Source organism: Salmo salar, chromosome ssa06 (assembly GCF_905237065.1).
Source record: "Salmo salar chromosome ssa06, Ssal_v3.1, whole genome shotgun sequence".
Classification (NCBI taxonomy): Eukaryota; Metazoa; Chordata; class Actinopteri; order Salmoniformes; family Salmonidae; genus Salmo; species Salmo salar.
This window is the reverse complement of record NC_059447.1, coordinates 35,238,454-35,301,337: the sequence shown is the minus strand read 5'-3', so window position 1 is coordinate 35,301,337 and position 62,884 is coordinate 35,238,454. Positions and strand designations below refer to the sequence as shown.

Here is a 62,884-nt window from a genome sequence, read left to right as displayed (position 1 = left end):
TCCGCCAATACAAATTTAAAGAAGAAGAACTCTAGCTAGCATAGGGGAAGCAGAGTCAATGAGGGGTAATTTGTTTCCAATGGATCTGGATGGCGAGCTGGAAGAACAAGGACAAGGGCTTGAGGAAATAGCGATGTTAGCTAGCTATAATGAGAGGACGAGAAGGACAAAGGCTTCCGGAGTGGAAGAATATGGAAGGTGGATGGATGAATTAGAATCTATCCTAGTGGTGGCAGGTTGTGTAACGCCAGAAGCGGATGCAGTGTTTGATTTTGTTGGCGCGAGTGGAGTTGGTGAGAATGACAGGTGGACAACGGTGAGAAAGAAGAATGGAGCTAAAAGGGCTAGTTGGAAATGAAGATACATTTATTGTTGGAGTGCGTTTCACCAGCAAGGATGTTTTTTTGGGTAACCCGTTTGTGGTCTCAAAGATGGTAAAGAACGCATTGGAAAAAGTGGAGTCGGTCAGAGTGACCAGAAGTGGTATGTTGTTGATTTTGTGTGTGTCACAAGAACAAAGGGAGGAAGCGCTGTGGCTCTACAAACTATCAACGTCTGACCCAAATGATAGATCGAAAAAAAGGAAAGCCAATTGTTATTGTCTTTTGATCAAGCGTTTCTCCCGACTCATGTAAAACTTGGGTATGTGAAACATGTGGTGAGACTGTATCTACAGAAGCTAGAGAAGTGAAGCTGTCCAGAAGTGTTACAATTGTAAAAAAAAAATTGGACACATGACAAGTGTTTGTCGAAGGAATAAATATGTTGTAGTTGAAGAGTCAGATGAAGCACATTGCTGTAATTGTGATGGGAATCACGTTCCCAAGTTCCTGGAGTGCCCTGTAAGGATGAAAGAGGTCACGGTAGCTAGGATCAGGGCTATCCAGGAGGTCTCCTATGTGGAGGCAGTGAAAATAGCTGAAAGAGCAAGTGGAGATGAGATGGCAGTGGATGCCCCACAGCCTGCAGTGAATGCAGTTTAGGAGAAGGATCCCGAAACACTAACAGTGAAGAAGGTGGACTTTGTTGCGTTTATTGCACAAGTGATAAATTGAATGTCCTGATGAAAAATGAATGTCCTGCCCAGATTTCTATATTTATTTCAATCTCTCCCTATCCCTGTGCCCGCAGCATTCTTTTCCTCTCTCGACAAGCTGACCAGACGGTTTATCTGGCATGGCAAAACCCCGAGGGTTAGCCTGGACAAACTGACCCTTGATTACGGTCAAGGGGGCTTAAACCTCCCCAATTTTAGAATGTACTACTGGGCTGCACAGTCTAGGTTTCTGGCTCAGAGGTTTGACAATGGTCCCTCTCCCTCATGGTTGAACATTGAAAAGCTTGAGGTGAATGATGACACAGGGGCAGAATTGTTTTACAAATGGGACAGAAAATCTATAAAAACCATCACAGACAACCCTTTAATCATACATTCTGTCCTGGCATGGTGCAAACTGCATGAGCTGTTCAGACGAGAGGTATTTCTTTCCCCTAAAACCCCTCTATGGAACAATAGATTGATCCCTATGTTTTTCCAGAATAGTAACTTTAGACCATGGTCTGATAATGGGATCACTCTTCTGGAACACTGTTATGAGGGAGTTCTTATGTCTTTTGATCAGCTGAAACAGAAATACCACTTGTCTAACAGGGACTTCTTTAGCTACCTACAACTACGAAACTTTATTAGGGTGACTCTCAAGGGACAATGGAACCTACCTAAGATGTCACCTATTGAACAACTCTGCCATGCAGACCAACCACTATTCAAGACCATTTCCCGTGTTTACGATGCTCTTATGTCAGGACTAACGCTGCCTGAGCTAGATAAAGCCCGACTTAGATGGGAAAAAGATCTGGGTATTGATCTTGATGAGGGTCTATGGAGTGACCTATGCAGGGATGGTGTTACATCCACATTGAACTCCAGATACAGACTGATCCAGTTTAATTTCCTCCATCAGCTCTATATCACCCCATCTAGACTGCACAAGTTCAACCCTGATATCTCCTCCCTATGTTTTAGATGTGGCTCAGATGAAGGAACATTCCTCCATTCCACTTGGCAGTGTTCAAAGCTACACGGTTTCTGGCAGGAGGTATGCGATACCATATCCTCAATTCACGGGGTTGCATTCCCTTTAGATCCGGAGGTCTGTCTACTGGGTAACTTTACTAACACCAATCTTAGGCAAAGCCATACTACACTGCTCAAAAAAATAAAGGGAACACTAAAATAACACATCCTAGATCTGAATGAATGAAATAATCTTATTAAATACTTTTTTCTTTACATAGTTGAATGTGCTGACAACAAAATCACACAAAAATAATCAATGGAAATCCAATTTATCAATCCATGGAGGTCTGGATTTGGAGTCAAAATTAAAGTGGAAAACCACACTACAGGCTGATCCAACTTTGATGTAATGTCCTTAAAACAAGTCAAAATGAGGCTCAGTAGTGTGTGTGGCCTCCACGTGCCTGTATGACCTCCCTACAATGCCTGGGCATGCTCCTGATGAGGTGGCGGATGGTCTCCTGAGGGATCTCCTCCCAGACCTGGACTAAAGCATCCGCCAACTCCTGGACAGTCTGTGGTGCAACTTGTCCAGTCTGTGGTGCAACTTGGTGGATGGAGCGAGACATGATGTCCCAGATGTGCTCAATTGGATTCAGGTCTGGGGAACGGGCGGGCCAGTCCATAGCATCAACGCCTTCCTCTTGTAGGAACTGCTGACACACTCCAGCCACATGAGGTCTAGCATTGTCTTGCATTAGGAGGAACCCAGGGCCAACCGCACCAGCATATGGTCTCACAAGGGGTCTGAGGATCTCATCTCGGGACCTAATGGCAGTCAGGCTACCTCTGGCGAGCACATGGAGGGCTGTGCGGCCCCCCAAAGAAATGCCACCCCACACCATGACTGACCCACCGCCAAACCGGTCATGCTGGAGGATGTTGCAGGCAGCAGAACGTTCTCCACGGCGTCTCCAGACTCTGTCACGTCTGTCACATGTGCTCAGTGTGAACCTGCTTTCATCTGTGAAGAGCACAGGGCGCCAGTGGCGAATTTGCCAATCTTGGTGTTCTCTGGCAAATGCCAAACGTCCTGCACGGTGTTGGGCTGTAAGCACAACCCCCACCTGTGGACGTTGGGCCCTCATACCACCCTCATGGAGTCTGTTTCTGACCATTTGAGCAGACACATGCACATTTGTGGCCTGCTGGAGGTCATTTTGCAGGGCTCTGGCAGTGCTCCTCCTGCTCTTCCTTGCACAAAGGCGGAGGTAGCGGTCCTGCTGATGGGTTGTTGCCCTCCTACGGCCTCCTCCACGTCTCCTGATGTACTGGCCTGTCTCCTGGTAGCGCCTCCATGCTCTGGACACTACGCTGACAGACACAGCAAACCTTCTTGCCACAGCTCACATTGATGTGCCATCCTGGATGAGCTGCACTACCTGAGCCACTTGTGTGGGTTGTAGACTCCATCTCATGCTACCACTAGAGTGAAAGCACCGCCAGCATTCAAAAGTGACCAAAACATCAGCCAGGAAGCATAGGAACTGAGAAGTGGTCTGTGGTCACCACCTGCAGAACCACTCCTTTATTGGGGGTGTCTTGCTAATTGCCTATAATTTCCACCTGTTGTCTATTCCATTTGCACAACAGCATGTGACATTTATTGTCAATCAGTGTTGCTTCCTAAGTGGACAGTTTGATTTCACAGAAGTGTGATTGACTTGGAGTTACATTGTGTTGTTTAAGTGTTCCCTTTATTTTTTTGAGCAGTGTATAAAGCTAACAGAAATATTGCTAGAGATTGCCAAGAAATGTATTGCCTTGAAATGGAAATCGGATTCCTCCCTGCCAGTTGCAATGTGACTATCGGAAGTTAATAGTTGTATCCCACTGGAGAAAATCACTTACTGCTTGAGGAATAAGTTAAAGACATTTTACAGAATTTGGCAACCTTTTAATGACTATATGGAGAATCTCCCCCCACATCACATTGATTGAATCTCTAGATAATCCTTATATAATGTTTCACACGTAATGTATAATATGTAGCTTACAGCAGGTGACCATATGATCCAATGTTTCATTATTATTATTTTTATTTTACTCTTTATTATGACTTTTATGTATTATGTATGGTTGTATATATAATTATTATTATTTTATTTTTTTGTTACGCTCGTCTGTTACTGTCACTTTGTCCTATTGTTGTCAAATATCTTTTCACTTTTGTTTTGAATGTGCTTAATTGGAAAATGCATAAATATAATATATTTTAAAAAAAAATTGCACTGGACAAACTAATATTTTTTTTTTTAAACAATTTGAAGAAACTAGACCTCATTGTGACAACGGCAAACATATTTCTGGATCTCCAGGACTTTACAGCCAAAATGTTTACAGGGAATACTGAATGAATATACTGAACCTTTGTAGGGATTTGAATATACATTCGAATCAGACTGAAGGAGTACAGTTTGTTTTATTTGCATTTGAATATTATAAGTATATTTTTTCACCCTTCCCTTCTCCATATTATTTTTGCGTTAAAGCTTATCAGTTTTCACCCCATCCAGTAGGTGGCGGCATGCACCTCTAATGTTGTTTGTGGACCGCCGTAATACCATAGAAGAAGAACTCTAGCTAGCTCAAGCTAATAACAACACTCGCTGCAGCGTATATAAATATTTGGCTGCAGTTTCCGAGACGTTTAGCTACCACCTGTTTGCGTTGGTTTGTAGTAGAAACAAAAACTAGATACTTGTTCTTTTGTAAAAAATAACACTTTATACACGTTCGTTCAATAATATTTAAACAAATGTTATCTGTTTCATATTTTTGTATAGCTAGCCAGCTAATGTTAACACAATAAGGGCCTTAACTAGCTAGAGTTGATCGCTTGACATTTTGAACGCGAGAATCTAAGGCTTGCCTGCAAAAACTTGCCCCTGTTCCAGCGGAGAAATAGATATTATATATATATATATATTTAGCGAACTAACTAGTTAGGTAGAAGTCAAGTGGTTTTTAAAATGAGGGGCGGTTCGTCGTATGGAGATCGGGACAGGGACCGTGGTCGCGACAGGGGGTAAGTCAGGCAGTTAGCTATTTACCTGGAAACCCAGAGATTAATTGCATTGATTTCCACGTCGGCATAAAAGTTTCCTCATACGACCTCTGCAAGCCAGAATGTTGAATGAAATTATATTTTAACTTACTATCACCTGAAGCATGGGCACAAGATGAAAATACATGTGTAGCAGTGTTGCTTCCTTCCTCGCCCCTACCTGGGCTCGAACCAGGGACCCTCTGCACACATCAACACCTGCCTCCCACGAAACGTTGTTCCTTATCGTTCCACAAAAGCCACAGCCCTTGGAGATCAAGGGAAACTACTTCAAGGTCTCAGAGCGAGTGATGTCACCGATTGAAACGCTATTAGCGCATACCCCTAAAACTAACTAGCCATTTCACACCGGTTACACTCACCCCCCCCCCTTTTGACCTCCTTTTCCGCATCAACCAGTGATCCGGGTCACGGCACCAATGTAAGCTAGCCATTTCACACCGGTTACACATGCACGCCACGCAAGCATACATGGTTCTGGGCACTTTACAGGTGATATAAATCTACATGCGTTTTGATTTTGTGATTTTTATTACACTTTACTGTGGGTACAGTGCATTCGGGAAGTATTCAGACCCCTTGACCTTCTCCACGTTTTGTTATTCTTGTTCTAAAATTGATTAAATTGGTTGTTTCCCCTTATCAATCTACACACAATACCCCATAATGACAAAGAAAAACAGGTTTTGAATTTATTGGAAATGTATAAAAAAAAAGTTATATTACATTTACATAAGTATTCAGACCCTTTACTCAGTACTTTGGTAAAGCACCTTTGGCAGTGATTACAACCTCAAGTCTTCTTGGGTATGACGCAACAAGTGTGGCACACCTGTATTTGGGGAGTTTGTCCCATTCTTCTCTGCAGATTCTCTCAAGCTCTGTCGGGTTGGATGGGGAGCGTCGCTGCACAGCTATTTTCAGGTCTCTCCAGAGATGTTCGATCGGGTTCAAGTCCGGGCTCTGGCTAAGCCACTCAAGGACATTGAGACTTGTCCCGAAGCCACTCTTGCGTTGTCTTGGCTGTGTGCTTAGGGTCGATATCTTGTTGGAAGGTGAACCTTCACCCAGTCTGAGGTCCTGAGCGTTCTGGAGCAGGTTTAAATCAAGGATCTCTCTGTACTTTGCTCCGTTCATCTTTCCCTTGATCCTGACTAGTGTCCGAGTCCCTGCCACTGAAAAACATTCCCGCAGCAGGATGCTGCCACCACCATGCTTCACCGAAGGGATGGTGCCAGGTTTCATCCAGACCCGACGCTTGACTTCAGGCCAAAGAGTTCGATGTTGGATTCATCAGACCAGAGAATCTTGTTTCTCATGGTCTGCGTCCTTTAGGTGCCTTTTGGCAAACTAAGCGGGCTGTCATGTGCCTTTTACTGAGGAGTGGCTTCTGTCCAGCCACTCTACCATAAATGCCTGATTGGTGGAGTGCTGCAGAGATGGTTGTCGTTCTGGAAGGTTCTCCCATCTCCACAGAGGAACTCTAGAGCTCTGTCAGAGTGACCATTGGGTTCTTGGTCACCTCCCTGACCAAGGCCCTTCTCCCCCAATTGCTCAGTTTGGCCTGGGCGCCCAGCTCTAGGAACAGTCTTGGTGGTTCCAAACTTATTCCATTTAAGAATGATGGAGGCCACTGTGTTCTTGGGGACCTTCAATGCTGCAGAAATGTTTTGGTACCCTTCCCCAGATCTGTGCCCCAACACAATCCTGTCTCAGAGCTCTACGGACATTTCCTTCAACCTCATGGATTGTTTTTTACTCTGACATGCACTGGTTAACTGTGGGACCCTATATAGACAGGGGTGTGCCTTTTACAGATCATGTCCAATCAATTTAATTTACCACAGGTGGACTCCAAGTTGTAGAAACATCTCAAGGATGATCAATGGAAACAGGATGCAAATGGCGACCCAGTCTATTTGCATTGCCCCCCCCCCTCCTTCTACGCTACTGCTACTCTCTGTTATCTATGCATAGTCACCTTAATAACTCTACCTACATGTACATATTACCTCGACACCAGTGCCCCCGTATATACTTCCGCTATTGTTATTTACTGCTGCTCTTTAATTATTAGTTATTCCTATCTCTTACTTTTTTTAGGTGTATTCTTAAAACTGCATTGTTGGTTTAGGGCTTGTAAGTAAGCATTTCACTATAAGATCTACACCTGTTGTATTCGGTGCATGTTACAAATAACATTTGATTTGATTTGACCTGAGCTCAGTTTCGAGTCTCATAGCAAAGGGTCTAAATACTTATATAAATAAGGTATTTCTGTTTTTTATTTTTTCTAAATTAGCAAACATTTCTAAAAACCAGTTTTCTCTTTGTCATTATGGGGTGTTGTGTGTAGATTTTAGAATAATGCTGTAACGTAACAAAATGAAGGGGTCTGAATACTTTCCATTGTCTTGCATTCCCACTGTAAAAAGGACCAACAGTGGTAACCGGTAGAGTATGTTCCAATGTCATTTTATTCAACATGCTGGTTTGTAGAGGTTGTGAGTGGAAACTTTCCTGATCCAAACACACATTTCTGCCCGATGTAGAATTCAATACAATTCAACATCGTGTTTCCAGTCAAGATAGCTATATCTCTATTCACTTTAGCTAATAAGAATATCTAACCAAAGATGGATAGCTACAATGAATCTATAAAGACCAGCTACTTAGCTAGCTTGCTATGTAATCCTCTTCATACCCTTTGGGACCAATGGACAAAATGTGATTCCTCCAATTCTTTCTGTCCTTGGCAAATGTTGTGTACAGTGAGTCTAGCTTGAGGTAATCAAATACTAATCTATGTGCTTGTCATCTTGTTAGGAGTCCTCGTTTTGGTTCTAGCAGAGGTCCCCCTCCCAACAAGAAGTTTGGGAACCCAGGGGAGCGTTTGCGTAAGAAGAAATGGGACCTAAACGAGCTTCCAAAGTTTGAGAAGAACTTTTACAATGAACATCCAGATGTCCAGCGCATGAGCCAGGTATTTCACCACACCAGTGTGCTTCAGTCATGGAGAACCACAGGTGTGTGTGCATTTCTTACTGCACAGTCCAGTAGACCTACTATGACATCTGATTCAACTAATCAAGGGTTTGATGTTTAGTGAATCTGGTTTATTTGTGCTGGGCAGTCTGCACACTCTTGGTCCACACTAAGATTGAACAGCGCTGCCCTACACTCTTATTGACTTAGGTTGCAGTTGTTGCCAGATGTGCCACCCTTGACACTATTGGTGGACAGTTTTTCTTTCCTATTGTCTCAGATATTGTTTTCTGTCTTTCAGTATGACTTGGAGGAGTTTCGCAGGAAGAAGGAGATCACTATCAGGGGGTCAGGCTGCCCGAAACCTGTCAGTAGCTTCTCCCAGGCCCATTTTCCCCGTAAGTACAAACACTTTTCAGTACAAGTGAACTGCCCTGGCGTCATTGTGAATATGCATATCGTTTTCACCTCTGGGAAACATCTATTCTGGCAGGTGATGTGGCCAACTGAACCTTAGTTTTGTTAACCATTGCAATTTATAGTTATTTAGTTATGCTTATAAGATGTTCTTATCCACAACACCCAGAGTATGTGATGGATGTGCTGATACAGCAGAACTTTAAGGAGCCCACAGCTATCCAGGCACAAGGCTTCCCTCTGGCCCTGAGTGGCAGGGACATGGTGGGCATCGCACAGACAGGTTCCGGGAAAACCTTATCGGTGAGATGCAGCAATAGCTCCGTCATCATACATTCACAAGAACCGAACAGGATGAACAAAAAGTTACAGCAACACTTAGGAACAATAGCTGCATGCACACTGTTCACATCTGTAGACATTTTTATTAATTTGTCTTTCTGCCCATTTTTACACATACCCCTGTGTTTACTGCCATACAATATCCTCAGTTATCTTGTCTTCCTTCTAGAGCCTGACCGATATGTGTTTTTGGGGGTCCGATACAGATTCATCTTTTTTGAGGGGGACAAAACGTACCAATATGATATACCTGCAGATATACTGTTTTACAGTGGACAAATTTCTGTGAACATTTTCCACACTGACTTTTTAGAAATGGCCATCCAAAAGAGTAATTGTCTAAGAAATATGCTGCAAATGTTGATTTCTTACATTGTGACAGTAATGGCACATCATGAGAATGTCCACAAGTGTCCCTTTTTTCATCCTATTCGTTGAATATGGGTTATAGTGGAATTGATCGGGCTCTACTTCCTTCTATTATTAATCTCTCCTGCTTGATGTGGGGCGTTTATCCCCATGTTGTTGTGTCTCCTCAGTATCTCCTGCCTGCCATTGTGCACATAAACCACCAGCCCTACCTAGAAAGAGGAGACGGACCAATCGTAAGTAATCCATTTTGGATGAATCTGACAGCAAAATGTATTATATTCAGGGAGAGTTTTTTTTCTATCCCTGTCCTGTCCCTGTGCAGTGTTTGGTTCTGGCACCAACTCGAGAGCTGGCCCAGCAGGTTCAGCAAGTGGCGCATGAATACGGCAAGTCATCACGCATCAAGAGCACCTGTGTCTACGGGGGAGCGCCCAAGGGACCCCAGATCCGTGACCTGGAGAGAGGTAAGGAGGCTCCTCTGGATAAAGGCCTACACACTAGTCACTATAACCTATACGCTGAAGATAATCCATACTCTTTTCCATTACGCATGTCTGTCTAAACCAGAGAAACCTACCCTGCTCTCTGTCTCCCTCCCAGGTGTTGAGATCTGCATCGCCACCCCGGGTCGTCTCATTGACTTCCTGGAGGCAGGGAAGACCAACCTACGGCGCTGCACCTACTTGGTGCTGGACGAGGCTGACAGAATGCTGGACATGGGCTTTGAGCCACAGATCCGCAAGATTGTTGACCAGATTAGGGTGAGCAGGGTTCTCTAGTCACTCAAGCAAAGTGACCCTCATTTTACAGATGTGATTACCTTGTCTCTTTCCAATGCATTAGCTACACATTGACGCATTTCAGGCCTGCCTAGACCATAAAAATATTGGTTGACCGAGAGTCATGTTCCTTCGACCAATCGATTGGTCAAAATGTTGAAACTTATTTTTCCATATATAGACACACACTATGTGTTTCAATAAAATAAACTACATACAGTGGCTTTCAAAAGTATTCACCCCTTTGGCATTTTTCCTATTTTGTTGTCTTACAACCTGGAATTAAAATGGATTTTGGGGGGGTTTGTATCATTTGATTTACACAACATGTCTACCACTATGGAGATGCAAAATATTTTTTATTGTGAAACAAACAAGAAATAAGACAAAAAAACTGAACTTGAGTTTGCATAACTATTCACAAAGTCAGTACTTTGTAGAACCACCTTTTGCAGCAATTATAGCTGCAAGTCTCTTGGGGTATGTCTCTATAAGCTTGGCACATCTAGCCACTGGGAGTTTTGCCTTTTCTTCAAGGCAAAACTGCCCCAGCTCCTTCAAGTTGGATGGGTTCCGCTGGTGTACAGCAATCTTTAAGTCCTACCACAGATTCTCAATTGGATTGAGATCTGGGCTTTGACTAGGCCATTCCAAGACAGTTAAATGTTTCCCCTTAAACCACTCGAGTGTTGCTTTAGCAGTATGCTTAGGGTCATTGTCCTGCTGGAAGGTGAACCTCCGTCCCAGTCTCAAATCTCTTGAAGACTGAAACAGGTTTCCCTCAAGAATTTCCCTGTATTTAGCGCCATCCATCATTCCTTCAATTCTGACCAGTTTCCCAGTCCCTGTCGATGAAAACATCCCCACAGCATGATGCTGCCACCACCATGCTTCACTGTGGGTATGGTGTTCTCGGGGTGATGGAGGTGTTGGGTTTGCGCCAGATATAGTGTTTTCCTTGATGGCCAAAAAGCTAAATTTTAGTCTCATTTGACCAGAGTACCTTCTTCTATATGTTTGGGGAGTCTCCCACATGCCTTTTGGCGAACACCAAACGTGTTTGCTTATTTTTTTCTTTAAGTAATGGCTTTTTTCTGGCCACTCTTCCGTAAAGCCCAGCTCTGTGGAGTGTACGGCTTAAAGTGGTCCTATGGACAGATACTCCAATCTCCGCTGTGGAGCTTTGCAGCTCCTTCAGGGTTATCTTTGGTCTCTTTTTTGCCTCTGAGTAATGCCCTCCTTGCATGGTCCATGAGTTTTGGTGGGCGGCCCCCTCTTGGCAGGTGTGTTGTGGTGCCATATTCTTTCCATTTTTTAATAACGAATTCAATGCTGCTACGTAGGATGTTCAAAGTTTCTGATGTTTTTTTATAACCCAACCCTGATCTGTACTTCTCCACAACTTTGTCCCTGACCTGTTTAGAGAGCTTCTTTGTCTTCATGGCGCCGCTTGCTTGGTGGTGCCCATTGCTTAGTGGTGTTGTAGACTCTGGAGTCTTTCAGAACAGGTGTATATATAAAGAGATCATGTGACACTTAGATTGCCCACAGGTGTACTTTATTTAACCAATTATGTGACTTCTGAAGGTAATTGGTTGCACCAAATCTTATTTAGGGGCTTCATAGCAAAGGGGGTGAATGCATATGCACACACCACTTTACTGTTTTGTGTTGTTTTTTTTGTTTTTTTTAAACAAGTAATGTTTTTCATTTAACTTCACCAATTTGGACTATTTTGTGTATGTCCATTACATGAAATCCAAATAAAAATCTATTTTAATTACAGGTTGTAATGCAACAAAATAGGGAAAACGCCAAGGGGATGAATACTTTTGCAAGGCACTGTGTGCACTGAGCTTGTCTGATGCTTTAAGCACACTGTTTGATTAAATAATTAAGACACGACTGGCGCAAATTGTCTCACTCTCCTCCCTATTGTAGCAAAAAGGCACCACAGCAAGTGTTAATTGCGCTGTCCGTGCTGAAGCTGTAATGTTATTTCAGCTTTTTAATTTCATACTTGTTTCTGACCGAAAAGTTCTGTTACCAAAATCCCTAATTTGTTTAGGAAAAATATTCCCTCAACCCTCGTTCTCTTAGGGATAGCCCCCCTTTTTTTCAATTTTTGCCTAAATTACATACCCAACTCTAACTGCCTGTAGCTCAGGCCCTGAAGCAAGGATATGCATATTCTTGGTAACATTTGAAAGGAAACACTTTGAAGTTTGTGGAAATGTGAATTGAATGTAGGAGAATATTAACACAATAGATCTGGTAGAAGAAAATACAAAGAAAAAAAACAAGTTTTTTTCTACCATCATCTTTGAAATGCAACAGAAAGGTCGCACTTCCAGCCATCACTCTGGTTGTAATTCCGATGGTGTCCACAAGATGGCAGCAGTGTATGTGCAAAGTTTCAGACGAATAACTTGAAGTATGAGTGAACTACATAACATTTAGTGTGAAGTCACCCAGGTACATTTGGGCAAATCGTGAAGGAGACATTTGCATTCATATTACATTTTTCTGCAAGAATATCGTCAAATCTGTATACTTGGACTTTGATTTAGCTTTTCCAGTATTAGTAGCCATATTATCAGTTCAACATTTGCAAAACCACCAGTTTTCATAACTTCATAACTCTGAATATTCTTATAATTTTTGTCCAAAATGAAAAGGCATGCTGTCGTACAAGGTTAGTAGCTACATTTTACGACAGATACATGGTTTCCGGATACTCCCGTAAAGCCCAGCTCGTTGGCTATCTAGCTAGCTTTGTTTGATCCCGATTGGTGCTTATTTGACAAAGTTAGAGTTGTTCAAGTGAAGACCGCCCGTGTCATCTGCGTGCCATGAAGGCGTCGCTCTCTGACCAAATATGGTGTCCTATAGGATATACTACACCCCTAATGATATAGTGAAGTCTCGTTACGTTCTAGAATCTCTGAGGAATACATACGAACGCGATTTGACTGTTTGAAACAACGTTTAGGGTGAGATTTTCACAGATTCCTTTCTTTGCAAATTGAACGAGTGGAAATACAAAATCGATCATGCTATATGGACCTTTTTAGCATATGAAAAATTATTTTATCTAACAAAACGACACTTCATGTTATCTCTGGGACCCTTTGTATGATAAAACAGAGCAAGATTTCAGAATGTACAGTTGAAGTCGGAAGTTTGCATACACTTAGGTTGGAGTCATTAAAACTCGTTTTTCAACCACTCCACAAATTTCTTGTTAATAAACTATAGTTTTGGCAAGTCGGTTAGGACATCTACTTTCTGCATGACACAAGTAATTTTTCCAACAATTGTTTACAGACAGATTATTTCACTTATCATTCGCTGTATCACAATTCCAGTGGGTCTGAAGTTTACATACACTAAATTGACTGTGCCTTTAAACAGCTTGGAAAATTCCAGAAAATGATGTCATGGCTTTAGAAGCTTCTGATAGGCTAATTGACATAATTTGAGTCAATTGTACCTGTAGATGTATTTCAAGGCCTACCTTCAAACTCAGTGCCTCTTTGCTTGACATCATGGGAAAATCAAAATAAATCAGCATAGACCTCCACAAGTCTGGTTCATCCTTGGGAGCAATTTCCAAATGCCTGAAGGTACCACGTTCATCTGTACAAACAATAGTACGCAAGTATAAACACCATGGGACCACGCAGCCGTCATACCACTCAGGAAGGAGACGCGTTCTGTCTCCTATAGATGAACGTACTTTGGTGCGAAAAGTGCAAATCAATCCCAGAACAACAGCAAAGGACCTTGTGAAGATGCTGGAGGAAACGGGTACAAAGGTATCTATATCCACAGTAAAACGAGTCTTATATCGACATAACCTGAAAGGCCGGAAGAAGCCACTGCTCCAAAACCGCCATAAAAAAAGCCAGGCTACGGTTTGCAACTGCACATGGGGACAAAGATAATACTTTTTGGAGAAATGTCCTCTGGTCTGATGAAATGAAAATAGAACTGTTTGGCCATAATGACCATCATTATGTTTGGAGGAAAAAGGGGGAGGCTTGCAAGCCGAAGAACACCATCCCAACCGTGAAGCACGGGGGTGGCAGCATCATGTTGTGGGGGTGCTTTGCTGCAGGAGGGACTGGTGCACTTCAGAAAATAGATGGCATCATGAGGAGGAAAATTAGGTGGATATATTGAAGCAACATCTCAAGACATCAGTCAGGAAGTTAAAGCTTGGTCGCAAATGGGTCTTCCAAATGGACAATGACCCCAAGCATACTTCCAAAGTTGTGGGAAAATGGCTTAAGGACAACAAAGTCAAGGTATTGGAGTGGCCATCACAAAGCCCTGACCTCAATCACATAGAACATTTGTGGACAGAACTGAAAAAGTGTGTGCGAGCATGGAGGCCTTACAAACCTGACTCAGTTACACCAGCTCCGTCAGGAGGAATGGGCCAAAATTCACCGAACTTATTGTGGGACGCTTGTGGAAGGCTACACGAAACGTTTGACCCAAGTTAAACAATTTAAGGCAATGGTACCAAATGCTAATTGAGTGTATGTAAACTTCTGACCCACTGGGAATGTGATGAAAGAAATAAAAGCTGAAATAAATCATTCTCTCTACTATTATTCTGACATTTCACATTCTTAAAATAAAGTCGTGATTCTAATTGACCTAAGACAGGGAATTTTTACTATGATTAAATGTCAGGAATTGTGAAAAACTGAGTTTAAATGTATTTGGCTAAGGTGTATGTAAACTTCGGACTTCAACTCTAAGTAGACATTTCACCTTCAGAGGTGAATTTACCAAACCTATCGCGGTGAAAAAAAGTGTTTTGTTGTTAGGAGCTCTCCTCAAACAATAGCATGGCAATTTTTTCGCAGTAATAGCTACTGTAAATTGGACAGTGCAGTTATATTAACAAGAATGTAAGCTTTCAGCTGATATTAGACACTTATATGTACTGACATTTGTTGTTTTTCTCTAAAATCTGCGATGGTGACACAAGGCGCTGCATGATTTACAACTGTCCTGTTGACGGGACGCCGATCCCTAAGAAGTTTAAGTGAAACAAGGAGGCATCGCATGCAGATGACCTATAGCCTATCATAATCACATCAATAAATTGGTTATAACAGTTGCTGTTAGATTACAATATTATTACCTTTTCTGACCATTTGGAACAGTGTAAACAGAAACTGTTCTAACGGGGGGAAAAATATATAAAGCCTTTTACAGCAGACTAAAACCAGTTTCATGCATTCGTAAATTGCGTTTTATTTATTATTTAGGCTAATTATTCAAAGCTCCCTATGTTATTTAATTTGAAAGCTAAAATGCTTGTGATGACATGAATGAATGATTGATTGATACAAGAGCCTATATATTGAAATATAGGCCTAAGTAAGTTACGGTATTAAGACTAAACAGGATGTGCTCTTAGGCCTACAGCTCAATAGTGGTTATACAAAGCCTACTAATGATAACGACATTACTAATAATTGTAATATCAATAAGGAGGAGATCAATAAAAAGGAGGGTATAGGAGCGAGAGCTGCGTGCATATTATGTGACAAACAGGTGCTGTGAGATTACAATCACATTTTTCTGTCTGTTTGGAACAGTGTAAACAAAACTAAATAAGTAATACCAGTCTGTTCTAACAGGAAAAAAATTGTAACGCCTTTATTATAGCATGGCAAAGAATAAAAACAGCCGAATCTGTGAAATTGCTTTATCCGGCATTTTTCCATTGCATGAGGCTTGGTGCTCATGGAATCATTAGGCTATGAAACAAACACTCCAAACGCAACAGAAGCAAGATCGGTCTTATTTCTGTAGATATGTATGGATGATTTATAAAGCCTGGCACATTTAACAGTTAGGCTATTGATTATAGAATTAATTAAGTTGGGGTTTCCTCTCCTCAATTTTCTTAGACAATCAGGTTAAGGCTGTTTCCTCGTCGTTGCTGCTGCCTCAGCCGCATTGTTCTCAATCCCAATATGCCGGTTAATTTGCTATTATGCACATAGCAACATAGGGAAAGGTGCCGATTCTACAGCGCACTGAAGATTGTTTCAGAACCGCTGACAGGGACTGTATCCAACGCGGGAGAAAGCGGGTTTGTTATAATATTAGATTTATTAGTGTTGCACCATTATCTTTTACATAATATAACCATATACAATTTCAGTATCACGTCTTACAGTGATGGACTGTGCTCTTTCCATGACATAGTTTTCACCTGGTCAGTCTATGACCCCTTAACCCCTTATTGATGTCATCCACTATAATCAGTGTAGATGAAGGGGAGGCGACAGGTTTAAGAAGGATTTTTAAGCCTTGTGACAATTGCGACATGGATTGTGTATGTGTACCATTCAGAGGGTGAATGGGCAAGACAAAATATTTAAGTGCCTTTGAACGGGGTATGGTAGTAGGTGCAAGGCGCACCGGTTTGAGTGTGTCAAGAACTGCAACGCTGCTGAGTTTTTCACGCTCAACCGTTTCCCATGTCTATCAAGAATGATCCACCACCCAAAGGACATCCAGTCAACTTAACACATTAGAGTCCCTGTGGAACGTTCTCGACACCTTGTAGTCCATGCCCCGATGAATTGTGGCTGTTCTGAGGGCAAAAAGGGTTGCCACTCAATATTAGGATGGTGTTCCTAATGTTTTGTACACTCAGTGTATATTTCTGTAGATAGACTACTACAAATTCTTCATTCCAAATGGCTAGTGGTTTCTAGTCTATGTCCCCAAACTGCTGCTATACTGTAATAAAACATCTGATACTGCTGCTAGCTACTGCAAAATGCGCTTCCATTTTTTGTCAAGAGTTTCTAATGCCGCTCTCATCCCAGCCTGACAGGCAGACCCTGATGTGGAGTGCCACCTGGCCCAAGGATGTGCGGCAGCTAGCAGAGGACTTCCTGAAGGACTATGTCCAGATCAACGTGGGAGCCCTGGAGCTGAGCGCCAACCACAACATCCTGCAGATTGTGGACGTGTGCACGGAGAGTGAGAAGGACAACAAGTGAGGCTAATACTTGTTCACTCTACTCCACTGAAACATTAGCGTTAGTGAATGGGACTGTGTTGATGTAGACTGATGAGGCTTGGTCGTAGACCGACGTAACTAACTCTCCAAAGAGCTTTCATTGGCTAACATGTTCGCTCTCCTTCTCCCCAGGCTGCTCCAGCTGATGGAGGAGATCATGGCTGAGAAGGAGAACAAGACCATCATCTTTGTGGAGACCAAGAAACGCTGCGACGATCTGACCCGCAGAATGAGACGCGATGGGTGAGCGAGGGAAAGGAACACACACACACACACTCTGGGAGTAATTAATTGATTCCATTGAATATAAAATACTTCTGGTCATGGGGTTGTACTACTTCATAACAATTCCCAGTTTTCTGATCATCAAGCTGACAGGTTGGTTTGCTCCTCAGGTGGCCAGCGATGTGTATCCATGGTGACAAGACTCAGCCGGAGAGAGACTGGGTGCTGACAGGTAAGACGTGGTTTATTACGAGTATTATATGGGCTAGTATAGGGCTAATTGGTATTGGTTGTTGTCGTGACGCCTTCCTTTGTGACCCTCAGCTGATCTCTTGGCATTTCCTCTCTCCTTCTATAGAGTTCCGTAGTGGCAAGGCTCCTATTCTTATTGCTACTGATGTGGCCTCACGTGGTTTGGGTATGTACTGTGTGCTCAGAATAAAAGCACAGTCCCTCGGCATGAATACAAACCCTCAATGGGCTATGAGTAGGACACCTAATTGTGCTTAGATGTACAGTATACTAGCCTCATTGCATGTAAGAAACCCAAGAAATGTATAGATTTATTGAATTCATGAAATGGCCTCTACAAAACACATTGAAGCAGATTTCTGTGAGTACTGTTGCCACTTTGTTTAATGTGAAGTGTGGCTTTCTTGTCAGTAGTACTTTTTAGATACAGAATATGTATTTAAGAAGTATGCCTTATTTCTGTAACTAATTTTTCTTTGTGGAATGCCACGTCCCTTGAATAACAGGGCTAGAAAAATCCAACCATTGAAAAAACATATAGTAATTTGAGCTACCTTTTGTCAGTGTGTGTGTGAAGTATGAACTTAAAATAACGGGTATGGAGAGTGATGCACCCCCTTATGGCAATCAATTTTTATAACCAAATTTTGTTTTGTTTCTGTGTTCATTTATTTTCTTTCATTTTGTTTTTGTTTGTTTCCAAGTCTCTCTTCCGGCACTAGAAGCGCACAGGCCCACTGGAGCCTGCAGCCGGACCTAGGCATGACTAATCGAGCCTGAGTTGCGGAGAGAAACACAGGGGAGAGGAGGCCTGATTTATCAATCACAGACACAGACATCTCTCCGAAAACCCAGAACAGAGCCCTCAAAAAAAACTCTCCCCCTTCCAGCAAACTGACTGCCTGGACGACAGAGGGGGGGGGGGAAGGGTTCTGCTGGGATTCCAAATTTTAAACTGGGGCGGGGCGGTCAGCTCAGAGGGCCAAGAGGGGGGCGGCCTCCCACAAGCTATGCCATCAGCCTGCAACAGTAACGCACCATATGTAGTTCCTTTCATAAATGACACTAATATAGCTACCCAATGCTAAGCAGGTTTGTTTCACTAAACAGCTTTAAAGTTTTCAGAGGATTTCTCCATTCCCTTTGCTAATATGGAGTGTTTTCAAAAAGCCCTAGTTAGACATCTTTGAAGATACTAAATGAGGCTTGGCATCATTGGAGATCAATTGATTGATAAGTAGTTTGCCAGAAACATTCTTAAAGTAATTCTAGCTTACAGTATAGCTAGTCTTAAATGTAGACAAATAATTTCCCCAGAGGTTAATAGATAAAGTGGTGCGTTACAAGAAGACAGGAAAAGGCGGCAGGCCAAGTATTTGTCGCTTTGCTGGAGGCTCCCCTCTAAACTGCCCCTGCAGCCCCCTATGCAGCCTGACACCCCCACCACTGGCTGTGCCGGCCTCTCCCTCTGCGGGCGTCATGTCTGGTCCTGGCTGGCAGGAGTCCTGGCCTGAAGGAGCCTCTCTATATATCCCCCCCCCCCCCCCTCTCTCTGTCTCTCTATCCCTCCTTCTCTCTGCCCACCCCTTAATCTATCACACTTTAGTCCATTTACTTGTTCATAGTCCACTGTTTAGAGAGACATTCTCTTTCTACCTCGCCCTATGCTTATTCTGACCCTGGTCATGTGATCCCTTGGCCTTCTTCCCAAATCTGTCATGCGTTCATCTCTTTACTTCAAATATCGAATGACTCTCCGTGTGCATCATACAAAGACAACCCAGACCTGTAGATTCAGAAAAATGGAAACGTTCTACCTGCACTCAGCAAACCCCAGTCAGAATCATGTCCTGACGTCTGTATATTCGCCCCTCTACAAATGCTCACGTTCCCTGGCAAAGCCCCTTAATGTTGAGTATTTTAGCTCCCCAAAACCTCCACATCGCCACCCCAGTGTCTGTTTCTTGTTACTGCACTTGAACCCCTGGGCTCCTGGACACGCTGTCAGTCTGGGAAGGACCTGGGGGGACTTCCCTGGGTCTCTTCCATTTGTCTCCTCTGAACAGATTTCTACCAAAGACCTTGGATAATCTCAACAACAACACCCAGAAAATATCCCCCAAACTAGAATTAAACATCAGGTATTCGCTAGAAACAGGAGAGGATGCTTACCATACAGGTAGTTACAGTAAGTCCATATTTAGACCCCTGAAGTCACATTGAAGTACCCAACAGTACAGAAACAGTAGCCCAATTTCCCCTATTCATGCCCCTGATGACGTGAAGAGGCAGAGCAAGGGTGTGGTGTCAGACCCAGTCCAGCCTGGGTTCTGGCTCTGCCACTCCAGTTGGGAGGGATGTGTGGAGGAGTGATGGGAGGGGGGAGGACCCATGTTGTCCTCCTCACTCTCCTACCCCTACAGACCTCCCAGGACTGGTCGGGGGGACAGAGGGCACTAACCTTGTAAGTCATCTCTAATACGGGGTAAGTACCTCACCCCACCTTCCCTGTTCCCATCCACCTCATCGGTCCGTAAGAAAAAGGAGACATTTTTAACCCACAGCAGTGTTTTCAGAGCCCTATGTCAACTGTAATGAGAAACAGACTTTAAAAAATGTTAAATTCCACCCTTTAAAGAAATCTTACCCTTTGCCCGTTTTGTCAATGGATCCAGATATACCCCATTTATTTATTTGGAGTTTCAGCCCCACTCAAAATGGGGATGTTCAAACCCTATTTGTAATTATTTAGTCTATCTGGTATTGATTGGCTGTTATTGTTACGTTTTGGTCACGAAGAAGCGGTATATTCAGTGCTTGACCGAAAGCATTTGAAATATATAGTGGCTGGAAAACTGAGGAGCCCATTGTATTTTTTGAGGAACATAGTGTATTGGTTAACAAATAATATTGACAGTATTGTAGTTATGTTGGGGTAAGTAGGATTTAAGTGTTTCTGCATTATGTACCGATTACATTGTTCACTAGACAGGTAAGTGAGGTTTCAGAGTTTGATCTGTGTCTTATGGGTATTGTCTGTACCAAGTACATTTCTAGTTTTGCTTGGTGCACAAAGCAAACATCTTAAAATAGGAATAAATGAACTCTCCATTCCTCTCCCCGACCTTTCCACAGGTGGCATATTGTTGTGAAATGTTTCTATCAAATCAATGCTGCTTTTCCTAACTTGTCCTTGTCTCTTCTCCCTCCCCATTGACTAACCCTCCCTACCCAACTCCTAACCCAAGATGTGGAGGATGTCAAATTTGTCATCAATTATGACTACCCAAACTCCTCTGAGGACTACATCCACCGTATCGGCCGTACTGCCCGTAGCACCAACAAGGGTACAGCCTACACATTCTTCACCCCGGGCAACCTTCGTCAGGCCCGTGAGCTCATCCGTGTCCTAGAGGAGGCCCGGCAGGCCATAAACCCCAAGCTGCTGCAACTGGTCAACACTGGCCGTGGAGGAGGTGAGAGAATGAGGGAGAGCCTTCAAGGGAAATGTCTGGGGGGAAAGAGTTGCCCCTCTAGATTTTTTTTAAGGTATTTGCAGCATTTTATAACTGACTTCATCTTCTCTCTTTGGAATACAGGAGGCAGGTCACGTTTCCGTGGCAACGGCTCCAACGCCAACAACCCCAACCTGATGTATCAGGATGAGTGCAACCGGCGCATGCGCACCGTGGGCAGCAAAGACAGCCGGGGGAGCAGCAGCGGCACGGGGAGCAGCAGCAGCATCAGCCGCGACAGCCGAGATGGAGGGAGCAGCCGTGCCGGGGACAGGTCGTCCTCTTCCTACAGGAGCAGCAGGGACAGCCGCAGCTATGGCTCCAGCTCCTCCTACAGCCAGTACCAGAGCGGGAGCAGCCAGTACAAGTCCGGGAGCAGCAATGGGGGGCAAGATCAGTCAGCGGGGCAGTTTGGTTCAGTCAGCAGGTCCAGTAAGCCCCCTCCACCCCCCTCAGGGCCGCAGCCCCTCATGGCCCAGAAGTTTACCCCAGCCCAGCCCATGATGGGATTAATGGGGCACTCGCCCTTCCAGTTTGCTCCCCCACCCCCTCCAACCTCACAGAGGAAGTAAAGCTGGGGCTAGCCCTCACCACACATGCATACAATCCCCAACATCAACCAGAAAAGTCAGTTGTTAGGATTTAGTTTGTCAGGATTTGAGATTCTGGAGTAGTGTGCTTGAAATCTTGGCCTTAGCTGACATAAATCCAGAAGTGTTTTGTTAGATTGGTGAGCGTTAAAAATACAAAATCAGCCGATTTGTTGTGGACATTCAACATTCCAATAATGAACTTGCCTGACATCAGTGCTTTGAAAGGATTTGTTTAAGCATTAAAATAGCTGTACAAATGCAGATTGTCCTTTGAGTAGTTAGACCACAATTGAAGTGGAATACACTTGTGCTGAAATGTAATACTTATATATTTGTAGGTGATGAAAGCATTTCCATTGAAGTGCCGTCTAATTTCTTTCATGTTGCTTTTCCCACAAAATACATATTCAGTGCTGTCAACAGTTAAGTAACTTTTTCAGCATATTGTCCTCAAACGTAAAGGTTATTTCATTATTGTACAAACCGGCTTTCTTAGTATAGTGAGCTTCGAATTAGTTGTTTCAGTGAACAAATGTTATTTTGCCTTTCGGTGTACGAGGCAGGTGCTACCGTTTCTCAGCTCATTCAGATGTTGTGCTTTTGGTTCTTCAGCTTTAGTTAGTTTGCACATAAGTGATTATTTTCCCATTTAGAATTTCTCTGATAAAGGTGATTAGTAATTCAGTTCCAGGACAGTCTTTTGAAATATGGATAGACATTTCCTGTCATGAGGTAGTTATTCGACTTCAGTTTGTTCATTCAAACCTTTATATACACACTTATGTAGGTTACGTTATTTTAATTGTTTATTTTGTGGGATCATTCAACCCCTCGGTAGCTGGAGCATATAATTACATTTTTTGGATATTGTTTCTCTATTGAACCTGTCACACATGCTTGTTTCTTCCTAGTGTAGAGATGAATAGGTTTGTGCTTAGCTGCTTCTCTGTCCTTTCCATCTGTAGTTGAATCATTCTAGTATGTAGACAAGACCAACCTGTAAAATCACTTTTTTACTGTCTGGTTTCTGTTTTTCAGGTCTCAATAAATCTTTTGAATGTTTAAAGTGTGTCTTAACATTTTGTTTCTGTACTCCACTAGGTGAGGTATTGATGGTGCGCCAACTAGTGCTCTTAAAACTACCATTGTGTGAATGAGCTTGGTTAAGATTGTCAGACTCCTACATCTTAATGACAACAGTTTAAACTAAGAAAAACAACTTAATACACATTTTCTATAATGTTCTCTTTGCAAATGTACAGAGTTGTATTGGAGATGCCTGGTGGAATGTGCTTGGGAGACTCAAGCCTTTGAGGAAAGAGTGATTCAGCAAGACAACTTGACAAACATTCATTCATCTTTAACGCAGATTTCTTCCTGGAACAGGTCATCTATGAAGCAGCGCGGAGTAAAAGACACATACCCAAATTCACATATGCAATGTCTGAAAAGATTTATGGATCAAACGAGTAACAGTTAAAACCAACAAACCATCCAAATGGACATGATAGTGAAAACAAACCTTAAATAGGCACAAATGGCAGATTAAATATGACTTCAGTGTTAATGTCTAATTCTACATGACAAGGATATCAGGCAAACCATTCTCTGTGCAGAAGGAGAGGAAGAGTGCTCCATTATCACAGTAAGCAACCCTGGGAGCATGGGGGGGTAAACAACCTCAACAGTAATTCAGCCGGATAGTCTACAGCTATATAAAAAGAAAGATAAAGATGAGCCTTCCCCAAAGGGTCCATTGCATGTCTCCCGGAGCATGAAAGTAAACAAATAGGTTGTCCATTCATAAAATGTATACTATTTGTTAAACAAGACAAGGCTGTGACACACTGTCTGCTGTGCAATAGTATGTTTGAAAGCAGCCAAATAAAGTTCTGTAAAGCTGCACAGAGGACATTACTCCAAAGCATAAAGCAAACGCACAGTTGAGATTGGCTAAGCAAGGTAATCAGTAGAAGCATTTTTAAAAAGGTTTATGCAGTGTCTGAGTGAGATGCCACATCTTGTCAATCTGTTGAATGTTAAAGATTGCCCCATGTGTCTGAAGGTGGAAACTGTGCTACAACTCCTCTTTCATCATGGTCTTCCTCTCCTAGCGTGAAGGTTAGCTTGTATTGCAACTGCACCTTCTCCTGGAAAAGAAGAGAATTGAGGGTTGCAGAAATCTATTTGGCTTCATAGTTTATAATTACAAGAAAATGTTCATGTTGGGGATGCCACAGGGGTATATAACAGGCCTTCAATGAGTGTCTACACATTCTAGTACCTTGTGAGGGTTGGCCAGCAGCAGGATCTGTGTGATGGCAGCAGGTGGGAGGATTGGGTTGAAGGCTGGAAGCTCCGTTCCTGATGGGGGCTGTAGCTTCACTCTCATTGTCTACAACAGAGATCATGATGTCAACCCTACACTGACAATGGAACTGAAGGTGAAAAAGGCAGATGAAGAGAGAAGAGGTCTTACGTCAGGGACAGAGGCCTGGAAGAGGATGTTGCTGACGGGAACCGGGGCGGAGGAGAGCATGGAGATGATCACCACCAGCACATCAGCAAGAGAGGGCGGAGAGTCACGTGCAAAGTGGAAGAGCACCCGCAAACTGTGGCTATCAAACACCGTCACAGGCAACAGGCTGCCTGGATACAACAAAGACCTTAAAAGACTGTTCAAATGTGATGCACTATTAGCACAGCAAGTAGATATTAAAAATATTATAGATACTTACTGGGCTTAATGGACTCAAGTGGCACAAAAACATCTGTCAGGGTCATTTCTATAGGGGGAATGACTGTGTGAACCGGAGAGGTGTCTAACAACCTATCACCTAGGAGAGCCACCGGGTGCTCAGGGGAGAAGGCCGGGGTAGGACTTGGATTGGATCCAGATTTGTTCTGGAGATCTCGTAAAGTAGGTTTGAACGGTTGCTTGTCCCTGAAAATAGATAAAGGTACAACATAAAAGGTTGAACAATGTTGCTGAGTGTCTGTCATGTTGTTATAACAAGTTGGCATGGTCAGCGCCTCATGGTCAGCGCCTCATGGTCAGCGCCTCATGGTCAGCGCCTCATGGTCCTTCATATAAGGTTTTGCTTCTTCAAATATTGTTTTGCTTCTACAGCACTTGAAGTGACTTCAAAATCATAATGAATACAGTGGTCCATCAATACTGTACTAAGCAGCAACATAACTGGCAGAATAACACAGATACTTGACACAAACATCTCCTGCGGTGTAAAATCATCCCATAGTGAAGGGTTAGTTACCATTTGACCTGCAGGCCCTCTGGAGGTAGGGACTGCTGCAGCAGCGTCTTCCCCAGCAGATCCAACTCATCTAAGGCTGAGCTTCCAGACGTGGCTCCAGTAGAAAGAGGCTGGGTGTAGGGGAGCGGATCTGGACTCAGTAGTACACTAGGCGCTGCTGGGATATCAGTAATATCCACACTGTCGGAAGACTGTTGCAAAGAAAGCGACACCATGTGTAAGACACAGATGTTACACTTGTTAAGTAATGGCAATCTATCAAGCTAAAAGGGACTCAATGGATTTGGTGTTAACGGAATATTATGCATCATGTCTCCCTGTGTGAAGTCCTCAGTTCCCACCTCACCTGGAAAGAGTCCCAGGCGGTACAGTCCTCAGGCTGGGAGGCCGGGTCGGAGGTGTAGGTCCCCTCACTCAAACCTGGGAAAGATAGATAGTCACCCACAATTAACACACACAACATGGAAGTAGCAGAGGTCCTGGAAGACTTGATGTAATATGCTGTCTGCCCTTACCCAGTGACATTAGCTCATCGTCAAGGAGACTGATGCCCATCTCCTGAGAGGGAGCATTTAGGCTGTCTGTTGGAGTGGGGAATTCTGGGTAAGAAGGAGGTGACGTGTCCAATCCCGATAGATCAAGTAGCGCCACACTACTTCCTGGAAGAGATAGGTGTACAGTGAGAGGAAATCTTTAGCCCATGCATGAAATCATATACTCTAGTCCCCCTCCTACCAAGCTTGTGTCAAGTGACCCTATCGTCCCCATGGATGCATGTGTCATTGACCCATTGTTGCTCACCTGTGATCCTTCGTGTATTAGCTGAGTTGTTCCCGTTCACCACCTCTCCCTTCACCTGCTGCCTGTACAGGTTGATGACCTGAGTCAGGCTGTCGTTGGCCTGGAGGATCTCCGCTGCACACACACACAGAGAAACAATTGTAATATACTGTATATCGTCACCCACATATTCTTCTCTCTCTGTGTACCATACACTTAAACACATTGAGGAGTGTCTGAAACCTCACCCAGAGCCTCATCATTGTCCTCTGTATCACTGGCCAGTCTGAACAATGTGGGTCTCATCTTCTCACAGCGCTGGTACAAGTCCTAACACACAAATACACACTATCAAATGTCTGTATCTGCATGTAGTGCTTTGTATACATCATATATAGGTGATGGGGTTATGGCACTGTGGGAGTTGTCTCTGGTTTGTCATAGCATGGTGTTGCTTGTGTAAAGGTGCCACAGACCTGGATGAGCTCTGCATTGCTCTGTGGGTTGGTGGTCCTGTCATAGACCTCCAGCAGCTGAGTCAGTAGGCTGACACACTCGTTCACATCCTGGATGGCGTTCACACGCTTGGACAACTTCTCCGCCCGCTTCTGGTCCTGAGACACACACACACACACACACACACACACGTCAGGAAGAAGAAACCAGGGAGGGAGGAGGGGGAAGAAAAGTATCCTTTGTCCCTAAACTAAAGGAGTCATGAAAGCACTGAATGATTCTGACAAGGAGACAACCCTCAGGGCAGAGCGCCCACTTTCTCACTCAGTCCCCTTACATGACAGTATAGTACTAAAGCACTTAGGCATTCACTTTCTCTCCCATACTAACACACACAGACCAGATAATACAGTTCACACTGTGCGATGTACATCTCTGTATTACTGTAATGTAACAGCCTATATATCTACTTTATTCATACATTTAGGTGAGCTTGAGAAAAGAGACTGTACCTCCTGCACCATTTCCTGGATCAGTTTGTTGGCTGCTTTCAGGTCCTCAGGGTGAGTGCTGTTCAACAGGCGAGTCAGTGTCTACCAAGACACCAGGGAGGAGGAAGAATTTAAAGTTAGGGAGAGGGGTAGTAAATGGAGTAGAGAATGCATGGTGAATCACATTTGTAATGCAAAATTTGAAAAAAAATGTGTTTTATGTTTCTTTTGTTTAACAATGCCTTACCTTTGACTTCTCCTCATCCTCAAATATGGCATTTTTTGGTCTGGGAGGTGGAAGCAGGAGGAGTTTGTCAGCTGGAAGAACTGGGTCCTGTTTGACAATGCCTGGATAAAAAAAAAACAACACAAACCAAGGTAAACATAACATTAACAACTGTGCGTCCATCACTATCATAGCTACACTGCAGTCACTAAGTATAGAACAGCTCACCCTGTTTTTTAAGCATCTGGTAGGCATCAGCAATCTTTGCCTCGTCAGGCAGCCCCAGTGTCCAACTATAGATGAGCTCCAACACCTTCTTCTTCACTGGCTCTGGAGCCCGGGTGCCAAGGTACTGAGGGAGAGAGCAGGAACATGCTGAGTGAGAGCTTATGCAATTTTAACAGACTTGCTCAGTGAAAGGCACAGACAGAGCCAATCATTACCTTTGGAGAGACCACTTTGATGAGCTCATTGAGGAAGCGAAACTTGCCCACCTCACTGTGGAACCTTTCCCCACAGCTCTTCATGCACATCTCTAGCACCTGGTTGTACACACATCACAAATGAGTCACACAATTCATTTCTTCAATATGAATGTAGGCGCACACACACTACACAGAAGGCTGTCAATTGTATTGGCTCGGATTCCTTTTCCAACACACTGCCATCACTCAACTCACCACGAGTGCCTGCATGGCCTCCCACTCCTGAGGTGATTGGATCTTGTGAGCCAGTAGCCTGGTGGCCAGCTGGGGTCTGTAATGGAAAATAAAGACTTTGATGTGGCTGAATTTGGCAGCAAATCTATCTACCATTGACTATTGTATGACATGCAATTGTACCTCTCCCTCTACTCTAGAAAACACCATGTTTTTATTGAATGACACAGATGTCAGCACAGGGTCAGTGTCAGAAATCTTAAAGGTGGAATATAAAGAAATCGCTCTGCCATTTCCTGGTTTCCAAAAATTCTAAGTTTACCTAAATTCAGTTTATGTGGCAAAACAAGCGATGTATAGTGTAGAGAATCATTGTACCATCTAAACATCTGTGAAATATATTTTCAATAACGACAAATATTGTATATTGTATGAAGCTGGTGTACAAAACCGAATGGTAAGATGCAAAAAAACGAAACTTCGGAATGGGACGCATAGAAATAGCACACATAGAACAAATCTACCACTTCTTAGACTTGCTTTCAATGAGAATGACAGATCTACAACTCACATTCCTATGTGAATTTGGACATAGCCCAAAAAGTTTCATATTGCAGCTTTAAGTAACAAGCGTGTACTCAGTACAGCTACTCCTGAGAGGTGAAAACAATTTTGCTAAGACATGCACATGTTATGAGACACTGACATTCACATACCCCTCCAAATCATTGTTGAGCTGGTCACAGAAGGCCTGGATGCTGTCCCAATCTGTGTCTCTGTTAAGTGGGTTTGTGGCCTTGTCTAATGGGAGAATTAAGGAAATTGGGGAAAGGGGAAGTAAAGGTTAATCTGAATATTTTTCGATAGTGACACATATCCATGTTTAATTCAGGGAACTGTCAAAAATCGAGATGAACATCAATCAACTCTGTAGCACAACTGTTTTAAAAACAGATAATAGCAAGTACTTTAGCTTTCCAGCAGTACTTTGGACACGACTTTGCAAGGGACTCCAACTCCAGTTCTCCCACTGACCGAGTGAGCTAGGCTTCCTGCATTTGACAGCACACTGTCACATAGCTAAGCGTATAGTCACTGGCAGGATATGAATTCACGATAGGTGGCTTGCTGGTTCCCGTATCTAGCAAGAGTTTGATGCATTCTCTCTAGTCTAGGTGGTTCTGGGAATCTATCTGGCTAGCTAGCCAAACAGCTAGCTAGCTTGCTTGCTTGCTGTTTATGAGAGGTCTAACGTTACAGTCCCTCTCAGTTTGCACCTTGATTTTGCTTAAACTGTCATCTCGGTCGACTGCGACACGGTTATTTTCCCAAGGATGCATGCTCCAATAGCCCTCTATACAACCAAAATAACTTTAAAAAAGACTTACTGATACGTGACTCCAAACTGTCAGTGTCAGGCGGCGCCGCCATCACTACGGGAATTCTCTTTACCATGAAAGTGTCTCGCGAGGAACAAATTTGAGAGCTCCTCTTCTCACCTCTCCAACAGTGATGGGTGGATGATGGACACAATGGCAGCTGGCACTGGCGCATAGAATATATAACACCGAAAAACGGTTATCATACTTTCTAATGAACCTTCTCGATCATACTGTAGTTGTTTATTGCAAACCTGTGCAACCAGTTTCAGATTTCTACCGGTTTTCTCTACCCTCTATCGGCACAAAGGTGTACTGCTGTACGTGTGTAGTCAGTACAGTTACGGTGTGGTACAGTAACGGGTTTGTTTTGGTGTTTATTCTGTGTGATCAACTCTTCGGGATAGTACATTATCTCGGAAAGCCACGATCGCTAAACAACGTAACACATTTATGAAAATGTAACCCAAAAGTGATTCGAATGAAAAAAATACTTGAGTGAAGAGATTTATTGTTGTGTCAACATTTTACAGCAAATCAACCCGCGAAAGTGGACGTTGCTCGCTATTTTTTTTACTTCAAGGATCTACTTCGCTGAGATTAGAGAATTTGGGGGAACAACACATTGGAAGCAAATTACAGTGAAGTCACATATGTTTTCTCAGTAAAAACAATGTTGAACTTGGTTTGACTTGGTCGACAAATATAGCCAACAAGCTAACGTAGCTAGTGGGTGTGCTACACAGGGTTGAATATCCAGTATCTGACAGGTTGAGGTTGAAGTGGTTGTTGACTTTCTCAATTTAACATGGGAGGGTGAAATTCTATCATGGGGTCATTGAAAGCTTTACAAGAATGGTGTCGCATAAAATGCGAAAATTACCCCAATGTGGAGATAAGGAACATGTCTTCTTCATTCAGAGATGGATTGGCGTTTTGTGCCATTATCCACAAACACCGACCTGATTTGATGTAAGTATAGAAAATAAATTAGAATAGGAATGTGAACTCTCCTGTGAGCTTCCCCATCCTCTCTACTGTGTGGGAGACGCACACAATCCTACCCCTGTAGCTCTGCCCCAGTCAGTGTGTTGTATGTGAGTACATTGTTGACAGTAGGCCTATAGGACTCAGTTCCTGCCTGTCTTTAGGCTGATCCAGAGCGGCTGGCCAACTCTAATCTGTAGCTGTAGCAGGGACCTGAATCCTGTCACAGTGGATTTGTCTGCCCTGATACACGGAACCACAGCATGGCCTAAACTCCAAATTAACTCTCCTTAATCTTCCTCTATCCTTTCCTCTCCCCCCTCCATTCTTTAATGGAAACGTCTCTAATGTTAAACATGTAAATTGTGGTGTGCCGCAGGGCAGCTCTCTTGGCCCTCTACTTTTTTCTATTTTTACTAATGACCTGTCACTGGCATTAAACAGAGCCTGTGTGTCTATGTATGGGGATGATTGAACCCTTCATGCGTCAGCAACTGCAGCTAGTGAAATCACTGGAACCCTGAACAGAGATTTGCAGTCAGTTTTAGAATGGTTGGCCTGTAATAAACTAGTCCTGAACATCTCTAAAACTAAGAGCATTGTATCTGGTACAAATCACTCCATAAATTCTAGACCTCAGCTGAATCTGATAATGAATAATGTGGTTGTTGAGCAAGTTGAGGGGACTCAATTACTTAGTGTTACCTTGGATTGTAAACTGTCATGGTCAAAACATATTTATTCAATGGTTGTGAAGATGGGGAGAGGTCTGTCCGTGATAAAGAGATGTTCTGCTTTTTACACCACACTCCACATAGCAAGTCCTGCAGGCTCTAGTTTTATCTTATCTTGATTATTGCCCGGTCATATGGTCAGGTTCTGCAAAGAAGGACCTAGAAAAACTGCAGCTGGCCCAGAACAGAGCAGCACGTCTTGCTCTAAACTGTAATCAGAGGGCTAATAGCAATACTATACATGGCAGTCTCTCTTGGCTAAAAGAAGAGGAGAGACACTTTCTTGTTTTCATAAGAAACATTGTGTTGAAAATTACAAATTGTTTACATAGTCGACTTACACACAGCACTGACACACACACTTACCCAACCAGACATGCCACCAGGGGTCTTTTCACAGTCCCCAAATCCAGAACAAATTCAAGAATATGTACAGTATTATATAGTGCCATGATTGCATGGAACTCCCTTCCATCACAGATTGTTCAAGTGAACAGCAAACCTGTTTTAAAAAAACAACAGCAGATAAAACAACACCTCACGACACAACGCCTCTCCTCTATTTGACTTAGATATTGTGTATGTATTGTTATGTAGGCTGTGTGTGACGTTTCACATTTATGTAGTTCTGTCCTTCAGCTGTATTTGTCTATTAATGTTCTGTATTATGTAATATTTCATGTTTTGTGTGGACCCCAGGAAGAGTAGCTGCTGTGAATTGGGATCCTAATAAAATACCCAATCCCTCCCTCCCTCCTCTTCATTACATCCCAATGTTGTTGGTCAAATTATTATTAAGGGGTCTGTGATGGCCCATCATTTGTATCACATAGTTCTATTCTGCTTTTGCACCAGAGACTTCAACTCCCTCTCCAAAGATAATGTTTATGAAAACAACCATCTGGTGAGTTTTACGTAATTATGTTTTACCTGCATGCATGCCTAACTGTCTCAATGCATGTTTATGTTCATACATTGCACTACATCTGTTTATATTGTCCTATTTGTCTGGCATTTAATTATTGATCCCTGTCTCCTACCAGGCATTTGAGGTTGCACAGTCAAAGCTGGGCATCCCTGCATTGCTGGATGCTAAGGACATGGTGTCCACAGAGGTGCCAGACCGGCTAAGCATCATCACTTACCTCTCCCATTACTACCACTGCTTCAACAAGAAGTCTCATGGTGTGTGGTTAAATTGTGTCTTAGTCAAATTGGTAAAACAGCACATGGTTGCTTCCACCTGTCTTTGTTTGTCAAATGTGTGTGTATTCAAAGTGTGCGTCTTTACTAAGCAGCCGGTCCAGCCAGTTTGAAGACGCCATATGTCGCAGAGTGCTCCAGTCACTCCAAGACACAACCTGACTCTCTTGGAGGTTTGCAGCCAGCTAAGGTAATATAATAAAGTTGTTATGAAGCTATTTTTATTTGAATTTTTTATACATTTTTTATTACTTAATCTCAACTCTGTTCACAAAGTTATTTATCTGAATCTCCTCTTCCCAAATTCTCACATTTCTTCTTCTTTGTTGTTGCCATTGGCTGACCTCCCCTGCTCAACAGTCAAGGACAGAGGAGCGATCCAACAGTGGCAGGCCATGCAGCATTTGTGCCTCGTGCACGGAGCACGTCCACCTGGTGCAGAGACATGTCACTGAGGGGAAACTCTACCACCGCAGCTGCTTCAGGTAACACCACTGCTCAGAAGGCAACGCTAGCTTATCCTTATCTACAGACAGTGAAATATAATCTGTGATTTGTGTCCCTCTCATGTCATCCTGTGTTTCTCTTTCAGATGCAGTGTGTGCAGCAGCACTCTCTTACCAGGGTCTTACAAAGAGGGGAGTGAAGTTGGCTCCTTGGTCTGCACCCATCACTTGACAGCCAGTCAAAATGCCCGCCCCGACTACAGTAAACAAACTGGATCAATAGAGAATCTGCCCAAATTAGATGAGCAGGAGGTGACACTATCTCAGGGTGGATTAACAGACAACCCCGATCTCTCTGATTTTATTGGAAAAACAGACTCAGATGAGACAGTTATTTTTGGAAGAGGAGAGACAGAGACGGAGGGAGGTGAGAGAAAGACAAGGCACGACACACTCAAGAAGCCAAGGCCACCCCGTCCTCCAAAGCCCACTGTAGAAGAGGGAAAGCTTGAAGAAGCAGGGACACGGCCCATTCAGACAATAGAAACACTCACTGTAACACCAGACAGCGGTTCGGCTTCTGCAAGCCCTGGACGGCCAGTTCCTGCACCCAGACGGATATTAGACTCCACCCCTCCTCGTCCTGCACCCAGAACCCGTCCACCTAAAGCCATGGACAGCCCCCTTGTTTCTGGTGAGTAAGACTAACTACTGACTCCAACTTCTCAATTCTGACCTCACTTTACGACTGTATGAAGAGTATGTCATTGTTATCAGAATATTTCAGTACACTCAATTCTGTGTAGACTCCCCATCTTCTCCTCATTTGAAACATATCCACTAAATGTTACTCTGTCCATCTCCCTCTCTCTGCAGGTTACCCAGTTGATAATAAAACTTTACCCAATCCTTCTCGCAGGTAAGTTTGTTCATCAGACATAGCACGTTATGTAACTTTGAGTAGAATTGTCCAATTAATGCCTATTTATTTCTTTTAACTTTTGACATCAGGTTTGGCCAACCCAGTGGGCCCCGTAAACCCAAAGACCCACCGTGGCTGGAGCTTGTCCAGCCAGGGCCCTGGCCAAAGCTGCCCCCTGCCCCGCCCCCTAGTATGCCCAAGCCCCCACGCTCAGGCTCTATACCCTCCCTCAGAGGGAGTTGGTACAGAATGAGAGAACCCCCTCCCAACCCCTTTGGGGAGTTTGAGGATGAGGAGGCTGGTGATGATTACACAGGGGAAGATAACACAATGAGTGGTGCTGAAGGCCAAGCACAGCCCTCAATGGTAACCAGCCAGACATGGTGTGGTACCTGTCAGTTAGCTGAAGCAGCCAGCTCACATTGCCAAGCTAATTTAGAGGACACATCCAGAGTAGTTGACAAGTTTAGCATTGCTGGAGCGGATGACACAGTAAATTTACCTGAAATTTCTAATTCACCAAGGAAAGAAAGTTTAGCTGAAGCAGGATGCTCACTTCCTGTATCTAATTTAGCTGAAGAACCTTGTTCAATTGGTATATCTGAGTCAGCTGATGTTGGTGGGATAGCTAACATGGCTGAAGCAGCTTGCGCACTTGATGTATGTAATTTAGCAGATGTTGGAGAATCAACCAACTTGTCCAAAGCAGCTAGTTCACTTGGTTTGTCTAATTTGACTGAAGCTAAAACCACAAGTTCATCTTACTTGGCTGAGGCTGCTAGTTCCCTTGATGTATCTAATCTAGCTGAAGTAGCCAGATCACTTGGTGTATCTGTTCTAGCTGGAGCTAGTGGGTTTGGAGGTTTAGTAGGAGCAGTTAGTGCACCTAACATATCTATTTTAACTGGAGAAGCTAGTTCATATGGTGTTTCTGAAGCTTCTGCCGGTTCACTTAGTGTGTCTAATTTAGCTGGAGCTGATAGCATATGCAGGGTAACTGGAGCACCAAGTGCTCTTGGCAAATCAGATATAGCCCAGAGCCTCTCTTTGCCCAAAAGTGTGTCTGTGCCAGCAATCTCCACTAGTTCAGCCTGTACTCGAAGCCACCCCCCACCAACCTTGTCAACCAATGGAGCAGCAGCCAGTCCCTCCCTGCTCAGACCCCCATCGCTCCCTAGTGTGTCTGAAGTGAGTGACTCTGGCCTGGTGCCCACCCCCTCTCACAGTAAGGTATAATGCTGCTCTTTAGTCTCCACTGATATCTATGTCACTGCTCAACCTGCCCAAAATACAGAACATATAAGCTTGTATTACACAACACATACATATTATGCAAAGATATCAGGTTAAGTGAGTTTCAGACTGAAACTATTTTCCAACATGTTAACATAAAAGACAACATGACAACAACAAAAAAGACAACAATCCTGCATAACAACATCGTCCCTATACTGTAGGTTATAGCCTACTCGAGATAGCTGCTTGGACTGTGTGTGCTTGAATATTACAATTGTGGATTTCACAGAAATGTCTTCAATCTCCAATTTAGCAGGTGTGTAAGGAGAACCCTTTCAATCGTAAAGTCTCCCCCTCTGAGTTCCCCAAATCCAAGCCTGCCCCTGGACATGGCTTCCCCCTCATCAAGAGGAAGGTGAGAGGATATCTCAGTGTAATGAAATGAACCCATTGTCCAGTGTTTTCTCCAAATCAGAACAGTCCCCTAGTACACATGCATGTCTCCTCAGGTGCAGACAGACAACTATGTCCCAGTGGAGGAGCTGCAGGTGGAGCTGGGGGAGCTGGAGAAACAAATGGACAGGCTGGAGCTGAGAGGGGTGGAGATGGAGAGAAGCTTGAGAGACTGCCAGAATGGTGAGTGTCTGTAGTTGTACGTGTCTGTAGTCTGCTTATTATTAACATCCAAGTAATTCTTCCGGTTATCATATAAATTGTTGTTGTGAGAGATTAATTGTTATTGATAAGACTAGTGTCATCCACCTGTTTGTTTCAGACCAGGAAGAGGAGGACATGTTGGTGGACTGGTTCACTCTAATACATGAGAAACACATGCTTGTGCGCAGGGACGCAGAGCTGGTATACATGTAAGTGCACTGACCTGAAATGATATCAAAGCAAGACAGCACCTTCATAACACCTTTATTATCTCTGCTTCTTTTATCATTCCCAACATATGGGCGGTGTTGTAAATGAAATATTTATGGACCTGATGTATTTGAATGTGCACTCCAAGGGCCAAGCAACAGAATTTAGAGGAGAGACAGGCAGACGTGGAATATGAACTGAGATGTCTCCTCAACAAACCAGGTGAGTGGCCAGTCTTCACACGACCGTCCCTCAATTATCTACTACTCCTCAGCAATTATCAGTCTGCTATTATTAATTATGTGTTATGTGTTGTTATTTGACTAATCTAATTGTTTGTCTCTCCTCATCTCCTCCTCAATCATCATCCAACCCAGAGTGTAAGTGGAGTAAGGATGACCGTTATAGGGACCAGCAGTTGATGGAGGAGCTTGTCACCATCATTGAACAGAGGAACCATATCATCAACAGCTTGGATCAGGACAGGCAAAGGTGCATGAAAAACTCATAGATGAATACCAAGGGCCATTGACTCAGACAAATTTCATAAAGCAGATGTTTGATGCTCTTGCTCATACCTACCAATGGTTTGTCTTTTTCAGGGAAAAAGAAGAAGATGCTCTGTTTTCCATGATCAAGAAGAAAGGTGAGGGGAAAGTATTTTCTTAGAGTGTTTCTTTTGTTGTTGTCTTTCCTGTTTTCTCGTGTCTGTTCACACTCTCTTTCATTCCTATTCCCTCAATACTACACCTCAGACTCCTTCATTTCTCAGAATTTGATCATGGTATCACTATTTCTCCCTCCTCAGATTTAAAAAAAGAGTCTGGGAAGGACCTGAAGACGTTAAGGGCAAGGTTCAAGCCCATGAAGATGCTGAAGATGCTAAGTCATAAAGATTCTAAGAGCAAAGGCTCTCTAAAGAAGAACTGAGTTGGACTCGGGGTCACCCTGTAAGGAAGGAACAAATAGGTCTATATTTGTTAACAAATACACATTGAGCCACAATGGAATGTCTCTTAATTGTACAAATAAATTAATGAAGATTACGGGTAAGAGATGGAGACTCTTGGACTGTGGATGAGAGTGGATAAGAATTAAGAGAACCCTCTGATGCAGAGTATATGAATTTTATTCCCAAGTGAAAAAAACGATCCCCATTACACCTCCCCATTACACTGCACTTTTTGCACTAGATGTGATTGCTCCGGCATTCCTTAAAGCCGTAGTCAGCCTAAAATGAATTGCTGCAAAGAATCATTCACTAATGGGATGAAAAATAACTCCTTTAAACATTTATTTTTGCAGTTCAACTTTGTTAAATTATATTTAATAAAACAGTGTACTTTGTATGAACAGAATGCATTTGTATGACCATAATCTTTTGATAATGTTTCAATTTTAAATGTCATTTTAATGTTGTTGTTTTTTTAAATGTACCTCATACACATGCCTAATGTATATTTAAAAGAAATAGTACAGGCTAAACAGGGTCTTTGCTACTCCAGGTTGTGGCGATGCTTTCCATTGCCTGTACATTCTGATATATTGGGCAAGGTCTTTGTGAGATTGAGATTCACACTGTATTCAGATCTTTGTTATTTATGTCTCGCCAATGTGGGAATTACCCACTTCTTGATGATAGGTATTTTATCATTCTCAAAACTACATTATACGATCTAAAAATATATGTTTAGTTAGTATAATACATTTGGAAAAAATAAACCTAAATATATTTTTTTAACTATATATATATTTTTTTAAATATCGTTCATGTGTTGAGTCGCTTTGCGGAACCATATACTATGGTGCAGTTGTTAGTCGATCAATCACATCGACGCACCACGTGACCGGAAGTCGGTTAAACGGATTATATCCAACTGTTAACAACATCGTTTTGAAGTTCGCTATCTTTGTTTTTGAAAACACTCGTTTTTTTACCAAACTAAAGTAAGGGAACATGTCCGACAACGAAGGAGAGTAAGTATATAGGATATTGTTACCATAAAAAAGGAAGTACAACGATGTGTGTCGCATGTCTTTTTAGACTCAACGTAGTGACCTTTCATGTTCTTACTGGGAGAAAATGAAATTCCTGTGTGAACATGAAATCACTGGGAGAACATGAAAGGTTCCCACGTTGAGAGCCTAAAAAGACATACGACACACATAGATTGGTTAAGAACAATAAAACTGGCTAAATTAGCTCACGTTGCCTCCACACTACACTGTTCACTTTTTTGTGTATTATTCTTTACACTTTACTCCTCTTGTGACCTCTGCAGTTATGATGATGGAGACTTTGATGACGCTGAAGAGGATGAGGGATTGGATGACCTGGAAAACGTTGAAGATGTGAGTTTTCCACCTATTTGTTCTTCTTAGTTAGCATGGTATTAACGCTTTAACGTTATCTATAGGAAGCCTCATTGTATCTGGACAGATTTATAGTATTTTAGTAATCTCTTGTGATCTGTCATATTTGTCTGATGCTTTTTATTTCACTACAATCAATCCATTACTGTCTGTCACCTATTCAATGTTCAACAATTTCATCACCAATTCAAACTCAATTTATAAAAATTCTCCCACCTGCTTCCTCTTTGCTCTCTCTGTCTGTTTCTTGTTGTCCTGGCCTGTTACTAGGAGGACCAAGAGAATGTGAAGATCCTGCCTGCAGGGGAGGGGTCACAGGCCAACCAGAAAAGGATCACAACCCAATACATGACCAAATATGAAAGGGCCAGGGTGCTGGGGACACGCGCCCTCCAGATAGCGTGAGTACACCTCAGCAGTGTTGCAATATGCTAGGAAAGTGAAACTCCCGCTTCTTTTCAGAAATGTCTTTCTGCCCTTGAGTCCCTGTGAATATGGTCTATTAAAAAGAGCCCGTGTCAAGCCTCTTAGCTGAGAGCTAGTAACCATCTATGGGTTTTTCAAATTAGCTTTTCGGAAGATAATTAAAATACGATACAGAGATGCCCTTTATCGCCTACATGGCTGTAATGCATATGTATGAGTCCACCCATGTCTTGCCTTTACTCAAGACAATAATTTGTCTAAAGGTGAATATCAATATAGAAACAGAGAAACTAGGACTCAACTAGCTAAAAAGACAACCATAACACACATGACAACTGACTGCATTCTAAACGATCAAATACGAAGATAAAGCTAGCTGTTTTAGTAAAGAATTACAACTAAACATTCCAAAGCCAATGTGAATCACATTACACCGTAATGTTTGAAGGAGCTCAGTGCCTACAGCATCTCTGACAAGATGTACAACAAAGGGGGGAAAATGACAGCAGTGGACACGGAAGATGAATCTCCTCCCACGTGGATGCCACGTTCCCAGCGTATTACAACAGATGTTTATTTTTGCCACTACTACAGGTACCACTCACCTTGTGCTCTTGCCATATTCTCTACCTCGGGTGTCAACTGCTGCTTTAGTTGGTGACAGGTGATCTGCTGAGTATGTGGAGGAATGTATAGTCTGATATCTCAGTCATGTTGTCTCTGTCACTGTTCATAACTTTCTCTGTGATATAGGATGTGTGCCCCAGTCATGGTGGAGTTGGAGGGAGAGACAGACCCTCTGCAAATTGCCATGAAAGAACTAAAGTAAGCTATGCTTAATCTCATAGTTTTACCTAGTTTCTGATGGAAGGAGTCTATACAGTTTGATACTTGGAGGGTGCCTGTTACTCTTCAGTATATGATTGAGTGTGTTTTTTCTGTGACCGTTACAGGTGCAGGAAGATCCCCATCATCATCCGGCGGTACCTTCCTGATGGCAGTTATGAAGATTGGGGCTGTGACGAGCTCATCATCACAGACTGAGCCAGACCAAACCGGACTGGCAGGGCCAGACCAAACCGGACTGGCAGGGCCAGACCAAACCGGACTGGCAGGGCCAGACCACCTCGCAACCCACTAGACTGGTGTGAGTGCAAGCTTTTGTTCCAGCAAAGCATTAACACACCTTATTCAACTAATCGGCATCTATTTAAGACTATGAATAATTGATTAGTCAAATCTTGTGTGTTACTGCTTGGCTGGAACAAAAGCCTGCATACATACTAGTCCTTTGCTATAACATCACCTACCCCTGCACTGGGCGAACCAGCTCTACAGGCAACCTGCAGAGTGAACTCATCAATTAATAAGACTTTTTACATTTTAGGCCTGTGACTTTTCCCACTGTATCTCCATTTATTTTGAAAGCATTGAAGCATATACAATCTATGAAGTAAAAGTAGGGCTTCTAAGAGCTATGCACTTTTATTACAGCTGTCATTCACAAGGGAGAATTGTAACTCATGTCTACATTTTACATTGTTAGGTAAAAATGTCAGTGTAAATGAATAGTTTTATGACTGGGAAGAGCAGTTGCTGTGGAAGAGCTCTTTGTTTTATTGTTGTGATAAAAAAAAATTGTAAGAAAGTACTTTTGTATTATTTTTCTTACCAACACAATTGGCTTTTTGCATGCAGGTCTCAATATGTGACTGTTTTTATAAGGTTTAGAGCAAAGAAATATTAGCAAATTTTTTTCATGCAGAGTTAATTGCAAAACATTACAAATGGTGCAACTCACAAATTAATTTGAGTGAATAACTTTATTCACTCACTAGTGAATAAACAGCTTCAACTATGCTCTGAGCAAAATGTCTTTAAATAATCCTCCCAAGAACTAAGATTTCTAAGAGTTCTGTGTCATATTTCTTAGATCTCAACATCATATGTTTTTCTCGGAGGCTGGCTGAAGTACTGAGTCACACTGACATGACCCAAGCACAATTATAGACTGAAGGAATGTGTTTTGCGCTGGATTTTACTGTATCAGTTGTGTGTCCTTTATTGTACAAAGCTCTTGCACCTAGTTCCTCAGAATTTTACACTTAGTACAGATAAAACACCTATCCAACCCAACACCCCAAATCACATGGATATGTTTTCACAACAGAGTCAATGTTTTTTTCTCCAGTTTGAGTTCCACAGTCAAACAGCTCTTTTTTATATTATCGTGAAAGTTCTACCCATACCTCCCAATGATGGACAGATACTGAAGCTGACATAGCTCTCACCCTCTCGCTTGTTCTATCTACATACACTCAAACAGACAAGCACAGTCAGTTCATTGTTTTAGTGGAAATGGGTTGTTACTGAGGCAACAAGCACTACCCAAGGTTGGGAGAGAGGGCTGAAGAGGGACCCTTGCCCAATTAGTAGATTTGGTGTAAGGGCCCATGACACCCCAGTCTAGTTTTACTCTAGTCCTTACAGTGGGCTGACATTCTATGGGCCGAAGCAGTAGAAAGAAAGAAAGCTGTTGGAAAGAGGATGAGGGATATGCCCAGGTCAAGCAGCGCCGTGCAGTTTCTGGCCTGTGACGCTTTTAATAGGAAACCATTTTATTTTAGCCTCGTTCAACCATCCACATTTAATTTCTTAGCTATATTTTGCATGATTTAACGGGTCCACATTGGGGAATGACATTGGCGGTATCTTTTTTTTGCTTGTTTTTTTGGGTCGCAACAAATTTGGAAGACTCCCTGCCTGAGGATGACATGGCATTCCTTTCATATGGGGCACAAGATCTTCACATGACCATTTCCTCAACCACAGAAAAGGGGGCATCGCTAGGGTAGATCCACTCTGATGATGGCGTACGTGCATAATGTCTGTCCTCTGCCCTGGGCCTACACTTACCTAACACCCTCCTGTGTTCTCTTGTCCCCCCATTCACCTCTGCTTGGAAACTTCTGTCCATTTTTATACCCATTGCACGAAACGACACCATTTGAATCTCCTGCAGCCTCCCTCTTTACCTCCATCATACAAGCATTTTGCCCACATCTCTATCTCCAGTTTTGGAATGTTTTAATCCCATTACAGTCCCAACCTGAGCAGGGAGGGGAGTTTGGGGATGGGTGGGGGTGCAGAGACTGTGCAGCCAGTATGAGAGTCCCTTTGTATCCCAGCGAAGCTACAGGCCAGGCAGTTATGGGTATGGCTCCCTCATTGCCCCGTTTCCCTCCACCCTCTGCTCCCTCTCAATGGCTCTCTTTGTCTTACCAAAGTATCACACAGCCGATTAAATAGAGGGAATTAGAGTCAGGCTTAACCTGCAACACACAAACACACACAAGCATGGACATAGGCATATACACACATGATTTAAACTGCTGGAGTGCATGTAGTGGGACCAGTCAGAGCAGTGGACCATAGTGGGGTTCAGTGTTGTCTGTATGGTCCTGTGTAGCCTGTGCAAAGAACAGCAATATCCAGAAAAAGGGTTTTGTGCCTAGAGCTCATGGATGAGGGCTGCCATGGTTTTCAATGTTCTGTAATCATACTCAGCCTAACTGAATTAGCCATGATCCATTCGCTGAAATGTCTTTTGTTAAGTGTATGAAACAATGAATGAGTCACTGCAAGCTGTGCATAACTGCTGTTGTTGCATCGCCTAGCCCAAGCCCTGACCCTAGCCTAATTATGTAATGTGAGGAAAATAATTCACGTTGTCAAGTAGCATTTATGGTAAATTGGAATTTACTGTTTGTTGTCCAATCTTACCTTTCTCCAGCCAGACGGTATAAAAACATTAGTGGAGACAGACTTTTACAAAAGCAGAAAGAATACAGTTTTATTTAGTGTGAGAGAAATTCATTAGTCATCACGTCGCTAAGGTCTTGTTTCCGCTAGTATTTACAAGTTGTTTTGTTCTGCTGGCAACACTTACTGAGAAAACACAAAGCACCAAAACAACAATAACAGTCAAGAGTTTTCAACACGGTGAAGAAAACCTGTTAACAGCACATAAAAACATAATACCAGCAAATATAAATAATAATTGTAATATTCATAAGAACAAGCAATTCCTAAAGCAAGACGTAGGATTTAAAATGAAATGTCATGTGCTTCTTACACTCAAGGCATAATGTACAAAAACGGCCCAAAAGTAGTTCTGGGCCAAAAGGAAGCACAACCATTATTTAAAATAATAATATTGAAATCACATATATTAGAATAAAATAAACATATAAGGTATTATTTCACATTACAAGATGAAGGGGCATCCAACTTTAATAACACGTACTGTTATTTTGGAGTTGTCTCTTGGTACCTGTCTTTAGAAAATAACCCCTTGGATTGTTGCTATTCTGTTACAAAAAGGGGTTGGTATTTCATTACAGAAAGGCCAGTTTGAGATCTTACCCCCTGTAGACTCGACAACTCATTCATGCATGCTATTACTCACTCAATCTCAGGCAACTGTGTTTCTATGATGGCATTTCAGAAAAGCCATAAACAGGTAGCAAATCTAACATTTTACACTGAATACTGTACACTGTGTACAAAACATTAGGAACACCTTCCTAATATTAAGTTGCAGCCCCTTTTGCCCACAGAACAACCTCAGTTCTTCGGGCATGGACTACAAGGTGTCGAACGCATTCCACAGGGATGCTGGCCCATGTTGACTCCAATGCTTCCCGCAGTTGTGTCAAATTGGCTGGATGTCCTTCGGATGGTGGACCATTCATGATACACACGGGAAACTGAAACTGTTGAGCATGAAAAACCCAGCAGCGTTGCAGTTCTTGACACATTCAAACCAGGCACCTACTACCATACCCCGTTTAAAGGCACTTAAATATTTTGTCTTGCCCATTCACCCTCTGAATGGTACACATACACAATCCATGTCTCAATTGTCTCAAGGCTTAAAAATCCTTCTTAAACCTGTCTCCTTAATTTATCTATACTGATTTATGTGTATTTAACAGGTGACATCAATAAGGAATCATAACTTCACCTGGATTCACCTGGTCAGTCTATGTCATGGAACGAGCAGGTGTTCCTAATGTTTTGTACACTGAGTGTATAGACACATTTTTAATGTCAAACAATTAAGGAACATGTGAGGGCAGTGGTGCAGACTTTTCAGTGTAGTAATGGCAAAACATTGACAATATAATGACATTAATAGTAAAGATTATAACAATGAAAATAATGTATTATGTCTACTGAAGATACATACTTAATGACCTCAATTTTGGTTAATAAAAGATTATTATATAAAATCATTATGTAGTATTGTCTTCTTATTCGCGATACAGTTTTGAAATGTTCTGTGTTAAAGAGACAATGCTGTATCAACATAATAGTCAGTGCCATGGAAAAAAAATATTGAGGTTGATAAATCAATATAGTGTTGAGGGTATGTCACCAAAGAGCTGTAATCAGGTCAGAAAAAATGTGTTGTACTTAATTTAACTTCAATGTAGTACTGTAATACAGTGTCATACGGAGAGAAACAACTTAAATAATATTTTTCTCTGTCTTTAAAGTTTTGGTTTCAAAACTTTGGTCATTTTGATTTATAAAACATTTGTAGAAACAGATTTTCTGGACTGTATGCCCTTTGTTATAGATATACAGTATATTCCAATTACAACATAGGCAACTTATAAGCGCATTCTGTATGTCATTTAGCAGACAAATGTATCCAAAGCGACTTACAGTCATGTGAGCATACATTTTACGTATGCACGCATGCACGCGGTTCTGTACATACAAGAAATCGTAAGAAATATGCCTCTGGGCCAATCAGAGAATATGTCATTGATTATATATCGGATATTGTGTTACATTATGTAATTAATCTGTTTTCAAGATGCCTGAGATGTGGATGGACGGGCTAGCCAAACAGTTTGGCACTCTGTACTGTTGACATCTTTACATCATAAAACCATTTCAAAGATAAGCCTCTAGATTTAAATACGGATTTGATTTATTCTCGCTTTCTGACCCTAAAAACTAGGATCCAACCCTCTGAGTACTCAACATTGAAGTTATACACCACACGTTACCCCATAAAATCATCTGATCTCCATTCCTCCTTGGACCCTACTGGCCTTCCTGCATCTGGGCCAGACCAGAAGGGGATTCCATCTCCCCACTGCCTCCAAACCAGGTCTCCTCCGCTCTGTGGGTCTGCCGTTGAGGCCAAATCTGCACCAGAGCTCTCTGCTCCCGGTCTTTGTCAGGGCCGCGACAGGGTGGTGTAGACAGGCTGCTCCCAGTGTGTGGGGCTGTGTGACTGTGGCACGCTGGACGGGTCAGTGATGGCTGTGTACAGGGGCCTCTGCGAGGGCCCCATGTAGGAGAAGGCAGAGTACAGCCCTGAGGCCTGGCTGGAGTGGGCGTAGTAGGACCCCGAGGCCTGGTGGTCAGCATACTCTGCAAACTGGGCCCTGGAGGCCAGCGAGGGGAAAGCAGAGCTGTAGTGGGGCAGGCTGAGGGGAGTGTAGGTGACATGGGAACCCCCTGAGGATGCTTCGGCAAAGTGTCCCCCCGAGTCGGCCTCACTCTTAATCTGGGCCTTGGAGGGGTCGGAGCCCAGAGGTGAGGCATGATGCTGCTGGTGCTGCTTGGATAGCCACACCGCAGAGTGTCCACTGGCCGCGGCCAGGGCAGAGGAGATACCGTAGGCATAGGGAGAAACAGAGGACCCTGCTGCTGCCGCTGACCCAGCACTCTGTCCAATCCCTGGGTGCCCATTGGGGGGCAGGTACTGGTCAAACTCGTTCACATCAAAGGGCTCCATGTTGGCCATCACCTCGTGGCTGATCTCACCGATGTCCACGTTGCCAAAATCAATGTGTGGTTTGCCTGACCCTGATCCAGAGCCACCCTCCACTCCTACCCCCATTCCCCCACGGGAGCCCCCTACTCCACCGCCCTCCCGCTTCCCATCGCCCAGCTTCCCAGACTGGAGCTCCGTCTTGGGGGTGGTGGGTGGTGTAGGAGGGCTGTGGCTCTGGCCTGTGGGGAGACACAAAGCAGAGATGTCAGAGTTATTGTCAGCCTGGCTTGTGGTATATTATTTAGAATGGGGATGTGTGACAAACTGCATCGATAGGGCTGGTCAGACCCTGTGGCATACCTGCAGTATGTGGATGGTGTCCATCAGCCAGAGGAGACCCCGCCCCCCCGACGTGGGCCGCCACGTCCAGGTGGAGGCTCTTGTAATGCGTTTGGCTATGGCTGACCTCACCCTCCGAGTGGCCGTCCGCTTCAGAGCCCGAGCCGGGTTTGCCGTTCTTGCGGCGGCGTGGTTGGTACTTGTACTCCGGGTAGTCCTTCTTGTGCTGCTTCCTCAGCCTCTCCGCCTCCTCGATGAAAGGCTTCTTATCGCTCTCATTCAAGAGCCTATGAGGGAGAAAATCGTTTTTGAAATAACATTGATAGAACATTTTAATTTCAGCCAGGAGGAACTGAAAGTAGAGATGTTTTGCGCTGCTGATTTGATGCATGTGTCAAACTCTAATGCAGTCAGCCATTCTGTTTGAATGAGGAAATTACAGTAGTCTGAGAACATTTTACAGCATGTATTTTGTTGACATGATGACCATAATATGTGTGTTAAGAAAACAGTGACACAGTGCTGATTCCTTTGACACCTCCACATCCCAGAGGTCAATAACCTTGTCCAACTCCAATAGAATAATAATTACATTTTATTTACCAGGTGGTCTGTGTCAACTGGGACATATCACCTTTATATTCAATCTATTAAGTATTCTCGTATTTTACTTTTTTTTAAACGTCTAACTGGTGTAATGGCAACACACTCATAGGAAATGCTGCTATTCCCCTTGTTGAGCATTAAAGCATTTTTAGAAAAGAACAATTGACAATATTTCTACTGTGGAGATTATTTCTAGCTGTCAGTTTTGCCTCTGAACCATTCACTGGATTTTCATCTCGTTCTAAATCGGATCCACCGTCAGCACAGCTGCATCAGAAAACTTGCCCACACTAGGGGATTTTCAGCTGGACTGTAATGAAATTAAGATGCAGGCTAAAGACGCATCCTGTGCACGTAACATAAATCCATATTACTGATGGTGGAGTCAGGGGGACTGGCATGAGAAAACACTGACCTTTGAGACTCCCAGTTCAGCATGTTTCTTGGCCAATTATACAATCATGCATGGGCTCAAGGGCAAGTCTTTATCTAATTAATGTTGGATCCTTATAAGGTTAATGAATTAGCCTCTCTGGGCCTTCCAATCAGCACGCACTCGTCTGACCTAACAACAGTCCTCCATATCTGTGTTTTAAAGGCTGACCGAACTAGTCATTCAACCTGTTGACCAGTAAAATCTTGGATATCTTTTTACATAGTAGGTTCTTTAATATGGCACTCTCAATTACAAATGAGAGGGCTGTAAAAGTGTATATTTGCCATAATGGTCTGTGCTTTAAAACATATAGATGAGGGGATTACAAAAACCTCAGTAATTCCCACTGCGGCCATCTCCCTCCAAAACCACCATGAATTAAGTGGGTTATGAAATTGGGCATATCCAGTCACTATAATGTGATTACAAAAAACGCATAACTACATGTTTTTGGTTTTCTGTAGGCTACATAATCAACATAATTATTTCATTTGTTTTAGGTTGTAGGGCTTTAATCAACATTCTTGGTGGGGCAACTCTCTAACAAGCTTTATTCTGAGCTGGTAGAATATTATTTTAACATATCTCAGCTAATTTGATTGAGAAACTCATTGCTGTAAAGAAGGGAACCTGCCTTGAAAAATCTAAGATCTATGACTTTTAAGTTGTTTTTATGTTTTACGGGTCCATAATTCAAGGCTACTGTAGCATGAAGTGTGCTTTGAACTTTTGACCCAGAATGTTGTGACTAAGAACGCATTTGAACTTGTGTAACCCTGGATGTTTATTGTTGTTTATCAAAGCGGACCGACGCTGTAATAAACGCTTTCCCTTACCTCCATAGTTTCCCGAGGGTTTTGCTGAGCTCAGCGTTGTGGAGGTGGGGATACTGGTCTGCCAGTTTTCTCCGTGCGGCCTGTGCCCACACCATGAAGGCGTTCATAGGCCTTTTCACGTGCGGCTTGCTTTTGCTGCCGGAGTTGACGCGCACAGGCATAGGCACGAGCGTCCAGTCGTAGCCGTTCAGCACCTGGCTCACTGCCTCGCGGATACCAATGGGAAAGCGATCGTCGTCTTCATCGGACTTGATGGAAATCCCGCCAGCTACATCGGATAGGGCATCGTCGCCGAGCCCTGTCAGCTGGGGCTGCGGGCCGGACAGGGGTGAGTCTCCTCCGCCTGCGGCACTGGATGAGTGACCCGGTGACAAGGAGTGACCGTCGTCCGAGACCCCCGGACTCATTTCTAACTCAGATAAACTCTGCTCCTCTCCCGACATATTTCCCCTCTTCCAAGAAAGCTTCTTCCCTCAGGTGAGTAACAGAAAGTGTACAGGGTATAGTTTCTTGGCCTATGGGTGTTCAACTACTAAGCCTAGGCCTATCCCTGACCTAATGAAGAAGTTCACCCTTTTTCAGGAATATAAACTATACCTGTTGTTTAAAACTAAAGGATTGCTTCTGTCACTCGAGGTCTCCTTTATATAAACTCCCAGTCAGTCTCAACTCTCAGTCTACGTTCTAAAATTCTGTTAGGATTCCTCATCAAAGTTCTTTCCATCCGTGTTGCTGGTATCGTCCGCTGAGCGCGTATTGTGGATCCCAGTTTACCTGTTGATTCCCACCTCTTGCTCCAGTAGGACAGTGGTTTCTCCCTTGCAGTCTTTGAAATTGTAGTCCTTTAGCTAAATACTGCAAATGACATAAAGTAGAGTATGTATTAGAAAACAATACCCTAGTGAGTGAGTGAAATATAGAACATATTATTAAACTGGGTGTTTCGAGCCCTGAATGCTGAGTGGCTGACAGCCTTGGTATATCAGACCATATAGCACCACAGGTATGACCACCACAGGTATGACAAAACATGTATTTGTACTGCTCTAATTACATTGGTAACCAGTTTATAATAGCAACAAGGCACCTCGGGGCTGTATCCAGGCACTCCTCGTTGCGTTATGCGCAAGAACAACCCTTAGCTGTGGTATATTCACCATATACCACAGCCCGTCATAAGATATTGCTTAATTATGGCCTGTAGGCTGCTAAGCCTGTGTAGGCTGGGCTATGAACAGGCAGGTAGCTAATAGGGCTATAGGGCTAGGCTGTAGCTTGTTTGTTCAGAATACCTTCATTGAATTAGCATATAAAGGACGTAATAGAAATTATTAGGAAAAATGCAAAATTGCAATCATATAGAAGCGAATCTGAAGCCCATACAATTAGTGCAGACGGTCTGTTATTCTAGCCCAGGCCTCGACTCCTGCTAACAAGCTACTGTTTAAGGTTTGGCACTTATTGCAAGCTCCCCAGAGAGAAAGTGTTGGAATAATACGAGCCCGCACCAGCACAGGGCTTCGATTTATACCTCGGAGCTCTTAGATAAACATGGGCTGGCGCTGGAAATATAAAACGCGTGGGTACGTGTGTATGCGCGTGTGTGAATTGGTCACTGTCTGTTTGGAAAAGTATAGGCTATGGGTCTGTATGCCGCCTATTGGGGTCAAATGTGTAGTTTTGTCCATAGAATCAACGCCCGCCTGTGTAGGCCAACACGATCTTATCGTTTTGATTAAGCGAACTTGTGAACTGTAATAACAAACTAACGGCTTTTTGTTTTGGAATTGATTTAATCGTTGACTCAGTCATATTGTAGAAGTTAAATTCATAATGCTTGTCTCTCTAGTGCCCAGTTGATCCTTTGTAACATTTGAATGCTACTGACATGCGCACTGCAATGGTGGTGAATTATCAGAGCATTGGCGGGACTGAGCCATCTCATCTTGTACCTCAACCACGTCCTGTTGTGCACCTGGTGGTCACAATTAATCCCCCCCCCCCCTCTCCTTTCTGTACGCCGATTTGTTATCCTGTCCACGCACATAGCTGTGGCCCCCATGATAGTGTTACATTGGTCAGTAGGGAGAAGAGCGTGGGGTGGGGTGATGATGCTTCCTTTGCCACGGCCCAACAGTGTTTAATTACAACCGTATTAGGGCTAATGGATCGTATTGCAACGACGTGATCTTGCAAAGAGATTTGACTGATACGTTTTAGTCAATACGGTTTTGATTAATACCAAAATGCAGGTTAGACGTTGCCTTTCGTGGCTCTCATCCAGCAATAGCGCGCCTCCTAGAATTTTCTCGAATAGCTGGACCATATGTCTGTTATGTTGAAGCTTATTAACAACTGCGCTCGCAACAAACGATCTCCAATTGCGCGTCCGCATATGAGGCTATGGGCCTACTTTTTATATGACAGGACACTCACTCCGGCTACTTAGAATAACATCTTGAAACTTGATACACTATATATACAAAAATATGAGGACACCCCATCAATTTAGTGGATTCGCTATTTTAGCCACACCTGTTGCTGACAGGTGTATACAATCGAGCACACTGCCATGCAATCTCCATAGTAAACTTTGGCAGTAGAATGGCCTTACTGAAGTTCACAGTGACTTTCAACGTGGCACCGTCATAGGATGCCACCTTTCCCACAAGTCAGTTCCTCAAATGTCTGCTCTGCCAGCTCGTTCAACTGTAAGTGCTGTTATTGTAAAATTGAAACATATAAGAGCAACAACGGCTCATTCGGGAAGTCGTAGGCCACACAAGCTCACAGAACAGGACCACCGAAGTACTGAAGCACAAAGCACGTAAAAATAGTTTGTCCTTAGTTGCAACACTCACTACGGAGTTCTAAACTGCCTCATGAAGCAATGTCAGCTTAAGGACTGTTTGTTGGGAGCTTCATGAAATGGGTTTCCATGTCCGAGCAGCCACACACAAGCCTAAGATCACCATGCACAATGCCAAGCATAGGCTTGAGTGGTGTAAAGATCGCCGCCATTGGACTCTGGAGCAGTGGAAACGTGTTCTCTGGAGTGATGAATCACGCTTCACCATCTGTCAGTCTGATGGCCTGGGTTTGGAAGATGCCCGAATGCATAGTGACAACTGTAAAGTTTGGTGGAGAAGGAATAATGGTCTGGGGCTGTTTTTCATGGTTCGGGCTAGGCCCCTTACTTACAGTGAAGGGAAATCTTAACGCTACAGAATACAATGACATTCTAGACGATTCTATGCTTCCAACATTGTGGCAACAGTTTGGGGAAGTCCCTTTCCTGTTTCAGCATGACAATGCCCCTGTGCAAAAAGTGAGCTCCATACAGAAATGGTTTGCTGAGATCAGTGTGGAAGAACTTGACTGGCCTACACAGAACCCTGACCTCAACCCCATCAAACACCTTTGGGAGGAATTGGAACTACGACTGCAAGCCAGGCTGAATGGAAGCAAGTCCCTGCAGCAATGTTCTAACATCTAGTGGAAAGCCTTCCCAGAAGAGTGGAGGCTTTTATAGCAGCAAAGGGGGGCGAACTCCATATTAATGCCCATGATTTTGAAATGAGATGTTCGAAGAGCAGGTGTCCACATACTTTTGGTCATGTAGTGTATGTATAGGCTAATAACGGGCTTGTAATGGACATATAAGGGGTGACAATAATTGATGACAACTTTGGTCATTCGAGTTGCAGCCAGAACAGAGTTCATATGTGATTCAATCTCGACAGTTTTTTTTTTCAATTAGCAAATTTCTTTACAAAGAAAGTATTTTCACCAGGTTGTCCTTCAGATTAGTTCAGAACTATGAAAGAGACACGGTTTGTCTGTCCTGTAATTATTAAAGCGGGAGTTAAATGCCAATTTATGCTCGTCCACATTGAAAACTGGTATCTAATTTATTGTCAGTATAGGCTCTACTCTCTCTCTATATATATATATTGCGTAGCAAACAGTATATTGATTGTTCTCTACATTCCTCTTAAATTGTGTTTATGATGTCTAACTTTCCATCAATTAGGCTTTTTCTATAGCAACCGTCATTAATTTACATGAAAGAAGTGGACTCCAAAGCCCTTCTTATCGCTTGACCTAACAATAAATTGCCCTTGATTTACGAAAATATTTTCCCATGATTGATGCTGTAGTCTCTTTCCCTTAGTTAGTTGTAACGTGTTCTTTTATTGTAATACAATTTTAAAAACTTTAACATATCCAGAAATGTGGCATAGCCTATCTGAAACTGAGTTTTTTTTAAAATTCCAAAACAATTGAATAAACGTGACAATTCTATGACCTATTTGTGAATTTGGCCTTTGAGTTTGAGTTCTGATGCAGGTCTAGAATATTGTATGCATTGAACAGGTTGTTGGCACTAACCACTGATCAGAGATGACGAGAACACGTCCAGCTTTTAACGCATTATGAAATGGATGATCTTGTTGACTAACTTTCTCTCAATGAATGAGTATATTAGTCAACCTGTAAATACTCACGAATAAATAAGCCTAATACCGTCAAATGCCTCATCTCGTTGAAAATAGTTCCATGCGTCATGAATGTTGGGATAGTCAGTAGATGTAATTACGGAGTCAAAGTTTGCTGTTAATGGGAAAAGTTTCGTTGAGTTCAACTTGAACTCGATCAATCCCTGACGTTATATCTAAAACTATATTTTTCACTGGTCTAGAAATAATTGTATAACTTCGAAAGGACCGTCTACGACAAGGCAAACCTAAACGGAATACATCACTTTGAAGCTGGTTCATAATTGAAATTGTATGTCAGTGGGCCTATTTGTATTAAGCTATATAGTCTGTAGCATACACTTGCAACAAATATATATAATATCTTGCTGGGATGCGTATTAAACATGTATTTCTCCTGCCAGTCACGATAATCACCTCCTGCTATAACAGAGCAGGCGATGCCCACTTTACACAGCAGGATTATCCTAAGAGACAGTTTAAATGTAACAATAATAATATGACAATACTTATAATGATAATAGCCTAATAACAATAGTCTAATAATTTAAATAAAACAATGATTTAGAAAAGATGCAGGTGTAATACATAATTTCTAACTGCACAATTTAGATGAACTTTATGGCTTGATTATTTGACAAATGAAAGAAAGAGAGAGAGAGAGAACAGCAGAGACAGGAAAGTATTTCAAATGCTAAGCGCCTTACTTCAGTAATGAAAAATGAGGTCGCCCGTTTAGCACGAGAGTCCGTGTGTTCCCGAGTTTCCAAAGTGACGCTCGCGCTCACTCCCTAGCCCCCTCGCTCGCGCTGCCCTGCTATGAATGCCTGCTCTGTGTCGCGCGCCGGGGCTTAAAGAGCTCCGTTGTGTGAGGAAAGAGAAAAAAGTGGGGGAAAAAGTCTTAAAGGAGCAGCAAACTTACACGCATGCAACACCGGCAATCAATGTGATTGGTCGATGATTATTTTGCTCAGTTTCCTGCAGGGCAGGATCTCACTGTCAAAATGAACATCCACATTATGCCAATATTATGCCTACCTGAATAATGTGGAGACGCCTCGATTGATTTGGTTAGGTAGGCTACTGATCTTTTTCTAGGCTGCAGTGCCATCAGATTCTGTGGAATGAGATGCTGCATTTGGCTTTGGGTATTTCAGATTTCTCAAAAACAATATCTAGCCTATGGAAAACCCTTTCTGTTGGGAAAATGTGTGATATCATCCATATTTGGGGTGTGCTACTTTTTGACCCTCTATAATTATAATTCAGTAAAAAATATAATTTTGTCAACGTTGTGATTTTTCAGATCCATGTTATTCTCATAGGTCATTATAGCCATTACAGATTGGGTAGCAGATTTTGAGTTAATGATTTAATGTGCTGGATGTTTTATATTATTGATTTAGAATTAGGGATTCCATCTCTAAATGTAGGCATAGACTAAATATCTATATAATGCTCAAATCATAAAAGTGCAATGTTGACTATGAAATTTGTCATGTTAAATGTATTAGAGAGGGATATTAGCGGCATGCGCAATCCTTTACTGGGAGATTTTCATTTTCAAAAGCTTATAGGGCCACCACAAAAAGATACCTTAAAAACATAACCCTTCACTCAATTTCAAATTCAAAAAAATATTAGAGTTTCTGAATAATTCATAAGGCCTGCATTATAAATAGGTCTACCGGCTAGCCTTATGTGCTTTTACGCATGAGGTAAACATTGGGTAATGTGAACGCAATCACAACATTGATATTTACCTATACTCCACAATATCCTTGAACGCGTTCCAATGGAGAAATGTTTTCGTCTTATTGTTATTATTATTATTTTAAGCCATATCTTTTTATAAAATAAAATAGAAGAAGCGTAGGCCTATTCTCTGATGTTATCAAATTGAATTTATTTGCCTGTTTCTGCATTTCCTGTTGGTGGTGTGAATTTGTATTTGATTTGAATGATAGGCTACTTGATGTAGTGTGGCCCACAGGAGCTTGCCCAGCACCCCGTCACTCGCATCACTGGATACACGCGTCAACAACTGACTTTGATGTGTCTCTTTTTATCCTGTTTGAAGTGATGTACGGGGACATCATCTAAATTAGCAGCGGGGTCTCAGGAGAACACACTGATGCTTTGTTTTTACACGCTCATATCAGAGTTCCTCTCTGTCATTTGGAGACGAGGGGTCGTAGAACTGGGGGAGGGTGGGGGGGGTCACGCACTGCACATTCTTAGATATCCCCTATATTCTTGGGTATATTACTGCACCTGCCTTGAGCAACTACCAGACATAGTTCTTGTCTCTTTCAATACAGTCCAAGTTTATTACATTTGTTATATATATATTTTTAAATATTAATCTAATTTTAGATAAAGATTTTACGCACGTTTTACGCACAAAGCTAGGCTAAGTGAACAGTTGGCCTATAGGCATTTATCTCTCGATATTTTGTAGTAGATTAATTTAAATTGCACTGACACTGGTTTGTTGGATAGAGCATCAACGTAGACCTACAGTAGACTATCCAGTGCATGCCACTGACTGTCGGAATTCAATATAATTCCAAGGCGAACACTGCGCTACTTCATCCTATGTGTGAGTTTTATAATTGCATCAGTGCTCAGTCACTTAGATACACAGAGCACACATTTAAAACCAAACAGCATTTGGAGAAAATATAGAAAGTAGAGATGGGGGGAATATCATGGGTCGAACGCACACAAATACATGCGCTGTTCTTTTCAACAATGACCCCTTGTATTTCCTTCTCCCGACACTACCCCCTCATCCCAAAAAATCACTTATTTGTTCATTATCCATGAATGTTGACTGTGATAAGGGAATCCTAACCATGAGTGAATCTCTCTGTCTGGTTCTCTCTCCCTCTCTCGCCCTTTCATTCCCTCTCTCCTCTTCTCTTTGCGCCCTTTGTTTTATCTCAGGTGAATTGTAATCATGTGATCAAACGAACACCCCCTTCCATTATCCCGTTAAATGAAAAAATGAGGAACAAAAAACAGTTCCTTGTATATAAAAAAAGAAAAAGAGAAAAAGACATGTCTCCGTTTAGTGCGTCTCTTTGTCTGGGTCTCAGCAAACGCTCACATATAGGGGAAAATGCTCCAAGACCTCTACTTTGCTTATGGATCTCTGTCGCACTGTCCAGCTCTTGAGAGGGGGAAACTTAAAATGCAACTCCGGTGGACTGGCTGGTCCTTCAGGATTTGTGGCCTGGCCGCAACATTGAAGTGAGTTTTTGTGAGTGTGCAGTAAAGAAGGTTGGGAGAACATCAGGAATTAGTGGTGTTTGGGGGGGAAAGACAAGCCTATTAATGATCTTTTCATGTCAATATTTAGCCTACATTTTGTAAGGCGCGAATATTTGAGAAATAAGTGTGATTCATATCATTTCTGAGCCTCAGTGTTTGGGATGTCTATTATATATTACACGTTTTTTGTTATAAGCTAAGGATATTGTAATGAAAAAAGTTCAGAGAGATACACGTCATGTACGTGGTTAGTGTTTCTTTATCGAAATCAATATCCTGTAAGGACCCGGCATTTGTGTGTGATTGTGTTGTGATTTATTGAAGTTAATTAAGAGGGAGAGAAAAGCCAGATGAACATATCTGTGGTCGCATGTGTCGAATCGTTGTTGTTTAATTATTTTTTTTTTAACAGCACCGTCATGACATTACATTTTATGTTCTCCTCTAGGCAAATTATACTCTTTTATCGAAAGGAAACATTTATTCAATTAGGTATTTAACAAAGAATATGCTTCCATGCAATTTGGTTGATTAGCCTAATATTAAAGTTTAATTTAGCCGGTTTCTCAATTGTGTAAACATTTAGTAGATTAGGCGATTGGTGTAGGTTAATATAAGGTCGTAGTTCAAAATAACTCAACAGTTAGACTTGATTATATCGTTATAATCGATTCGCTTATAACATCAGGTTAACTATTATCAATGCGATTTAAAAAACATTTTTTAGGTGGTTTGCTTTTAGGCCTAACAATAAGTAATTTCACCATTAGATAAACTCTTATGAAAACTCCGCGTCTAATCCATCTACCAACCTGGCCCCATTCCATCATGGCCACCTAATCATCAACCTCATTCCTAATTGGCATTCATCACTCCTAACCTCTCCACCTGAACTCCACCTGATCCACCTGATGTGTGGAGAGCATTTTGCCACAAAAAATGGTCGCTGTGCATCACCCAGGTTGGTGCCGCACATTGGTGGTGGATGAGGTGAGTTTCTCCCATACTATGTAAAGCACGTTGAGTACTTCAGTTGGTAGAAAAGCACTATATGAATCCAATCAATTATTATTATTATTACAAACATTGGAGTAAAACAAGCTTATATATTATAAGTTATATGCTTCAAGAATCAATGGGTATATATAATGCATTTACATCCACAAATGGATGTATCAACTAAGGATTCTAGCTTTAAATTTGTTCAGCGATATGGTATTTTATACTTTCTAATTGTAGTCTACATTTACTGAGTTTGTTGTAGGACAAAATGGTCAGACTATTGTTTTTGTTAACGGCAGCAAACGTGACAGAATAAGACGAGAAATACATTTTCCTCAATTTTACATTAGGACTAATTTATCAGAAGATTAGAGGAAGCATTGATGTAACGAAAATATTTATAAAGTCATGCAAATTTGTCTTTTCAATTTTGGTTGCATACAACGACTGACATGTCATTTATGTCGAAAGGCCAAATTAGTATCAGATCATTATTAAATAAAATATTCTGGATATTGTTTTGTCAAAATAACAGAACTAAATGTCAGACAAATTTTTAAATCTATATTTTATAACAGAAGCCTAACTCCTTCACCCTCTGACTTCGCTTGTTAATTCATAAATATGCTTTTTCTATATGATAAAACAGCGTCCAACTTTGTGGTAAACCTCTTAAAAATGTAAAATGGTGAATATATTTTCTCTGTTTTGTTTTTGTGTCTTTAGAACCAATATTTGAATATTGCGCTAAACTGTATGTATTGTCTTGACGTTTACAGATGTAGAGAAGTAAAAATAGGGTCAAATTATATAATTATCAATAGAACAAATCATTAACATTATGGTATTGATTGAAATAAAAATTAAGAGGCAAAGGAATAAGAACACTTAGTAGAATGAGACTTCTCTTACTTATTGAATATTCATTTATTATATGTAGATTCATAATGATGATTCATTTTCTATCTGTTTAGCTTTGTTCATTTAGAATGGAATATGTAGCGCTATTGGGACATTTTCCAGTCACAAACCTTCATCATATCATTTTAAATCACTATCTGAAAGTAGAAAAAAATTGAAACTACAAACGTTGAACTAAGTGTTTTTTACTGTGACTTATGTTGCTAATTGTTTCCTTCAACATAGAAATGTGGTTAATGTTGAAACTGTCTCTATAGTGTCTGAGTTTCCCATAAATCCGCTGTGGTGGCATGGACCTGACATGTGACGCTGATGATGCCGTTTGTTGTGCAGCCATAGACAGTTGTGACCGTTAACAGTTAGAACTCAGGCCTCGTGACCAGGGGGGTAAGGGGGTCACCCTCAAAGCAGACTGCTAATGTGGGCCTCATGGTTCTGTGACTGTGACACTACCTGAGGGGGCTCTTCCATTAACCTGGTCACAACAGGGACAGATATCAACAACATCCAGTGCCACACTAGACTGGATTACATTTATTTCAGCAACACTTAAAGGATAGAAGAAGAACAACAAGAAGAAGAAGAGAGAAAGAACAGAATTTTCTAGAGCAAATGTATTTATTATTTTGTGTCTGTGAGGGAAGGGTTGACCTTTTGTCTGTGTGCTGGCAGAGAAAATTCCTGGGGGAATTCCTGCGTTCTCACAAAAGGAGAGAATCTGATAGGGGGAGAGAAAGAGCTGGAGAGGGAGAGAGAGGTCACTGGTAAAAATGACTGGACTTAGTGTAATGATCTCATATTTCTGGTGGGATGGGGAGAATTCTGCTGCCATCCATCACTTGAATTAGGTGCCCAGTAAACACCCAAACCCTTCCTCCTCATAATCCTCATTTTGGCACTGAGCAATGGCAGCTGAGATGGATTGCAGTGGAGAAGATGGACTAGGCAAAACAATGCAGAGGTCCATTACAGGACATTAAGTAATTTACTTTAATTTAAATGTAGCTCTCACTTTTAACTAGGTTGTTTGGTGTCTGGCTTTGTTATGGAGATTTTGGAATCCACTTGAAAAGTTACAGACTGCAAACTTTACCATACCCTTTTTGGGGTTTGCTTTTCATTTCTGATATGGCCCACAGACCAGACATTCAGCTTACCCACTCTTAAATATGGAATCTGCTCTAAGCTGTTAGGCAGTAACAGATTTTGCACCTGTACAAAATCAAACAGGTGCACAAATATTTCCCATTGCAGCAGGTCAGTTAAAGGTGCTGCAATCATCCTGTGGGCTGTGATCATTTGAAGAGCTGGAGATCCCCCCCCCCCCCAAATGGAACCACCATTCTTGTATGTAGTCATTGACAGGTGAGCACAAGGATATCACACAGTCCCTCTTCACTTCGAACGTAGACTCCCAGTGTATCTGTTGTCCACTACTTCACATTAACACTTATGCGTCATAGAACCAAAGTTCACAGACACTCAGCACTCCTGTTGAACTCTTTAAGATTCCTTACATTTACCCTATCACAATGACTGAATGGAATCCTTCACAGAAATGCCTCACTGATTGTGATAAATAATGATTAAAGCCCATTAAAATGTCAGGCAATCTTCAAAGGGTTAATAAAAATAATTCAGCATTCCATGAGACCTTCTGACCTTTCTTTTCAGCCATCTTTTTAATAAATCGATGCAGCTGCGCGGCACTTAAATAGGTCCCCTTCTTGAGTTTCTGTGGCTTGCCATGAATCCTGTCTTTGTGTTCCTATCACTGAATTTCCTATTCTTTTGTGTTCTTTTTTCCCGATGTTGCTGGTGGTGATGGGGGGAGGAGTAGGTTGGTTGGGTGGTAATAGTTGAGGGGGATAGAACTTGGACTGGCTTTCAATGCAGCTGGGGAGCAGGGTGGGGTGGGGGTGGGGCGGGGGTTAGCAGGAGAAAATGCTAGAGAGAGATGGGGCGAGGAGGCAAGAGGGGATGGGGTGTGGTAGTGGTGGGAAGGGATGGGATGTGGGTCAATGTATTGCAAGCACCATGAATGGCCCATTGTATGTCCTGGTTCATATCTACACTAGCTAGCCAAAGGGAAGAATCTAGTTACTTCAATTGTGTGAGGGGACATCTAAAGGAAATTGATAAGGGGTTGTGGAGTTAGAGTCTGAGGTAAAATTAGCGAGAGTTTAGTTACCTGCCTGATCTTCGGTGGCATTTTATAACCTTTCATTTGCCATTGCATGCCATTTTGAGAATCCTGACGTCATCAATAGCATTTCAACCATAAACAAATACTTTATTATAATATTTTGCAGATTGCTTGTAAAGTTTTGATGATAATGTGCATGCATCTATGTTTTGCTATCCTTGTTTTTCCTGTGGCTAAGATTTCCAGGCAACTAACTAAACAGTAACGCACAGGTGTGCTTTTATTATCTATATATTGATGTAAAGTCAGTCTTTTATTATCTATATATGGATGTAAAGTCAGTCATTTATTATCTATATATTGATGTAAAGTCAGTCTTTTATTATCTATATATTGATGTAAAGTCAGTCTTTTATTATCTATATATGGATGTAAAGTCAGTCTTTTATTATGTATATATGGATGTAAAGTCAGTCTTTTATTATCTATATATTGATGTAAAGTCAGTCTTTTATTATCTATATATGGATGTAAAGTCAGTCTTTTATTATCTATATATGGATGTAAAGTCAGTCATTTATTATCTATATATGGATGTAAAGTCAGTCTTTTATTATCTATATATGGATGTAAAGTCAGTCTTTTATTATCTATATATGGATGTAAAGTCAGTCTTTTATTATCTATATATTGATGTAAAGTCAGTCTTTTATTATCTATATATTGATGTAAAGTCAGTCATTTATTATCTATATATGGATGTAAAGTCAGTCTTTTATTTTCTATATATGGATGTAAAGTCAGTCTTTTCTTTTCTATATATGGATGTAAAGTCAGTCTTTTATTATCTATATATGGATGTAAAGTCAGTCTTTTATTATCTATATATGGATGTAAAGTCAGTCTTTTATTATCTATATATGGATGTAAAGTCAGTCTTTTATTATCTATATATGGATGTAAAGTCAGTCTTTTATTATCTATATATTGATGTAAAGTCAGTCTTTTATTATCTATATATGGATGTAAAGTCAGTCTTTTATTATCTATATATTGATGTAAAGTCAGTCATTTATTATCTATATATTGATGTAAAGTCGGTCTTGCCAGACCAAGGGTCAATTGTAGGCAATAATGACCATGAAGTGACAATGGATTCAGAATGAGCCAAGTACAATCATGCTGAGATGATTTGTTATCAATAAAGACTTTGCATTTATCAGTATGAATGGAGCCATTGTTTTCCACCACATTGACCTCCTCCAAAAATCAGGCACCCTTTGAAAGTCCCAGTATTTACCATGAAACAGGTGTAATTGGGCAAAGATTGATCAACAGCAGAGGTGCATAAAGATGGTGGCCCCAATGCACTTACCACAAATTCCTTGTTTTGCTAAGTTCGCCGTACAATTCAACGTATTGTTCATTGCTCTCCACTACAATTTTTGGTAATTACCACCGTATACATGATCGCAATTTTAGCTTCAAGATCCCAGCAATTTGAAAAACCGAAAAAGGTCGATTGTGCTGATTTATTGGCACATTGAACCATGTCACGTGCCGTAGTTTCCAAACTCAGTGGGTAGTGCTAAAACAATGACATTGTATCTAAATTCTGCCATCTTTATACACATCTTTACAAACAACAGACTTGATATTAATTGTTACTTTCTTTATTCCTTGAATTTCAGTTCACTCCACGGCCGCTGTCCCGTTCCACATCTCTCCCTCGCTCTTTCTTTTCAGTCTCACTCCCTCTCTCTGTCAGTATGCTCTCCCTTCCCTCCTCTAATACAAAAGCACGAGGACTGCTGCAGCTGTGGGAGAAAGGACGAGATGGAAGAGAACTGGGGGAGACGCATGAGGAGTAAGTGAGAAAGCGTTCAATGGAGCCTTGTGTCCCTCCTAACCATTCCCCCCTGTCTCCTGGAGCAAAACCAATCACCTATTCTTTACCTCCTGTCACCACTACCTCCATCTCTCTGCGTCATCTCAGTGCCACATAACATAGTGGGTGTATATTATGTGATAACATTTGGACATTTCTATCCATCCCTGAGTGAGGGGGGTAAGACGCAAACATGCTAATTGAGTGGAATGAGAGGCGAGGGATGAGGTGATTCAGTCATTTGCAGAAAATGATGCACAAGAATTTGGAAGAGAACAAAAGTGTCCTTTGTCGCCATGTCGCTGTCTGGGTGCTGGCTGGAACGTGGTCGGAGTCATTTGCATCACTGAAAATATTCTGTTGTGTATGGTCTTGGCTTCCCTCTCAGGCGCGGCCATTTGGTCCCTATACAAGATCAATATTCCTACCACATATCTTCCAGCCAACTAGGAGAGTATCAGGGGAAATGTTTGTAGTTTTGCTGAATTGTTGCGTGTGCCTGAAAATCACAAACCATACACAACATATTTACATGTGTAAAAGACTACTATGTGTTTCACAAGCTGGTGTACAGACAAGTGATTATCAATCTGCAATTGCTCATCTCTGAGCTGTCATATTGTTACAGAAGTTATTGCTGTTAATGAGCAATTACCTTTGGAGGTATTGGGGCCTGTATTTAATCAATAGCAGATGGTGGATTTGTGGATTGTGCTTTTGAAGGTGTGTTTGATTTGCTGTATGTCCTGGATTGTTCTTTTAAAGGTGTGTTTGATTTGCTGTATGTCCTGGGTGGAGGAAGTTGACACTTGATTTTAAGGCGAATGTTAAACTAATGACAATACAACTCTGATCATATTCTCATGCTGTGAGGCAGCGGTTAGTAAGGCTGCTCAGCCCCATGATTCCCATTCTCAAAAGTCAAAGTCAAAAGTCAATCAAAAGTCATCAAGCACGACTACAGCTTTGAAGTGACTGTGACTCCAGGGAGACGAAGAGGGGCGAGAGACAGAGGTGAACAGATAGGGTCTGGAGGGGCCGCTTAATAACAGTGTAAACTGTGTGAGAAGGAGTCTGTGTGTTTGACTCATCCTCTGCCTAAACTACAAGCTTCACATCCATTTTGGTAATTACCCGCCCGCTGTGATCCTCGCGACCTCGCGTAATTAACACGCCTCGAGCAGGGAATGAAACTTTGATTGCCGTGGCCCATGCCCAAGTAGCAGGGGTTGCATCTGTCTCTGCCTTGAACGACTACTGTTCTGACATTTTGGGGATGAAACCACCTCTTTCAAGGAAGCCTCTAACACGATAATTAAGGTGAAGGCTCTGGCAATAGGACGTTCAAGCAGTCGTTTATTCCCAATTCGTTGAAGTTCGTGTAGTTAATAGTCGATCAATCACGGCAGTAGATGTAAGATGTGCTCATGTTCATAATGCTGTGTATTCATGGTTGCCAAGGGAAGCCAGGCTTCCCCAAAAAATGTACTAAGAAAAAAAGAAAAAAAATGTATCTTTCATCTCTCTGTGTTTCATCATGTTCCTTTAATTCGCAAGAGGCTGAATGTATCTCATCGGAGAGAAGGCATCCGAGCGAACGAAACAGCGCCCCTCTGTCTCTGTATGTGTAGCCCATCTATCTGATGCTGTCTGGTCAAAAAGGGTATGATTTGTTGCCGCTCCCCCGGAACATTGGATGCAAGAGAAGCCAGAGAGCATTTGACCTCCCATGATTAAAAAAATTGACAATAATAGCCAATCAGCGTTGAGTTAAACTGAGTGAGCTCAACTGTGAATGGTCCTGGCGCACCAAAAAAAGGTGGGTTAGTGAGCAAGCATTTTAGCCAGGTAGCATAGGACAACAAAAAATGAAAGCGTGTACTGTATGACAGAGTCATGGATTGTTTCGGCAACATGAAAGAGAGGAGGATGGCATTGGCGTTTCTCAACAAGTAGGGTGGTGTCAACATGTTTTTTTGTCCTTAC

The 62,884-nt window shown here is 42.3% G+C and overlaps 5 protein-coding genes across 8 annotated transcripts; 3 read left to right on the top strand and 2 right to left on the bottom strand.

Moving 5' to 3' along the window:
- The first annotated feature begins 4,646 nt into the window (after window positions 1–4,646).
- Window positions 4,647–22,756, top strand: LOC106607118 (probable ATP-dependent RNA helicase DDX17). The gene is made up of 13 exons (XM_045720429.1): window positions 4,647–5,108; window positions 7,974–8,130; window positions 8,434–8,530; window positions 8,719–8,852; window positions 9,431–9,496; window positions 9,586–9,727; window positions 9,864–10,024; window positions 16,909–17,081; window positions 17,238–17,348; window positions 17,501–17,562; window positions 17,689–17,748; window positions 20,831–21,058; window positions 21,182–22,756. Exons 1-13 carry the CDS (start codon window positions 5,053–5,055, stop codon window positions 21,667–21,669), a joined length of 1,935 nt encoding a protein of 644 aa, XP_045576385.1. The 5' UTR covers window positions 4,647–5,052; the 3' UTR covers window positions 21,670–22,756.
- Window positions 22,757–23,118: 362 nt separating this feature from the next.
- LOC106607145 (ADP-ribosylation factor-binding protein GGA1) lies at window positions 23,119–29,246 on the bottom strand. The gene is made up of 17 exons (XM_014203773.2): window positions 28,966–29,246; window positions 28,294–28,378; window positions 27,599–27,674; window positions 27,362–27,460; window positions 27,147–27,270; window positions 26,940–27,040; window positions 26,714–26,794; window positions 26,222–26,359; window positions 25,994–26,075; window positions 25,767–25,880; window positions 25,481–25,624; window positions 25,312–25,385; window positions 24,966–25,156; window positions 24,429–24,634; window positions 24,170–24,339; window positions 23,975–24,085; window positions 23,119–23,840 (listed from the first exon to the last, which is right to left on the bottom strand). The coding sequence occupies exons 1-17, from the start codon at window positions 29,129–29,131 to the stop codon at window positions 23,730–23,732; spliced, it is 2,073 nt and encodes a 690-aa protein (XP_014059248.2). The 5' UTR covers window positions 29,132–29,246; the 3' UTR covers window positions 23,119–23,729.
- Window positions 29,245–36,709, top strand: LOC106607143 (MICAL-like protein 1). 4 transcript variants are annotated; one of them, XM_014203771.2, is made up of 15 exons: window positions 29,245–29,928; window positions 31,533–31,581; window positions 31,721–31,862; window positions 31,976–32,070; window positions 32,241–32,365; window positions 32,473–33,020; window positions 33,203–33,245; window positions 33,338–34,436; window positions 34,801–34,899; window positions 34,994–35,120; window positions 35,260–35,350; window positions 35,500–35,573; window positions 35,729–35,843; window positions 35,954–35,997; window positions 36,160–36,709. In XM_014203771.2, exons 1-15 carry the CDS (start codon window positions 29,786–29,788, stop codon window positions 36,279–36,281), a joined length of 2,916 nt encoding a protein of 971 aa, XP_014059246.2. In that variant the 5' UTR covers window positions 29,245–29,785; the 3' UTR covers window positions 36,282–36,709. The 4 variants fall into 4 exon arrangements, with proteins under 4 accessions (XP_014059246.2, XP_014059245.2, XP_014059244.2 ...); XM_014203770.2 differs by having other exon boundaries at window positions 34,798–34,899; XM_014203769.2 differs by having other exon boundaries at window positions 33,338–34,478.
- Window positions 36,710–37,152: 443 nt separating this feature from the next.
- LOC106607142 (DNA-directed RNA polymerases I, II, and III subunit RPABC2) lies at window positions 37,153–40,010 on the top strand. The gene is made up of 5 exons (XM_014203767.2): window positions 37,153–37,328; window positions 37,634–37,703; window positions 37,995–38,125; window positions 38,904–38,975; window positions 39,104–40,010. The coding sequence occupies exons 1-5, from the start codon at window positions 37,309–37,311 to the stop codon at window positions 39,192–39,194; spliced, it is 384 nt and encodes a 127-aa protein (XP_014059242.1). The 5' UTR covers window positions 37,153–37,308; the 3' UTR covers window positions 39,195–40,010.
- A 1,966-nt stretch (window positions 40,011–41,976) lies between these two features.
- Window positions 41,977–52,534, bottom strand: LOC106607141 (transcription factor Sox-10). The gene is made up of 4 exons (XM_014203766.2): window positions 52,373–52,534; window positions 47,167–48,021; window positions 45,310–45,575; window positions 41,977–45,188 (listed from the first exon to the last, which is right to left on the bottom strand). The coding sequence occupies exons 2-4, from the start codon at window positions 47,607–47,609 to the stop codon at window positions 44,407–44,409; spliced, it is 1,491 nt and encodes a 496-aa protein (XP_014059241.1). The 5' UTR covers window positions 47,610–48,021; window positions 52,373–52,534; the 3' UTR covers window positions 41,977–44,406.
- Between the last annotated feature and the right edge of the window lie 10,350 nt (window positions 52,535–62,884).

Coding starts and splice junctions, on each gene's coding strand:
- LOC106607118 (XM_045720429.1), top strand. CDS start 5,053: ATGAGGGGCGGTTCGTCGTATGGAGATCGGGACAGGGACCGTGGTCGC. Junction 10,025..16,908: donor AGATTGTTGACCAGATTAGG/GTGAGCAGGGTT, acceptor CTCTCATCCCAG/CCTGACAGGCAGACCCTGAT. Junction 21,059..21,181: donor CAACACTGGCCGTGGAGGAG/GTGAGAGAATGA, acceptor TTTGGAATACAG/GAGGCAGGTCACGTTTCCGT.
- LOC106607145 (XM_014203773.2), bottom strand. CDS start 29,131: ATGCGCCAGTGCCAGCTGCCATTGTGTCCATCATCCACCCATCACTGT. Junction 24,340..24,428: donor ACTTGAGTCCATTAAGCCCA/GTAAGTATCTAT, acceptor TGTTGTATCCAG/GCAGCCTGTTGCCTGTGACG. Junction 24,086..24,169: donor TCCAGGCCTCTGTCCCTGAC/GTAAGACCTCTT, acceptor TCTCTGTTGTAG/ACAATGAGAGTGAAGCTACA.
- LOC106607143 (XM_014203768.2), top strand. CDS start 29,786: ATGGGGTCATTGAAAGCTTTACAAGAATGGTGTCGCATAAAATGCGAA. Junction 32,366..32,472: donor TACCACCGCAGCTGCTTCAG/GTAACACCACTG, acceptor TTTCTCTTTCAG/ATGCAGTGTGTGCAGCAGCA. Junction 35,998..36,159: donor TTCCATGATCAAGAAGAAAG/GTGAGGGGAAAG, acceptor CTCCCTCCTCAG/ATTTAAAAAAAGAGTCTGGG.
- LOC106607142 (XM_014203767.2), top strand. CDS start 37,309: ATGTCCGACAACGAAGGAGA. Junction 38,126..38,903: donor ACACGCGCCCTCCAGATAGC/GTGAGTACACCT, acceptor TCTGTGATATAG/GATGTGTGCCCCAGTCATGG. Junction 38,976..39,103: donor ATTGCCATGAAAGAACTAAA/GTAAGCTATGCT, acceptor TGACCGTTACAG/GTGCAGGAAGATCCCCATCA.
- LOC106607141 (XM_014203766.2), bottom strand. CDS start 47,609: ATGTCGGGAGAGGAGCAGAGTTTATCTGAGTTAGAAATGAGTCCGGGG. Junction 45,576..47,166: donor ACCCTCGGGAAACTATGGAG/GTAAGGGAAAGC, acceptor TCTCCCTCATAG/GCTCTTGAATGAGAGCGATA. Junction 45,189..45,309: donor ACACCATCCACATACTGCAG/GTATGCCACAGG, acceptor GTCTCCCCACAG/GCCAGAGCCACAGCCCTCCT.